General features: G+C 45.2%; 1 protein-coding gene across 1 annotated transcript; it reads left to right on the top strand.

Annotated features, from left to right (window-relative positions):
- The first annotated feature begins 12,751 nt into the window (after window positions 1-12,751).
- LOC132389810 (carcinoembryonic antigen-related cell adhesion molecule 5-like) lies at window positions 12,752-40,942 on the top strand. The gene is made up of 12 exons (XM_059962361.1): window positions 12,752-12,836; window positions 22,413-22,688; window positions 23,885-24,145; window positions 28,180-28,455; window positions 32,352-32,612; window positions 34,739-35,014; window positions 36,539-36,650; window positions 37,047-37,111; window positions 37,511-37,575; window positions 39,116-39,157; window positions 40,268-40,311; window positions 40,798-40,942. The coding sequence occupies exons 1-12, from the start codon at window positions 12,752-12,754 to the stop codon at window positions 40,940-40,942; spliced, it is 1,908 nt and encodes a 635-aa protein (XP_059818344.1).
- The last annotated feature ends 31,147 nt before the right edge of the window (window positions 40,943-72,089 follow it).

Here is a 72,089-nt window from a genome sequence, read left to right on the forward strand (position 1 = left end):
TAAGGGTGAAGGGGGAAAATATTGAAATGAACATGGGGGGGGGGGCTTCATCATACAGAGAGTGCTTAAAGTGTGGAATGAGCTGCCAGATGAAGTGGTAAATGGAGGCTCACTTTTAACATTTAAGAAGAACTTGAACAGCTACATGGATGAGAGGTGTATTACACACACACACACACACACACACACACACACACACACACACACACACACACACACACACACACACACACACACACACACACACACACACACACACACACACATCCCTTGATGCTGCGACTGATGCCTATTGTACTGGGGAGCTGCACAGCAGAGGCTGCACCCATTGTGACCATTCTTGCAGACCATTCCTGTCTAACTTAGTTCCTCATTTTCTTTGCTGATCGTCACCCTCCGGGCGAGAACGGTTGTTAGGATGGGGGTGAGGTATTTGGTAGTGGTGTGAATAGAGGTTCGAATGTTCTCGCAGAATAGTCCGGGCGAGTAACCGTACTGTATTCTATAGAAACTGCACACATCGGTCATTACCTGCTGGTGCTAGAGCCAAGGATGGTCCATGTAGCAATTGCATTCGTTTGCTCTGTAGCAGAGTTTAACACCTCACATTCTGCTAATAATAGGTAAGTCAGAAAGACGAAACTGCGATCATTACTTCCTCATAGGTTCTTCAGAAGGTCAATTGTACCACGAATACTGTCAAAATAGAGCAGTTCCTTCTCCATCCGTCACTCCCCCACCACACCACAGGCCAGTTCATGGTGAAATACATGCTGAATGTTTTACAGGTCCATGTTAGTAACAGTTTGTTTATCCATCAGGACTGACGGTTTTAATACTCACCTCACTGTAGCCACTCTCAACAGACTTTCAAGCATTGAATCAGTTTCTCAGGGATATAGTAATTACTAAAACATAGGACACACACCAATCACCCAGCAAGTTTCCTGCAACTCGGTTTGTTTCCCATGTTTCCATCAGTATATAGAGGTACCGACGAGAGAGGATACAATATTAGATCTCCTATTAGGAAACAAGTTAGGACAGGCGACGCAAGTGTGTGTGGACGAACATTTTGTTTCCAGGCATTAGTTTCAACTTGATCATGGGTGAAGATAAGACATGATCCTTGGGTTGAAGTTCTAAAGCTGGGAGAAAAGGCCAATTTTGAAGAAATGAGGAAGGATATAAAAAAGGTGGATTTGGACAGGTTGGTCTTTGGCAAGGATGTCGTTGATAATTAGGAGGCCTTGAAAGGGGATATTTTGAGAGTACAGAATTTGAATGTTTCTGTCAGGATTTAAAGCAGAGTGATTAAGGATAAGGAACTTTGGTTCTCTCGCTGTAGTGGAACTCTGGTAAAGAGGGAGATGTATAACATGTAGAGGAAGCAGGGAGAAAATATGCTACTTGATGTGCATGTGCAAATGCAGGAAAGGCGGTGTATGTTGCCAGTGTGGACTTCAGTAAGGCCTTTGACAGGGTCCCGCATCGGGGGTTAGTTAGGAAGATACAATCGACAGTACAGAAAGGAAGGTTGAATAGGTTAGGACTTTATTCCCTGGAGAGGGGAAGAATGTGGGGAGACTTGATAGAGGTTTATAAAATAATTTTGGCAACAGAGAATTAATGAAATCAGGCTTCTCCACTGAGGTTAGAGAAGAAAAAAAATACAAGAGGAGATGGGTTAAGGGTGAAGGGGGAAAAGATTGAAAAGAACATGGGGGGCGGCTTCATCATACAGAGAGTGGTGAAAGTGTGGAATGAGCTGCCAGATGAAGTGGTAAATGCAGGCTCACTTTTAAAATTTAAGAAGAACTTGAACAGCTACACGGATGAGAGGTGTATGGAGGGATATGGGTCGGTTGCTGGTCAATGGGACAAGGCAGAAAAATGGTACGGCAGAGCCAGGAGAGGCCAAAAGGTCTATTTCTATGCTGCAACGTTCTGTGATGTATAAGTTGTAGATTGCGCATGTATATTACAAACACACACACACACACACACACACACACACACACACACACACACACACACACACACACACACACACACACACACACACCTTGATGCTGCGACTGATGCCTATTGTACTGGGGAGCTGCACAGCAAAGGCTGCACCCATTGTGACCATTCTTGACTAACGGTTGTAAGGATGGGGGTGAGGCATTTGGTAGTGGTGTGAATAGAGGTCCGAATGTTCTCGCAGAATAGTCCTAGCGAGTAACCGTGCTGCATTCTATAGAAACTGCACGCATCGTTCATTACCTGCTGGTGCTAGAGCCAAGGATGGTCCATGTTGCAATTGCATTCATTTGCTCTGTAGCAGAGTTTAACACCTCACATTCTGCTAATAATAGGTAAGTCAGAAAGACGAAACTGCGGTCATTATTTCCTCATCGGTTCTTCAGAAGTTCAATTGTACCACGAATAATCTCAAAATAGAGCAGTTCCTTCTCCATCCATCACTCCCCCACCACACCACAGGCCAGTTCATGGTGAAATACATGCTGACTGTTTTACAGGTCCATGTTAGTAACAGTTTGTTTATCCATCAGGACTGACGGTTTTAATACTCACCTCACTGTAGCCACCCTCAACAGACTTTCAAGCATTGAATCAGTTTCTCAGGGATATAGTAATTACTAAAACATAGGACACACACCAATCACCCAGCAAGTTTCCTGCAACTCGGTTTGTTTCCCATGTTTCCATCAGTATATAGAGGTACCGACGAGAGAGGATAAAATATTAGATCTCCTATTAGGAAACGAGTTAGGACAGGCGACGCAAGTGTGTGTAGAGGAGCATTTTGTTTCCAGGGATCATAACACCATTAGTTTCAACTTGATCATGGATGACGATAGACCTGGTCCTCGGTTTGAGGTTGTAAACTGGAAAAAGGCCAATTTTGAAGAAATGAAGTATATAAAAACGTGGATTTGGACAGGTTTTTATTTGGCATGGATGTCGTTCATATGTATGAGTCTTGAAAGGAGAAGTTTTGAGAGTACAGTGTCCTTATGTCCCAGTCAGGATTAAAAGCAAAGTGAATAAGGATAAGGAACTGGTTCTCTCGGGATATTGGAACTCTGATAGAGAAGAAGAGGGAGACGTATAACATGTAAAGAAAACAAGGTAGTCGAGGAGTGTTAAAAAAAGACCCAAAAATACCCAAGAAAGAAATCAGGAGGGCTAAAAGAAAACGTGAGGTCGCTCAGGCAGACAAGGTGTAAGATAATCTTAGGCCGGTAGGTTTGTAGACAGTAGTAGATAAACTATTGGAAGGAGTACTAAGAGATCGGATGTATAAGTATTCAGATAGACAGGGACCTATTAGGGCGAGTCGACACAACTCTGTGCGTAGCAGGTCATGTTTATCAAATCTATTAATGTTTCGAGGTGGTTAGAAGGAAAGCAACAGCCGGAAATCAGTAGATGTTCTCTGCGTGGACTTCAGTAAGGCCTTTGACAGGGTCCCGCATCGGGGGTTAGTTAAGAAGATATAGTCGACAGTACAGAAAGGAAGGTTGAATAGGAAAGGACTTTATTCCCTGGAGAGGGGAAGAATGTGGGGAGACTGGATAGAGGTATATAAAATAATTTTGGCAACAGAGGATTAATGAAATCAGGCTTCTCCACTGAGGTTAGAGGAGAAAAACACAAGAGGAGATGGGTTAAGGGTGAAGGGGGAAAAGATTGAAAAGAACATGGGGGGGGGGCTTCATCATGCAGAGAGTGGTGAAAGTGTGGAATGAGCTGCCAGATGAAGTGGTAAATGCAAGCTCACTTTTAAAATATAAGAAGAACTTGAACAGCTACACGGATGAGAGGTGTATGGAGGGATATGGTCTGGGTGCTGGTCAATGGGACAAGGCAGAAAAATGGTACGGCAGAGCCAGGAGAGGCCAAAAGGCCTATTTCTATGCTGCAACGTTCTGTGATGTATAAGTTGTAGATTGCGCATGTATATTACACACACACACACACACACACACACACACACACACACACACACACACACACACACACACACAGACACACACACAACACACACACACACACACACACACACACACACACACACACAAACACACACACACACACACACACACACACACACCCCTTGATGTTGCGACTGATGCCTTATGTACTGGGGAGCGGCACAGCAAAGGCTGCACCCGTTGTGACCATACTTGCAGACCATTCCTGTCTAACTTAGTTCCTCATTTCCTTTGCTGATCGTCACCCTCCGGGCGAGAACGGTTGTTAGGTTGGGGGTGAGGTATTTGATAGTGGTGTGAATAGAGGTCCGAATGTTCTCGCAGAATAGTCCTGGCTAGTAACCGTGCTGCATTCCATAGAAACTGCACACATCGGTCATTACCTGCTGGTGCTAGAGCCAGGGATGGTCCATGTTGCAATTGCATTCGTTTGCTCTGTAGCAGAGTTTAACACCTCACATTCTGCTATTAATAGGTAAGTCAGAAAGACGAAACTGCGATCATTACTTCCTCATCGGTTCTTCAGAAGTTCAATTGTACCACGAATACTCTCAAAATAGAGCAGTTCCTTCTCCATCGATCACTCCCCCACCACACCACAGGCCAGTTCATGGTGAAATACATGCTGAATGTTTTACAGGTCCATGTTAGTAACAGTTTGTTTATCCATCAGGACTGACGGTTTTAATACTCACCTCACTGTAGCCACTCTCAACAGACTTTCAAGCATTGAATCAGTTTCTCAGGGATATAGTAATTACTAAAACATAGGACACACACCAATCACTCAGCAAGTTTCCTGCAACTCGGTTTGTTTCCCATGTTTCCATCAGTATATAGAGGTACCGACGAGAGAGGATACAATATTAGATCTCCTATTAGGAAACGAGTTAGGACAGGCGACGCAAGTGTGTGTGGAGGAGCATTTTGTTTCCAGGGATCATAACACCATTAGTTTCAACTTGTTCATGGATGACGATAGACCTGGTCCTCGGTTTGAGGTTGGAAACTGGAAAAAGGCCAATTTTGAAGAAATGAGGAAGTATATAAAAACGTGGATTTGGACAGGTTGTTCTTTGGCATGGATGTCGTTCATACGTATGAGTCTTGAAAGGAGAAATTTTGAGAGTACAGAGTCCTTATGTCCCAGTCAGGATTAAAGGCAAAGTGAATAAGGATAAGGAACTTTGGTTCTCTCGGGATGTTGGAACTCTGATGGAGAAGAAGAGGGAGACGAATAACGTGTTTAGAAAACAGGGAGCAAATAAGGTATTTGAGGAGTATAAAAAAGTCCAAAAATACTTGGGAAAGAAGTCAGGAGGGCTGAAGGGAGACATGAGGTAGCTGAGGCAGTCGGGCCGGTAGGTTTGTAGTCAGTAGTGGATCATCTATTGGAATGAGCACTAAGAGACAGGATCTATTCGTATTCGTATAGACAGCGACTTGTTACAGAGAGTCAACACGGCTCGTGAGTAGTAAGTCTTGTTTAACTAATCTATTAGCTTCTCGTGGTGGTTAGAAGTAAAGTGGATGAAGGGGTGGCAGTGAATATTGTCTACGTGGACTTTGACAAGGTCCCCCATGAGAAGTTAGTTAGGAAGATACAGACGCTGGGGACACATGGTGATGGTGTGAATTGCATTAGCCATTGGCTCAATGGGAGAAGTCAGAGAGTGGTAGTGGAGGACTGCTTCTCTGAGTGGAGGCCTGTGACTAGTGGTCTGCCACAGAGATCAGTGTTGGGACCATTGTTATTTGTTATCCAAATCAATGATCTGCATGATAATGTGGTAAATTGGATCCGCAAATTTGCTAATGATACAAAGATTGGAGCTGTAGTGGAGAGTGAGGGAGGTTTTGAACGCTTGCAGAGGGATCTGGACGAGCTGCCAAAATGGGCTGAGAAATGGCAGATTGAGTTTACTGCAGGCAGGTGTGAGGTATTGCACTTTGGAAGGAAACACCAATGTAGAACATGCAAGGTAAATGGGAGGGCCCTGAGCAGTGCGGTAGAACAGAGGGATCTAGAAACACAGAAACAAAGTACCCTAAAAGTGGCGTCACTGGTAGATAGAGTAGCATAGGAAGCTTTTGGTACATTGTCCTTTATTAATCAAACACACACACACACACACACACACACACACACACACACACACACACACACACACACACACACACACGCACACACACACACACACTCACACACACACACACACACACACACACTCACACACACACACACACACACACACACACACACACACACACACACACACACACACACACACACACACACACACACACACACACACACACACACACACACTGCGATTGAAGCCTGTACTGGGGAGCTGCACAGCAGAGGTCGCACACACTGTGACTACTTCTGCACCTATTGTCTATTGTCTATTATGTTCGGGATGGGTCATTTGGTTGACGTGTGAATGGTGGTCCGAATGTTCCCGCAGAATAGTCCTGGCGAGTAACCGTGCTGCATTCTACAGACACAGCACACATCGGCCATTCCCTGCTGGTGCTGTAGGAAGGGAAGGTGCATGTTGCAGTTGCATTCGTTTGCAATGCAGCAGTGTCCAAAGCTACACTGGCTGCTAATAATAGAAAACAGAATGGGAAGTTGTGGAAATCACTTCCTCCTCTTTTGACAGCAATTCAAATTCAACGGTCAAAGCAACTCAGTATCTTCTCTTTAGAACATAGACCATAGAACTTAGAATAGTGCAGCACATTGCTGGCACTTCGGCCCACAACGTTTGGCCGACCCTTAAACCTTGCCCCCCCCATATAAACACTCCCACATCTTAAATTCCTCCAGATACCTGTTTAACAGTCGCTTAAACTTCACCAATGTATCTGCCTCCACCACTGAATCAGGCATTGCGTTCCACGCACTAACCACTCTCTGAGTGAAAAACATTCCTCTAATATCCCCCTTGAATTTCCCAACTTTTCCTTAAACATTGTCATGTCTCCTCTCCTCCTCCTCGTCCTTCTCTCCAAAGAGCAAATAACTAGCACCACAAATCTCTGATCATTATCCATACTCTCTAAACCAGACCACACACTGGTAAATTTCTTCTGTACCCTTTCCAATGCTTCCACATCCTTCCTATAGAGAGGTGACCAGAACTGGATACAATACTCCAAGGGTGGCCTAACTAGAGTTTTATAGAGCTGCATCATTACCCTGACCCTGTCCCTCGACTTATGAAAGCTAACATCCATAAGCTTTCTAAACTACCCTATCTACCTGTGAGGCAACTTTCAGGGATTTATGGACATGTACCCTCATATCCCTCGCTTCTCCACAATGCCACGTGTTCTGCCATTTACTTTGTACTCTGCCTTGGAGTTTGTCCTTCCAAAGTGTACTACCTCACACTTCCCAGGGTTGAACTCCATCTGTCACTTCTCAGACCACTTCTGCATTCTATCAATGTCTCTCTGCAATCTCTGACAATCCTCTACACTGTCCTCGACTCGGCCAATCATTGTGTCGTCTGCAAACTTGTCAACCCACCCTACCTCCCCTATATCAAGGTCCCTAATAAGAATCATGAAAAGTAGAGTTCCCACAACCGACTTTTGTGGGATACCGCGAGTCACAACCCTCCAATACGAATATATTCCCTCCACCACGAGTTTCTGCCTTCTGCAGGCAAGCCAATTCTGAATCCACCTGGACAAACTTCCCGGGATCCCATGCCTTCTGACTTTCTAAGTAAGCCTACAATGTGGAACCTTGTCAAATGGCGTACTAAAATCCATATAGTTCACATCCACTATACGACCCACATCTATATGCCTGGTAACCTACTGATAGAGTTCTTCGATCTTCCCTTCACAAAGCCATGCTGACTGTCCCTGATCAGACCATGATACTCTAAATGCCCATAATCTACGAATCTTTTCCAACAGCTTTCCCACCACAGATGTAAGACTCACTGGTCGGTCATTATCTGGACTATCCCTACTAACTTTTTTGACCAAGGGAACAACTTTCTTCTTCCTCCAATCCTCCGGTAATATTCCTGTGGACATCGAGGACATAAAGATCCTAGCCAGAGGCTCAGCAATCTCTTCCCTCGCCTGCAGAGCAGCCTGGGGAATATTCCGTCTGGCCCCAGAACTTTCTGTCCTGATGTATTTTAACAGCTCTTCTCCCTTAATATCAACTTGCTCCAGAGCATCCTACCCTATCTACCCGTGAAGCAACTTTCAGGGATCTGTGGACAGGTACCCCCAGATCCCTCCGCTCCTCTACACTTCCAAGTCTTCTGCCGTTTACTGTTTACTCTGCCTTGGAGTTTGTCCTTCCAAAGTGTACCACCTCACACTTCTCCGGGTTGAACTCCATCTGCCACTTCTCAGCCCAGTTCTGCATCCTATCAATGTCTCTCTGCAATTTTCGACAATCCTCAACACTATCTACAACACCAGCAATCTTTGTGTCGTCTGAAAACTTACCAACCCGCCCTTCTACCCCCATATCGAAGTCTTTAATAAAAATCACGAAAATTAGAGGTCCCAGAACCAATCCTTGTTGGACACCAGAATATCAACCTCACTCATATTGTCCTTACCATCATCAAGTTCCCTCTCATTGGTGAATACCGAAGAGAAATATTCATTTAGGACCTGGTTGAGGAAATAATCATTGATGCCCTTTATCTCTAATCGGCCCGATCGTCACTCCTGTCGACCTTTTGATCTTCATATAATTGAAGAATACCTTGGGGTTTTCCTCTTCCCTACTCGCCATGGCCTTCTCATGCCCACTTCTTGCTCTCCTCAGCCACGACATCCGGCTGCTCACCCTCCCTCATGAGAATACTGAGAACTCGATCCGAGATATCGCTGACCCTGGCACCAGAGAGACAACAGACCTTCCGGGATGCTCGATCTCTTCCACAGAACCTCCCAACTGTGCCCTTAACTATCGAACCCCCTTTCACTACTGCTCTCCTCCTTTCCCTCCTTCCCTTCTGAACTGAGGGTCCAGTCTCGCTGCCAGGGACGCAACCACTGCAACCTGAGCCAAATAGGTCGTTCCCACCAACAGTCAGGAGACGGAAGGAAAACAGAGTGAATGTGCAGAGCACACCTGCGGCCGTTCCCATCAATAATAAGGATGCCGTTTTGGATACTGTTGGTGGGGACGACCTGTTAAGGTCAGGTTGCAGTGGTTGCGTCCCTGGCAGCTCAGAAGGGAAGGAAGGAAAAGAGGAGAGCAGTAGTGATAGGGGTTCGATAGTTAAGGGGCACAGATAGGAGGTTTTGTGGAAGAGATCGAGCATCCCGGATGATTCAAGGTCGTCAGTGATTAATTAGAGTGTTCTGCTCATTCACTCCATTATCCTTCCGTCTCCTGACAGTCACCCAGCTATCTGCCTTTTGACTTATAGGGGTGACTATCTCCCTGTAACTATTGTTTACTTCTGCCTCTGCCTCACGAATGATCCGAAGTTCAGCCAGCCCCAGCTCCAGTTCCCTAACACGGTTTGTCAAAAGCTGCAGCTGGTTGCACCTTTTACAGGTGTAGTCATCAGAGACAATAGTGCTCGCCCTGACTTCCCACATACTGCAATCGGAGCAACCGGCTGTCCGAACTGCTGCCTTCATTACCTACTCCTAAGTTAATTAAAGTTATTAAAGGAGCGTTCCCGGCCTTATCTCACCGATCAAGTTCGTCCTCAGCCTCTGCTTACCGAAGCCTCCCGAGCCAAAGCCTTCCTAGTCTATCTCCCACTACTCCGCCGCCCTCTACTACGTCGCCTGCTCCGTTAACATGCGGAGAGGAGAGCATATCCCAGACTGTGATAATGAGAAGGGAGCATATTCCGGATGATGGTAATGAGACAAGAGCATATCTGGGACGGTAATAATCAGAAGAGAGCATATCCCAGTCTGTAATAATGAGAAGGGAGCAATCTTTCCCGATCCTCGTCATTGTGGGCTTCACACCAGACGGTGATGGAAAGAGTCAGAATACTCCCCACCTTGCAGTTCCAGACACTTCCCAGTCTTTGATGACAAACCAGTGCCAAATCTCTTCGATCACCTAATCCAGATAACCCCAATAGGCGGAACGCTGGCCATGTCCATACCGCGAGAACCAAATGTCTGGACCGCGCCGGCCCATTGTCACTTCCGTGAACACACCTGTCATAACATGTCAATAAAGCGCGCGCTGCTCTAAGTTACTTTAACCTCATCCGACACCGTACACTGGACCTACCCCCTGTGGAGCCCGCGACCTACGTCCCTCACGGGGTAAAGTTCCACTTTCCACGTCTGCGGGACCATTGCGAGAAGAACGAAATGGGGAAGACCCAGTGATGAAGTACATCATGAAGAGCCTGTCAGAAAACTTCAGGGAACGATTTGAAATCTCCCCTAATCTCTAAGGTGACATCTTCCTCTCCCAAGACCGCCGTCCTCCGTTTCGGCTGACAGCCGGTGGACTGCAGACGCCAAAAGGCTGGCGCCTTCCGTAGATGTGGCAACTCTTCGGATGGAGGTCTTGGAAATGAGAACTTCTGATTTGCTCAAACCACACCTCGGTGACTTTTGGATCAATGTGGTTCCCCAAGCTCAATTCAAAAACACGAGAGCTATTGAAATGCTTCAATTCACACTGTTCCGCTCCACGTACATAAGTGAGTCATCGTTTTCTTCAATGAACTCCATGAAGAATCAGGACAGAAACAGACTCTCCAATGCACATCTCGGCCAGAGCCTCAGGATTGCGACAACAGAATACCGGCCCGACATCAGAAGGGTTGCCTCATCCCGTCGATGTCACTTCTGTCGCTGACTGGTGAGTGAATCAATTTAATGTTGTCCACTTGTCAATCTTATTGTGGTATAATATTACGACAACAATAATACTGATAATTCCATTCATAGCTACGACTCATACTTCAAATGCTACATAGCTTAATTAAAAAGAACATATAGTTTAAATGAGAGAACAGAAACGGTGGGAAAGGCAATACGACTAAAAATGTTTGTGTGGAAGAGAGGTGGTGAAGATTTCCAAACTAACTCTGTGTGTGTGTGTGTGTGTGTGTGTGTGTGTGTGTGTGTGTGTGTGTGTGTGTGTGTGTGTAAAATATGCATACGTGCCGCAGAACCACAGAACATTGCAGCACAGAAACAGGCCTTCTGGTCCTTCCTGGCTCTGCCGTACCATTTCTCTGCCATGTCCCACTGACCTGCACCCGGCCCATATCCTTCCATACACCTCTCATCCATGTAGCTGTCCCAGATGAGTTCTCATTGTGGCAGCTCACAGTTGTGATAGCTAGAGTCATAATTAAATGGCTGGTTTTGAACTTACTTTTTTTTCAAGAGTGCATTTTTTGTCTAATACTACTACCACTATTATTATTACTACTATTACCAACACTATTACTTCCACTAACACTACTACTACTACTACTACTACTACTACTACTACTAATAATAATAATAATAATAATAATAATAATAATAATAATAATAATAATAATAATAATAATAATAATAATAATAATAGTGTTAGCAGCAACAGCAACATCTGCCCATAAAACAACTTACTGGTGCAGGGAAAATAAAACCCGGAAGTTTTGGCCCTTGGCTTGACATGCTTGACATAATTTGGCCCTTGCAGAAAACTAATTCGGGAACCCTAACCTAATAGAATCCAGCCGCTGACGTGCCGTGACAACACTCAACCATTCTATCTATTTCAGAGGAGTGTAGTTTTGTGGAAAGTGCCACGTCAGCTGTAAAGCATGGCAGCAGAGTATCGAAGGCCGAATAGCCTTCTGTTCCTTCAGCGCTTTATTCCGTTTATTCTCTTGTTTCTCGCTCTGCAATCAAACAGCTCCGAGTTCTCACCTAACACACTCTCAACATCTGGCACGGAGACCAGGAAATGCGGATCCGTCTCCGAATGTAACAGAGACAGGCGCCGCTCTCTCGGGATCGCGTAGATGACGTTCACTTTACTCTCTCTCTTTCTCTTCATGTCGGTGGGTGAGAGAAACTCTCTTTGAGATCATTATCAGATTCCACACATCAGCAGATAGTTGTAGAACAGCACACAGGATTTGATGTCGATTTCAGCAAATTACAGACTCTCTGATCCAATCAGCGCTGCCGCTTGTGACGTCAGAATCCAGATATCTGCCCCGCAAACCAGGAAGTGCGGCTCAGTCTCCGAGTGTAACAGAGATCGGCGCTGCTCTCTCGGGATGTCGGGACTGCCCTTCGCAGCTCTCGTTCTTTGTCTCCACATAACGGCGGGTGAGGGTCACTCTCTCGAACAGTCAGCGGTCAGATAATCAACAGAACGGCGGGTGGTTAGAGGATAGAAGGTCAGGTTAGCAGAGGCGATCTCACTGATCTAAGTACAGATCTGAGCTATCTGTGCTGATTGAGCGAAGTACAGTTCTCGATTCCATCCGCTTCTGTCGCTTTTCCCTCACACGATTTTATCTTTTTCAGGTGAGTCTCAGCATTTTACCATTCTCGCTGAGCACAGCGAGATAAATGTCACCATCGGGAGAGATGCGCTCTTTTCAGTGCGGCCGTCGGGCAATGTCAGCAGTGGAAGCTGGAATTTCAATGGGAGAACACTCGTCCAGTGGATCGGCCAAACCTTGACCTTTGACAATGTCTACAGATCTCGGGCTGAGTTATTCACCTCCAACGGGTCGCTTCTGCTGAAGTCGGTGAACATGTCGGACAGCGGGGAATACCGTGTGAATATGGTTCCAATTAGTGGCTCCCAAACCTCAGCGACCGTCACTCTGCGTGTCACTGGTAAGTGAGACAGAGTCATGCGATCTCGGACTATAACTTTCATTTTATTCCTGTGGTGAAAGAATACACTACAATCTTTACAGTGGTCGCAGAACCTGGACTCCAGTGAACTCTGCCAGACCTGCTCTCGGACTGTTCAGATCTCACTGTTGTGCGTGGCTGTGTGTCGCCGTTTCTGTCTGCAGGCTGCTCGCACCTGTGTGTGCCGGATTCAGTTCCGTCTTCAAGGCTATCAAGTAATCATTTTTTTGCTGTATTTTGCTCTATTTTTGCAAACGGACTGTTTCTTAAGTCAGCTGGAAATGAATAATTCTAAGTCATCTACCTCAAAGTTTAACGACGCTATCCTCCCCAGTGCCGTCCACATGTCTAAGTCAGTATAGAAACATTGAAAACATACAGCACAACACAGGCCCTTCGGCCCACAAGGTTGTACCGAACATGGCCCTGCCTTAGAAATTATTAAGCTTACATATAACCTCCATTTTTCTAAGCTCCACGTACCTATCGAAAAGTCTCTTTAAAGCCCCTATCGTATCCGCCTCCACCACCGTTGCCGGCAGCTCATTCCACGCACTCACCACTCTCTGAGTAAGAAACTTACCCCTGACAGTTCCTCTGTACCTACTCCCCAGCACTTTAATCCTGTTTCCTCTTGTGGCAACCAATTCAGCCCTGGGAAAATGCCTCTGACTATCCACATACTCAATACCTCTCATCATCTTGTACGTCTCTATCAGGTCACCAGTCATGCTCCGTCCCTCCAAGGAGAAAAGGCCGAGTTCATTGTATCTGCTTTCATTAGGCATGCTCCCTAATCCAGGCAACAACATTGTAAATCTCCTCCGCACCCTTTCTATGGCTTCCACATCCTTCCTACAGTGAGGCGACCAGAATATTGACAGCTTTCTGTGGTTTTATCTCTAATCTGTGCATCTGTAGTAGTTTGCTTTAAGCCGAATATATCTCCTTGGAGCCAACATTTCAGCGCAGTACGTTACACGTGATCCATGATCTGTGGTATTTTTACAGAAGCCGTATCCAGGCCCAACACCACATCGAATGACGCGGACTCGGTAGAACACAATCACACAGTTAGTTTGGATTGCACGGCAAGAGGGGGGCATGCTTCCTATCCGTGGTTCATGAAAAGCAGGACAGTTAGCTCTGACGTTCCGATTACTGTGAGCACCACATCGACTGAACGTTTACCGCCATTATCACTATATTAGCCCGAGTGTCCAACACTGATTATATTGTAAATGGAGAAAATACAACAATAAGAGAATGATGTGCAAAGGGACTTGTCAGTCCTTGTGTAGGATTGCCTAAAGGATAATTTAGCGGTTGAAACTGTTCTGAGGAAGGGAAAAGCGACATGAGGACAAGAGGACAAGAATATAAAAGTCAGCTTATCATATTGAAAATTTATGAAGCATTGGTAAGGGCTCATTTTAGTATTGTGAACAGATAAGAAAGAATGTATTGTATTTGGAGAGGGTTCAAAGGGCGTTCACGGAAATGATTCCGAGATTGAAAGACTTGTCATATTATGAGCCTGAATAAAGAAGGGTGAAGCGTGACATCATTGAAAACAGTCGAATGGTGAAAGGCCTTAATAGAGTGGATGTTGAGAAGAAGTTTCCCTTGGTGGGAGAGTCAAAGATCAGCGGACACTGATAGAGTGGATGTGGAGAGGATGTTTCCTGTAGTGGGGGAGTCGAGCACCGGTGGACACAGATAGAGTGGATGGGGAGAGGATGTTTCATACAGTGGGGGAGTCTAGGAGCAGTGGACACAGATCGAGTGGATGTGGAGAGGATGTTTCCTATAGTGGGGAAGTCTAGGACCACAGGACACAGATAGATTGGATGTGGAGAGGATGTTTCCTATAGTGGGGGAGTCCAGGATCAGAGGACACAGATAGAGTGGATGTGGAGAGGATGTGGAAAGGGTGTTTCCTATAGTAGGGGAGTCTAGGACCAGAGGACACTGATGGAGTAGATGCGGCAGGATGTTCCCTATAGTGGGGGAGTCTAGGACCAGAGGACACAGATAGAGTGGATGCGGAGAGGATGCTTCCTATAGTGGGGGAGTCCAGGATCAGAGGACACAGATAGAGTGGATGTGGAGAGGATGTGGAAAGGGTGTTTCCTATAGTAGGGGAGTCTAGGACCAGAGGACACTGATGGAGTAGATGCGGCAGGATGTTCCCTATAGTGGGGGAGTCTAGGACCAGAGGACACAGATAGAGTGGATGCGGAGAGGATGCTTCCTATAGTGGGGGAGTCTAGGTCCAGAGGACATAGATAGAGTGGATGCGGAGAGGATGCTTCCTATAGTGGGGGAGTCTAGGTCCAGAGGACATAGATAGAGTGGATGCGGAGAGGATAACTCCTGTGGTGGGAAAGCCAAGGACAAGATGACATAGCTAAAAATAGTGAGTCTTTCTTTTAGAAGTGAGCTGAAAAGTTATCGGAATAGATGGTGAATCCGTGCAAATGTTTGCCACAAGCTGCGGTAGAGACCATGACTTTATGCATATTTGACCCATATGTTTGTTAGATTCGTGATTGGTCAGGTCAGCAAAGGATACAGGGGAAGGCAGGAGCGTCGGTCTCAGAGGAAAATCGGATCAGCCATGATTAAATGGCGGCGTAGGTGCGATAAACAACATGGCCGAAATCTGCCCCTAAACTTTCCGATCCTATGGTATTATGGAATCCAAATCAGGTTTACTATCACCAGCATAGGTCGTAAAATTACTTGTTTTTTTATGGCAGCGTGCAGTGCATTTCGCAATAATAAAACTAATATTTTCACATTAAAAACATTTGGCCATCTAACCTGTGGATGACAGCTCACATCAGGACCTATATGTCCCGGATGTGATGTCATCGCAGATCTGATGTCCGATTCCTCTGAACATGTTTAGCAGAACAGTCTGCATCACAGTTTGTTCAGGTGACCAAGCATCTTCTGCTGGAAGAATTATATTTCAATGCCCATTTCCTGCCTTTCTGGTGCGAATATTGGAAGCGGGTATCGTTAGCGGTTAAAGGGTTTCTCTGATTTAACACTGATGCAATCGCCTTGTGGCGTAATGTGGATCTGTTGTAATGTCCTGGATTAAATTGTGCAAACGAATTGAGCTGTTTGTATCCCTCAGCATGGAACTTGACGTGTTTGTCAACCTAACAAGAAAATCCAGTCTCGCAACAAAAAATAAAACTTGTATTAGGTGTGCTTTGATGAAAAGGCTGTGAAGATGTCAGTGCTCTCAGCGTTAAAACAGAGATGTTGTGTTTGTTTATTCTTTATGAGCAGCTGGTGTGGTGCAGTCTCCTATCGAGTAAGGGATCCTCGCTGATTGACAAGCTCGGTTAGGCTTGCAATGCACGGTCACAGATATTGTCTGACAGGTCGTTACCTGCTGATGGGCATGACGAGTGTAATTGTCTCCACAGCACCAATGCTGACACTGAAGTTTGTTTCCTTGCTGGGAATGAAAGAATGTGACCGAGTTCAGAGCAGAGCGGGTGTGTCTGGAATTCCCCTCATGCTCCCTGTGTTTATGTAATTGACCCTTGGCTCAGTTAAACTGTCAATATGTCCTCCTTCTGTACTCCACTGTGAAACCCTCTTCAGGTTGTTCATGAATTGTGGGCCTTGACTGAGTCAGGGATACTGATCACGTAAACAGACTCTGCCGCCCACCCGCTCCCTGATGACGCCACAGCTTCTTCATTTTTTGTCCCAGTTTCGTCTATTTGGACAATAACCCTACAAGCCCCTCCCACCCATGTCGCCTCCCAAATGCCTCTTAGCTATTGTAATTCTTCAACTTCTTTGGCAGTTCACCCCAGAGGCATGCACCCATCGGTGCAAATAAATGGCCTCTTAGTACTCCTTGGAATATCTTACTTCTCTCTGATCCCTGCAGGTTTAGACTCCGAATCCCATCGGAAAGAATACAACAGTCTACGGTATCCCGAGAATTCATCTGTCACTCCGGATTAGCTTGCGTTCGAATGGAATATCCTCGAGAATCTCTTCTTCCCTGTCTCCAGGTTGACATGTGTCTACGCTGTTGTAACTGTACCACTTCATCTGGCAGCTCATTCCAGAATCAGGTGTAAAGAAATCCTCCATTATTTCTCCTTGCAATATCCTCCCTCTTCGTTTGTATCTGTGCCCTCTCGATTTAGAATCCAAACCCGTCCCAGAGATTACAGCTGTCTGCCATATCCTGCGCATTCATGGGTCATTCCGTATTCGCCTATATTCGAATATAATAAATACTTCTCTTGGCCAACCTTTCCCTGTAATTGATGCTTTTATTCTCGGCAATATCCTGGAAAATCTCTTCTTCTCTGTCTCCAGGTTGAAAATGCCTTCTCAATAACATGGTAGCCACACTTGCTGACAATTCTCCAGTTGTGTTCTCACTGAGCCATAATGTCCCGACTCCTAGAAATCCAGCGTGCTAAACTTCCTCCTCACCACCCTGCCTGAATGTGCGCCCGAACTCTGCAAAGAATCTCCTATCCCTCCGTGCCAATGTCCAAAATACATCACCTCATGTTAGTATATTTTGATACCAATTTGTAATTCCTCGGATCGCCTCCCAGTCAGATCAAATCTCTCTGTCAATCAATCAATCAAACCCGATGCACTCGAAACAAGACCTCCTAATTTCGTGTCGTCACTAAACTTACTAATTGAGTCATTTACACTCCCATCCGTGTGATTCAGATAAAGAAGGAATGACAGAGATCCCAACTGATCCTGTGGCATCCCACTGGTTGGAGGCTTCTTGTCGGAGAATGCACCTCAGTCATCGCCCCCTATCACTGAGCCAATTCTGAGTCAAACTCTCTCATTGCCATGAATCTCAGAATGTCTAAACTTTCGGAACAGTCTACCGTGCGGGAGTTTGTCAATGACCTTATTCAACTTCACTGAGTTAACTTCATACCTCGCCTTCGTCACCAATACCAAAATAAAAACAAACTACAAAAGATTCGAATCGGATTCAGACCCACAAGAACAATCATGATAATTATTATAAATGATTATGACCTCATCCAGGTCATTAAAAAAAATCAAAAAGAGCAGGATTCTCTGCTCCGTTTCTTGAACAAGGGAACAACACCCTCAACCCATCAATCCTTCCGGAACCTATCCTCATTGATAATGCAAAGATCGTCGCCGGAGGCTCAGCGATCTCCTCCCCATCGCCGCCCAGAGTCGACGAGACTGCATCCCGTCTGGTCACGGCAACTTATCCAGCTTGATGCTTTTCAAAAGCTCCAGCACATCCTCTTCCTGAATATCTACACGCTTCATGTGTAGTGGAGTAAACGATGGAAGTGGGTAATGCTGGCGGTGCATTGCCAAGCCTTATGAGAATCTGCTTTATTATCCTCACTTAAATCGTGCAAATGAGTTGTGCATTTGTTTTAGATATTCCGGGAAATCTACGTCTCTCAGCCCAGATCTTGCGGCGTCTAGATCAGTGCCAAATGAGATTTCATTTTTCTTGGAAACCGGTTCCTGAATTACAGTGGTATGTTAACGGCTCACATTTTATTAACAAAACGAACAACGGGACAATTTGTTTTATGGGAAGGATGTAATAGAGAAATGGCCGTCATTTAAAGGTGAAATTTGAGGGTACAGAATCTTTATGATCCTGTTAGGTTGAAAGGAGCGGTTAAACGTTTGAGAGAGACATGGTTTTCAAGGGATATTGGAAACCTGGTTAGGAAAAATAGAGATATCTACAATAAATATAGGCAGCATGGAGTAAATGAGGTGCTCGTGGGATATAAAGAATGTAAGAAGAATCTTCAGAAAGAAATTAGGAAAGCTAAAAAAGGTACGAGGTTGCTATCCAAGTTAGGGGAAAATAAATCCGAAGGGTTTCTACAGTTATATTAATAGCAAAAGGATAGTGAGGGATAAATTGGTCCCTTAGAGAATCAGAGTGAACAGCTATGGGTGGAACCACAAGAGTTGGGGGAGATTCAGAACAATCTATTTTCTTTAGTATTCACTATGGAGAAGGATATTGAATTGTGTAAGGTAAGAGAAACATGTAGGGAAGCTTTGGAAACAATAACGATTATAGAGGAGGAAGTACTGGCGCTTTTAAAGAATATAAAAGTGGATAAATCTCGGGGTCCTGACAGGATATTCCCTAGGACCTTGAGGGAAGTTGATGTAGAAATAGCAGGGGCTCTGACAGAAATATTTCAAATGTCATTAGAAATGGGGATGGTGCCGGAGGATTGACATATTGCTCATGTGGTTCCATTGTTTAAAAAGGTTTCTAAGAGCAAACCTAACAATTATAGACCTGTCAGTTTGACGTCAGTGGTGGGTTAATTAATGGAAAGTGTTCTTAGATGTGGTATATATAATTACCTGGATAGACAGGATCTGATTATGAACAGTCAACATGGATTTGTGCGTATAAGGTCATGTTTGACACATCCTATTGAGTTTTTTGAAGAAGGTACGAGGGAAGTTGACGAGGGTAAAGCAGCGGATGTTGTCTGTATGGACTTCAGTAAGACCTTTGGCAAAGTTCCGCATGGAAGATTAGTTAGGAAGGTTCGATCGTTAGATATTAATATTGAAATAGTAAAACTGGATTCAACAACGGCTGGATAGGAGATTGCGGAGAGTAGTGGTGGATAACAGTTTGTCAGGTTAGAGGTCGGTGACTGGTGGTGTACCTGAGGCATCTGTATTGGGTCCAATGTTGTTTCTCATATTCATTAATGATCTGGATGATGGGGTGGTAAATTGGATTTGTAAGAATGAAAATGATGCTAATGTAGGTGACGTTTTGGACAATGAAGTGTGTTTTCCAAGCTTTCTGAGAGATTTAGGGCAGATAGAATAGGGGGCTGAACGATGGCAGATTGAGATTAATGCTGATAAGTGTGAGGTGCTACATTTTGTTAGGAATAATCCAAATAGGACATACATGGTAAATAGTAGGGCATGAAGAATACAGTAGAACTGAGTGATCTAGGAATAATGGTGCATAGTTCCCTGAAGGTGGAATCTCATGTGGATAGGGTGGTGACGAAAGCTTTTGGTATGCTGGCCTTATAAATCACAGCACTGAGTATAGGAATTGGGATGTAATGTTAAAATTGTACAAGGCATTGGTAAGGTCGAATTTGGAATATTTTGTACAGTTCTGGTCACCGAATTATAGGAAACATGTCAACAAAATAGAGAGAGTACAGAGAAGATTTACTAGAATGTTACCTGGGTTTCAGCACGTAAGTTACAGGGAAAGGTTGAATAAGTTAGGTCTTTATTCTTTGGAGAGTAGAAGGTTGAGGGAGGACTTGATAGAGATATTTAAAATTATGAGGGGGATAGATAGAGGTGACGTGGTCTCGTTTTTACCGGGCACCATACCAGCAGTTATGGTCGAAATGACAATAAAAAGTGACTTGACTTGACTTGACTTGACTTGAACCTGGCGGTTATCCTTTTGTGTATCCTGCTCAAGGCCCGCCAAACCAATTTGCAGCTCTGCATTTTCTTCTGCATTTTCTCTCCATCTAAATAATGGTCTGCCCGTTTATTTGCTCACCAAAGTGCATGACCAGACAATTTCCAACATAGTATTTTATTTGCTACTTCTTTGCCTATTCCCCTAAACTATCTAAGTCTCTCTGAAGACTCACTGTTTCCTTCAACGCTATTTCTCCTCCACCTATCTTTGTATCATCGGCAAATATAGCCACAAATCCATTAATCCTGTAGTCCAAACCTTTGACACACATGGTAAAAAGCAGCGGTTTGTGTTGAATGGAGAGATGCAGCCTGTGATGAATGTCAATATTGTTCAGACGATATGAGTCCCAGTGCAGAGCGAGTAAGACTGCAGCCGTTCTCGTTCCACTGCTGAGAAAAGGAAAGTGCAAAGGATGTTGATTGATTGTTCCCTCTCCTGCTCGCCATCTCAGCCCTGGGAAAAGGCCTCTGACTATCCACACGATCAATACCTCTCATCATCTTTTACACGTCTATCAGGTCACCACCCATCCCCCGTCGCTCCAAGGAGAAAAGGCCGAGAACATTCAATCTGCTCTCTTAAGGCATGCTCCCCAATCCAGGCAACATCCTCGTAAATCTCCTCTGCACCCTTTCTATGGTGTCCACGTTCTTCCTGTAGTGAGGAGACCAGGAATGAGCGCCACACTCCGAGTGGGGTCTCTCCAGGTTCCTTTCTAGGTGTACTGTTGTACAATCAGCTCGAAAACTAAATCCGACGGTTGATGAAGGCCAGTACACCGTACGCCTTCTCAACCACAGAGTCAACCTGAGTAGTGGCTTTGACTGTTCTTTGGACTCGGACCCCAAGATCCCTCTGATCAACCATACTACCAAGATTCTTGCCATTAATATCTATATTCTACCTACCTAACTGAACGACCACACACTTATCTGGGTTGAACTCTCACATCTCAGCCTCGTTTTGCATCCAATCAGTGTCCTGCTGTAACCTCTAACAGCCCTCCACACTATCCACAACAACCCAGTCTTTCTGTCATCAACAAATTTGCGAACCCGTCCATACGGTCTACATCTACGGCTCTACCTTCATCAATGTGTTTCGTCACATCTTCAAAAAAATCAATCAGGCTGATAAGACTCACTGGACTATAATTTCCTGGGCTATCCCTACTCCCTTTCTTGAATACGAGAGCAACAACCGCAACCCCCCAATCCTCGAGAAACTCTCCCGTCCTCATTGATGACGCAAACATCACCGCTGCAGGCTCAGCAATCTCCTCCCTCGCCTCCCACGGTTTTCTGGGATGCATCCCTTCCGGTCCAGGTGACCTATCCAACTTAATGATATCTAAAATCTCCAGTACATCCTATTCCCTAACATCTATCGTCAAAGGCTTTTCAGCCTGCTGCAGGTCATCCCTACAATCGTCAAGATCTTTAACCGTAGAGAATAGGGAAGCAAAGTTTTCATTAAGTACCTCTTCCGATCCCATACACCCCTTTGTACTGTCTCACTTGATTGGGCCCATTCTCTCACGTCTTATCCTCTTGCTCTTCATATAGTTGTAGAATGCCTCGGGGTTTTCCTTAATCCTGTCTGGCATGGCCTTCTCATGGCCGCTTCCGGCTCTCCTAATTTATTCTTAAACTCCTTCCTGCTTATCTGACAGGTTTCTAGATCTTTATCATTACCCTGTTTTTTGAACCTTTCGTAAGCTCTTTTTTCCTTCTTCACTCTATTTACAACGGCCTTTTGTCCACCACGGTTCCTGTTCCGTGTATGCTTGTACTTCCCACTGGTCGCGATGAATGGAACACAGTTAGCCAACCTCCAAACTTCGCAATTTTCCCCGAATCCTGTAACGTCCACCTCAAAACATCATGTCCATCAGATTGAATAACTTATAAATGTTTACTTATTATGGAATGATAAATGTTTGATTTCATTTTCAGATTCGTAACGGAATTCATAAACCTGCAGATTCTATTCTTGTGTCGTGCACTAACCAATCCCCTCTGTTTTAACAGGACCTGTTTCCAATGTCACTGTTACATCTAATGCCACCAGACTGATTGAGTACAGCGACACCGTCAGACTAACCTGCTCCGCAACAGGCACGGATGTCTCTTACCTGTGGCTTGAGCAGAACAGCGTGATCATTTCCGGTGGCAGGTTTGAGCTGACTGCCGATAACAACACACTCACTGTTTCTGGAGTGCGACGGACAGACGGAAATTTCACCTGTAGAGCAAGCAACGTGATTAACGAAATCACGAGCGCTCCGTTTTCTCTTAATGTCAACTGTAAGTGTCCCGAGACTCCGGTAGTTACCTGTTATATCACAGCTAAATTTCAAATCCGTGTCTTATTACGGCGACGGTTAAGCTAACTCTATGTCGGTTCAAATCTGTACTTCAGGTAAATGAAACGTGCAGGATAGCCTGGTCTATCCTGCATGAGTCTTCACACAAAACAATGCGTTTTGAACAAGTCCGATGCCCACGGCTCAAAGGCAATGGTGATGTCCATTAAATTTGGATTTGACTCTGCTGAGCTTTGTGTGTCACTTCAGTTCTATTCATTCATATCGAAATCATCTCTGCAAAATTCTAATTCTGGTTTGTGTTTTTTCTCAACACAATGGAAGGTGATCCGGACTTGGTCCAGTGAGGGCAAAGATATTACTTTTTAGACAAATGGACATTTGAATCTCCGGCGCTGTGTCAGGCCGTTTAGGTGACTTTGATAATAATTCCGTTCACCGGAAGGGACAGTGGAAGTTCAGAGTTTAAAACGCCCACAGCCCTTGTCAGCCCCACAACCCTTCTGACAAATGTCCATAGACACGACGAGGTGGGGGATACATTGCTTCAGGGCACATGTGGAAGCGGGAAGTTACAGCTGTTAGATCTGGATGAAAATCACAAAGTGCAGTGGTGTTACAGCCACCGGTCCTCACTGATAGAGACTAAATCTAGAATATTAGAACTGAAAACGCGTCTTACCATAAAACGTTGTAAACTGGAGTGTCCCTATAATTGCACACGTGGTCAGAGACTTGACAGTATAGTGTGGGCCCACATGACATTTAGCCCGAACCCTGATTACATGAGTTATTGCATCTACACTCCGAGTCCCTGCAGAGAGGTGTTGGGTATTTTGTTTGGAAAGTTTTCCTGAACTCTTTTCCACAAAACACACACATAGGGAAGTTGTACAAAGCGATACGCTTATGACTGGCGTGCATTGTATCTAGGTTGGAATAGGAGACGGGTTTTGGGATATGAGGTAACTGTGCAATTCATAGTTTCGGAAGACGTGGATAATCTGACACAGTGTCCCGACTCTCCTCTTTCCCGCGCGTGGCTTCCAGACGGATGCATTCTCCGGTGTGTCGGAGCGCTTTCTCTGGTGGTGGGCTGTTCTTCCTCTGCAGCTGAGGAACTCTGTTGTATCTCCTGTGTGATTTGTTGCAACCCCTTTTGTCCGTTTCTTTTAGACGGACCGGATCGTCCATCCGTCATCACTCAACCGGACTCGTCTTTTCACATTGCCGGAGGCTCCCTAAGGTTAACATGTTTCTCACAGTCCCACCCAGATGCTCAATTGAATTGGCAACTGAACGGTGCCCACCTACACAGTGGGCAGGAGGTCGTCCTCGACAGCATCTCTGTGAACAACGCGGGAACGTATACTTGTGAGGCCTATAACATGGTTACAAAAAGGAATAATGCCTCAACTACGCAAATCAATGTGTTCGGTAGGTAATCCGTACCTCCCTTTGTTGAAGTCGTATATTTAACTGTGCTGGTGCGGCCAGGCCCGTGCAATTCAACTGAATGTCTGAACCCGTTTAGAAAGTATTCTAATAAGGGCTGCTCGCCATCCAGACAACATCCTTGTAAATCTCCTCTGCACCCTTTCTGTGCCTGCCACATCATTCGTCTAGTGAGACGACCAGAACCGAGCATAGCACACCAAGTGGGGTCTGATCAGGGTCCTATATATCTGCAACATTACCTCGGCTCCTGAATTCAAATCTACGATTGATGAAGGCCAATACACACTATGCCTTCTCAACCACAGAGTGAACCTGCGCAGCTGCTTTGAGCTCCTATGGACTGGGACCCCAAGATCCCCATGGTCCTCCACACTGCCAAGAGTCTTACCATTAATACTATATTCTGCCATTATACTTGACCTACCAAAATGGACGACTTCGCACTTATCTCGGTTGAACTCCATCTGCCACTTCTCAGCCCTGTATTGCATCCTATCAATGCCCCGCTCTAACCACTGACCGGCCTCCACACTAACCATTGTGTCATCGGCAAACTTACTAACCTATTCCTCTACTTCTCCATCCAGCTCATTTGTAAATATCACCCCCCAATAGCCTTTGCCTACCTTCCTGCCAGGATTTAACTGCAACCCGTCCTGTTTGTACAGTGGACAGCTGCCCCAGAAGAGTTCCCAATGATCTAGAAGCCTGAATCCTTGCCCCCGTCTCCAAGGGGACATTGCTTTGTGGATCCAGAACTGTCTTGCCCACTGAAGGCAAAGAGTGGTTGTAGACGGGTCATATTCTGCATGGAGGTCGGTGACAAGTGGAGTGCCTCAGGGATCTGTTCTGGGACCCTTACTCTTAGTGAGATTTTATAAATGATCTGGATGAGTAAGTGGAGGGATGGGTTGGTAAGTTTTCTGACGACAGAATGGTTGAATGTTTTCCGGATACTGTGGAGCACAGTCAGAGGTTACAGCGGAACATTGACAGGATGCAAAACTGTACTGAGCAGTGACAGATGGAGATCAACACAGATAAGTGTCAGGTGGTTCATTTCGTTAGGTCAAATGTCAAGGCAGAATATAGCATCAATGGTAAGACTCTGAACGATCTTGGGCTCGAGTATATTACTGTAACACACACAAAGCTGCTGCACAGGTTGCCTCTGTGGTTAGGACACCTTAAGGATTGAGTTTAAAACCCGAGAGGTAATGTTGTAGCCATATAGGAACTCGGACAGACCCCACTTGTAGTACTGTGCTCAATACCGGTCGGCTCACTGAAGGAAGTATGTATAAACCACAGGCACGGTGCAGAGGAGGTTTACTAGGATGTTGCCTGGATTGGGGAGCATGCCTTATGAGAATGGGTAGAGTGAACTCGGCCTTTTCCCTTCGGAGTGACGGGGGATGACGGGTGACCTGATAGAGTTGTACAAGATGATGAGAGGCATTGATCGTGTGTATAGTCAGAGGATTTTTCCCGGGGCTGAAATGTATAGCACGAAATGACACAGTTTTAAGGTGCTTGGAAGTAGGTACAGAGGGGATGTCAGGGGTATGTTTCTTTACCCTGAGAGTGGTGAGTGCGTGGAATGAGCTGCCGGCGCCGATGGTCGGCGCCGATAGGATACGGCTTTTAAGAGACTCCTGGACATGTACATGGAGCTTAGTAAAATAGAGGGCTATGGGTAACCCGAGGTAATTTCTGAGTTCAGGCCATGTTCGGCACAGCACTGTTGACAGAAGTGTTTGTATCGTGCTGCAGGTTTTCTATGTTTCTGTGTTTCTATCTGGTAATGTCGAGTCCGGTGCTGATTACGGAATTCAGATCCGTGTTCTTATCCATTATTTGGTTTGCAATTCATGCTTTTAAGGTGTTCCGCAGTTTGCATTTTTTTCGGCTGTGTGAGATTACAATTTTCATTGGCTCCATTACATGGACACTGACACTGAACTTTGCATCATTTCAGTAACGACAGCTTATCTGGATGATCTTACAAACGGTTGTCAGCAATTCTCCTCTGTGCTTACCAGTGATTTCCCATCACCTTTCTCATTGCCAGGTGACCCTTGCCTGAAGGGAATTAATTCCTAATTCCTTCTTCACCAGCTCCGTTTATTTGTCAATTGTCCCGGTTTTATTTATTTATTTTTTTTTGAAATGTGAGCTTTTGAAGCACCTTTGCCTCATATATTAAAACAGCAAGGAACCAATGCCTTCAGTCCAGCTCGTGTCCAGGTCGTCCACTGAAACTCCCTGCTGGTCTCAGCTGCTCCTTTCTGCCAATAACACCCCAAACTACTCAGTCCTGTTGTTTATCCATGTCTGTCCTAAATGTAGCAACTGTGTCCTCCTCCACCACTCCCTCAGCCAGCTCATTACAGGTATTTATCAGTTTTAAATCTCTCCCTCTTAACATTTGTGGCTTCCCCCTAAATCTGGATGCAGTTTTTTTAAGTGAAAACCTGTTAAAGGCCTTACTGAGTACCCTTTAGACAAACCCCACTGTCCCACCAACATCTCTCCCCCGTTGCCCACTGGAAAGAACAATCCAAAGGATTTATCAGATATTGAAACATTGAAACATTGAAAACCTACGGCACAATAAAGGCCATTCGGCCCACAAAGCAGCGCCGAAGTTGAACACCACACACCTATCTGGGTTGAACTCCATCTGCCACATCTCAGCCCAGTATTGCATCCTATCAATGTCCTGCTGTAAATTTTGACAGTCTTCCATACTAACCACAACATCCCAATATTTCTGTCATCATCATATTTACGAGCCCAACCATCCAATTCCTCATTCAGTTCATTTATAAAAATCGCAAAGAGTAGGGGTCCGAGAACAGATCCCTAGGGCACGCCACTGGTCACCGGCCTCCATGCAGAATATGACCCACCTACCAATACTTTTTGCCTTCTGTGGACAGCCAGTTCTGTATCCACAAAAGATATGTCACCTTGGATCCATGCCTTCTTACTTTCCCTATAAGTCTTACATGGGCTACCTTATCAAATACCCTGCTCAAAAATCCATACTTTCTACATATACTGCTCTACCTTCATCAATGTGTTTCGTCACATTCTCAAAAAATTCAATCAAGCTGATAAGACTCACTGGACTATAATTTCCTGGGCTATCCCTACTCCCTTTCTTGAATACGAGAGCAACATCCGCAACGCCCCAATACTCCGGAAACTCTCCCGTCCTCATTGATGACGCAAACATCACCGCTAGAGGCTCAGCAATCTCCTCCCTCGCCTCCCACGGTTTCCTGGGATGCATCCCTTCCGGTCCAGGTGACCTATCCAAATTGATGATTTCTAAAATCTCCAGAACATCCTATTGCCTAATACCTATCGGCAAGTGGTTTTCAGTCCGTTGCAGGTCATCCCTACAATCGCCAAGATCCTTAACCGTAGAGAATACGGAAGCAAGGTTTTCATTAATTACCTCTTCCGGTCCCATAAAACCTTTTGTACTGCCTCACTTGATTGGGCCCATTCTCTCACGTCTTATCCTCTTGCTCTTCACGTACTTGTAGAATGCCTTGGGGTTTTCCTTAATCCTGTCTGGCAAGGCCTCCTCATGGCCCCTTCTGGAACTAATTTATTCTTAAGCTCCTTCCTGCTTATCTGACAGGTTTCTAGATCTCTATCATTACCCTTTTTTTTAACCTTTCGTAAGCTCTTTTTTTTCTTCTTCACTCGATTTACAACGGCCTTTGTACACCACGGTTCCTGTACCGTGTATGCTTGTACCTTCCACTAGTAGCGATGAATGGAACACAGTTAGCCAACCTCCAACCTTTGCAATTCTTCCCCGATGCCTATAACTGCTATCACGGAAACCTATGTCCGTCAGATTACATAACTTATAAATGTTTACTTATTATGGAATAGTAAATGTTTGATTTCATTTTCAGATTCGTAACGGAATTCATAAACCTGCAGATTCTATTCTTGTGTTGTGCGCTAACCAATCCCCTATGTTTTAACAGAACGTGTTTCCAATGTCACTGTTACATCTAACGCCACCAGACTGATTGAGTACAGCGACACCGTCAGACTAACCTGCTCCGCAAGAGGCACGAATGTCTCTTACCTGTGGCATGCGGAGAATCGCAAGATAATTCCTGGAGACAGGATTGTTCTGAATGAAGATCACAGCACACTCACTGTTTCTGGAGTGCTACGGACAGACGGAAGTTTCACCTGTAGAGCAAGCAACATGATTAACGAAATCACAAGCTCTCCGTTTTCTCTTCATGTCAGCTGTAAGTGTCCCGATTTTCCGGTAGTTACATATAATATCACAGTTCCTCCGAGATACGGGATTCCGGGAGTTTGTGAGTACATTAGTGATCGTTGCCTGAGGTATTAACCACTATCGACTAACACTGGGACAACTGAACAGTTAATTAGGAGACAGATCCAGGTCTATCTCGGACGCTGGGGAACTAACATTAAAATTTTAAATTTCAAATCCGAGTCACATTACGGCGGCGGTTAAACTACACTATGTCGGTTCAAATCTGTACTTCAGGTACTTCCCCTTTATCCTTAAACTGTGACCCCTCATTCTGGACCTCCCCAATATCGGAAACAATCTTCCTGCATCTCGCCTGTCCAATCTCTTTAGAATTTTATACGTTTCAATAAGATCCCCCCTCAATCTTCCAAATTCCAGAGAGTATAAGCCTAGTCGATCCAGTATTTCTTCATATGAAAGTCCTGCCATCCCAGGAATCAATCTGTTGAACCTTCTCTGTACTCCCTCTATGGCAAGAATGTCTTTCCTCAGATTACGGGACCAAAACTGCACACAATATTCTAGTTGTGGTCTCATCAAGGCCTTATACAACTGCAGTAGGACCTCCCTACTCCTGTACTCAAATCATTTTGCTATGAATGCCAACATACCATTTGCCTTTTTCACCGCCTGCTGTACCTGCATGCCCACCTTCAATGACTGGTGTACAATGACACCCAGGTCTCATTGCATCTCCCCTTTTCCTAATCGGCCACCATTCAGATAATAATCTGTTTTCCTGTCTTTGCCACTAAAGTGTATAACCTCACATTTATCCACATTAAATTGCATCTGCCATGAATTTTCCCACTCACCTATCCTATCCAAGTCACCCTGCATCCTCTTAGCTTCCTCCTCACAGCTAACACCGCTGCCCAGCTTCGTGTCATCTGCAAACTTGGAGATGCTGCATTTATTTCCCTCGTCTAAATCATTAATATATATTGTAAACAACTGGGGTCCCAGCACTGAGCCTTGCGGTGCCCACTAGTCACTGCCTGCAATTCTGATAAGGTCCCGTTTACTCCCACTCTTTGCTTCCTGTCTGCCAACCAATTTGCTATCCACATCAATACCATATCCCCAATACCGTGTGTTTTAAGTTTGCACACTAATCCCCTATGTGGGACCTTGTCAAATGCCTTTTGAAAATCTAAATATACCACATCCACTGGCTCTCCCCTATCCACTGTGCTAGCTACATCTTCAAAAAATTCTGTAAGATTCGTCAGACATAATTTTCCTTTCACAAATCCATGCTGACTTTGTCCCATGATTTCACCTCTGTTCAAATGTGCTGTTATCACATCTTTGATAAGCGACTCTAGCATTTTCCCCACCACCGATGTCAGACTAACCGGTCTATAATTCCCCGGTTTCTCTCTCCTTCCTTTTTTTAAAAAGTGGGGTTACATTAGACACTCTCCAATCCTCAGGAACTAATCGAGAATCTAAGGAGTTGTAGCGGTGTGCTACACGCAGCGCTAAAATTACGACACGGAGTCGGTAACTGCAGTCGAAGGAAAAAACTTTATTCGAAAACTTCAGCCTCACTTTTAAGCCTCCCTCAACCGGCCCCCCATGGCGCAGAGGCTCCAAAGCTCTGTGCTCACAAACCCCCGTAGGCTATCTAATTGTGAGTCGGTTCGGATGCGCCAGGAAATGGGTCGCCACATAACCCCCCCCCCCAGAACCGGCGATACACCCCCCAATGTCCACAGTCTGGGCCAGAACCTGCTTGGGAGGTCGGCCTCTGAGCCGAGGCGCCAGAAACTCGGCCGGTTGCGCCAGGTCCACATGGGCCGGTTTGAGGCGGTCCACCGTGAAAACCTCCTCTTTCCCCCCAACGTCCAGCACGAACGTGGACCCGTTGTTCCGGAGCACCATAAACGGCCCCTCGTATGGCCGCTGCAGCGGCGGCCGATGCCCGCCCCTGCGTACAAACACAAACTTACAGTTCTGTAGGTCTTTGGGTACGCAGGTCGGGTGCCGCCCGTGCTGTGAAGTGGGCATGGGGGCCAGGTTACCGAGCTTCTCGCGTAATTTTAGCGCCGCGTGTAGCACACCGCTACAATAGGTGCGCTACAATTACGACACGGAGTCGGTAACTGCAGTCGAAGGAAAAAACTTTATTCGAAAACTTCAGCCTCACTTTTAAGCCTCCCTCAACCGGCCCCCCATGGCGCAGAGGCTCCAAAGTTCTGTGCTCGCAAACCCCCGTAGGCTATCTAATTGTGAGTCGGTTCGGATGCGCCAGGAAATGGGTCGCCACAGAGTTTTGAAAAATTATCACTAATGCATCCACTATTTCTTGGGCTAATTCCTTTAGCACTCTGGGATGCAGACCATCTGGTCCTGGGGATGTATCTGCCTTTAATCCCTTCAATTTACCTAACACCACTTCCCTTCTAACATGTATTTCCCTCAGTTCCTCCATCTCACTAGATAGTCTTGGTCCCTTACTATATCCCTTACTTGGCCCCTCACCCTTGGTCCCTTACTATTTCCGGAAGATTATTTACGTCCTCCTTAGTGAAGACAGAACCAAAGTAGTTATTCAATTGGTCTGCCACGTTTTTGTTCCCTGTCATCAATTCACCTGTTTCTGACTGGAAAGGACCTACATTTGTCCGGAACAATCTTTTTTTTTTTCTTTTCACATATCTATAAAAGCTTTTACAGTCAGTTTTTATGTTCCCTGCCAGCTTGCTCTCATAATCTTTTTTCCCTTTCCTAATTAAGCCCTTTGTCCTCCTCTGCTGGTCTCTGAATTTCTCCCATTTCTCAGTTGTGCCACTTTTTTTTTGCTAATTTATATGTTTCTTCTTTGGACTTGATACTATCCCTAATTTCCCTTGTCAGCCACGGGTGCACTGCCTTCCCTGGTTTATTCTTTTGCCAAACTGGGATGTGCAATAGTTCTATTCATTCATATTGAAATTATCTCTTTAAAATTCTAATTCTAGTTTCTGTTTTTTTTTCACAACACCACGGAAGCTGATCCGAACTTGGTACAGTGAGTGCAAAGTTATTACTTTTCAATTAAATGCACCATTGAATCTCCGGCGCAGTGTAAGGCTGTTTAGGAAGTTTGGTAATAATTCCGTTCACCGAAAGGGACAGGGAAAGTTCAGAGTGTAAAACGCTCACAGTCCATATCAGCCCCACAACCCTTCTGGCAAATGTCCATCGCTACGACGAGGTGGGGATCCATTGCTTCAGTGCACATGTGGAAGCGGGAAGTTACAGCTGTTAGATCTGGATGAAAATCACAATGGGCAGTGGTGTTACAGCCACCGGTCCTCACTGATAGAGACTAAACCTAGAATATTGGAACTAAAAACGCGTCCTACGATAACACGCTGTAAACTGGAGTGTCCCGATAATTGCACACGTGGTCAGTGACTTGACTGCATAGTGTGTGCCTACATGACATTCGGCCCGATCACTGATTACATGAGTTATTGCATTTACACACTGCAAGTTGCCTTACCTATCCCCGCAGAGCAACGCTTTGAATTTTGTCTGGAACGTTTTTCTGAACTCCCTTCCACAAAACACACACCTGGGGAAGTTTTACGAAACGATACGCTTATGACTGGCGTGCATTGTATCCAGCTTGGAGGAGGAGACGGGTTTTGGGATATGAGGTAACTGTGCAGTTCATAGTTTCGGAAGACGTGGATAATCTGACACTGTGTCCCGACTCTCCTCTTTCCCGCGCGTGGCTTCCAGACGGATGCATTCTCCGGTGTGTGGGAGCGCTTTCTCTGGTGGTGGGCTGTTCTTCCTGTTCCGCTGAGGAATGCTGTTATATCTCCTGTGTGATTTGTTGCAACCCCTTTTGTCCGTTTCTTTTAGACGGACCGGATCGTCCATCCGTCATCACTCAACCGCACGCATCTTTTTACATTGCTGGAAGCACGATCAGGTTAACATGTTCCACGGAGTCCCGCCCAGATGCTGAATTGAATTGGGAACAGAATGGTGCCCGCCTACAAAGTGGGCATGAGGTCGTCCTCGACAGCGTTTCTGTGGCCCACACGGGAAAGTATACTTGTGAGGCCTATAACACGATTACAAAAAGGAATAATGCCTCAACCACGGAAATCATTGTGTTCGGTAGGTAGTCCGTACCTCCCTTTGTTGAGGTCCTATAATTAATGGTGTTGGTGCAGACGGGCCCGTGTAATCCAACTAAATGCCTGAGCAAATTCTAACGATATCAATCCACAACGTTGCATATTGATGAATAAGAGTATTGATGAAGATGAAAATTGGAATTGTTCTGACTTGCTGATTAAATTGCAAATTTTTACTTGCTGCAGTTAAGACCAGAAGGGCTTAATCATTGGAAGGAGATTTAGACCATTTGGCCAATGGAGTCCGCTCCGCCATTTCATCATGGCTGATCCAATATTCCTCGCAGTCCCGATCACAGCCGTTTCCGCATATTCCTCATGCCCTGACCAATTGTGAATCTGTCATCCTCGGCTGTAAACTTACATAACGATACTCCCTCTACAGCTGCCTGTGGAACATAATTCTCAGATTCATCATGTTCTGAAGAAAGAGATTCATTTTCGCCTTGGTTTCTGAAAGGATACCACTCTATGCACAGGTTGTGTCTTCTGGGATTAGACTCTCCCGCCATGAGAATCATCTTTCCCACATCCACTCCAACAAGACCTTTCACAATTCGATAGGTTTCCATGAGGTCTCCCCACATTCTTCTGAACCCCAGTGGGTAAAGGCCCGGACCCATCAAACCCTCTTCTCCAGTAAAGCCGTTCAAACTTGGGATCATTTTGGCGAACTTCCTTGGAAACCGCTTCAGTTTAATCACATTCTCTCTCAACGACAAGGGTCCCAAAATGCATCACAATACTCCAAGTGAGGCCTCACCGGTGCTTCATCAAGTTTCAGCACTACATCCCTCCTTTTATATTCTAGTCCCCTTGTAATGAATGCTGACATCGCATGACCCCTGATACCTGAAACATCCGACATTTCACAGTGTGTTCCACGGTGAGGGTTGATGCAGTTTGTCCACCAGTTCCTTGTTCCCCGTACTACCTCTCCACTATCGTTTCTGTACGGCCCGATATCCACTCTTGCTTCTCGTTTCACACTTGTTGTAGGTTAAGACTCTGTGCCGATCTTCATTAATATTAGTGGCTGGAGTGCTTTCTCATTCATCTTTACCTTCTAAATGACCTTTTAGTTGCCAATTGTTTTTTTATACAACTTCCCAATCATCTGACTTCCCATTAATGATTGTTCCATCATATACCCTCCTTTTGACCTTCATGTTGGCTTTGACTTCTCTTCTCCGCCACGGTTATGTCATCTTTCCTTTAGAATATTCCTTCCTCCTCTGCCGTCATCCCCGCCAGTGTTATTTCTCAAGTAAATCTGGCCAACCCCTCTCTAGTGTTTCTCTAACTCCTTTTAACCAACTGTAACACTGGTTCATCTGACTCTTCAGGTTCGCCTTCTCACATTTCAGGATGAAGTCGATCATATGATGATCACTTACACCAACATTCTATTTTCCATAAGCTCTCTGATCAATTTCGGCTCATTGCACATCAGCCAATCCGGAGGAGCCGACGTCATGCCGAAATCTGGCTGCGCCAGATCTCCACGGATCCTTCTGTCAATCTGGCTCCCTTCCAATTGCAACTCCACTTAGTTGCCTATCGTGCAGCGACAAGAAGCCTTCCCACAGGAATGTTTACCCCTCCCCAGTTCAGGAGCCAACCGCCCCTTCTCTAGAGGTCGCAACTTCCCTGGAGGAACCCATGATCATTATTCCTACGCCATCCCTCCTCCGCCAACTCCTCAGCCAGATATTAAATACGAAGTCACTCTACTTTTGGCTTCAACAGCAGGGGGCACGGGTAGTTTATTTTCACATGCTCCACGGGACAATTAAACTGTAGCCAAGTGCAATTCTGTTTTAGTCTGCTTTGCTGGAGAATGTATGTTCTTACTGCAGGAATATCCATGTATTGAGGAACATCTGAAATGGGAATAGGTTGCTCACCGTCCCCTTGGGTAACAGCAGTAAAACTTTAAACTCAGTGCCGGCGTTTAGTTCAAGCTGGATACTGACTTGATATCGAAACACATAGGGATAAGAACTGGGAATGCCGACGATATTGAGCTGGCAGCATCCAAATATTATTCTCGTGTTGTAGATAAAACCCCGTGTAAATCTATGTACATTTCAATTGTATTTACAGAGACAGTGACTGGGGTTACTGTCGTGGCCAGTGATCCCAACCCCCTTGAAGACCCCGATACCATCACACTCAGCTGTCCCGCGTCGGGCACTGTTCAGACACGGACATGGTTCAAGGATAACCAACCCATCCAGGAAAACGGCAGAATATTTACATCCCCCGACAAGGCGAAACTGACTATAATCAGAGCTAACAGAAACGACGCAGGGACGTACAAGTGCATCGCCAGCAATTCATTCAGCAGTGGCGCTGGAGTGACCAACGTGCAAGTTTACTGTGAGTAAACAGTTAGTCAACCGCGTTCATTTGTATCAGATATTACACTAAACAACATTTGCTCTCATCTTTTCAATGAAGACAGAAGGTCATAATATCCCGTATCCATCAGGATTTTTCTCTAATCAGCACTTTTCTTCATTTTATAAATGGATCAGAGAAGTTCAGAATTGAACCGGAGCGTCCAGTTGTGTCCAATATAGTGTCAAACTTGACATTAACTTGCTTTGCTCTGTCAGTCCCCTGTGGTATATATTCATGGTACAAGGGGGACAATCTCCGGCAGACAGGGCAGGAACTCACCCTTGTGTCAGTGACAATGGGAACAATCTCCGGCAGACAGGGCAGGAACTCACCCTTGCGTCAGTGACAATGGGAACAATCTCCTGCAGACAGGGCAGGAACTCACCCTTATGTCAGTGACAATGGGAACAATCTCCTGCAGACAGGGCAAGAACTCACCCTTGTGTCAGTGACAATGGGAACAATCTCCTGCAGACAGGGCAGGAACTCACCCTTGTGTCAGTGACAATGGGAACAATCTCATGCAGACAGGGCAGGAACTCACCCTTGTATCAGTGACAATGGGAACAATCTCCTGCAGACAGGGCAGGAACTCACCCTTGTGTCAGTGACAATGGGAACAATCTCCTGCAGACAGGGCAGGAACTCACCCTTGAAATCAGTGACAATGGGAACAATCTCCTGCAGACAGGGCAGGAACTCACCCTTGTCTCAGTGACAATGGGAACAATCTCCTGCAGACAGGGCAGGAACTCACCCTTGTATCAGTGACAATGGGAACAATCTCCTGCAGACAGGGCAGGAACTCACCCTTGTGTCAGTGACAATGGGAACAATCTCCTGCAGACAGGGCAGGAACTCACCCTTGTATCAGTGACAATGGGAACAATCTCCTGCAGACAGGGCAGGAACTCACCCTTGTGTCAGTGACAATGGGAACAATCTCCTGCAGACAGGGCAGGAACTCACCATTGTATCAGTGACAATGGGAACAATCTCCTGCAGACAGGGCAGGAACTCACCCTTGTGTCAGTGACAATGGGAACAATCTCCTGCAGACAGGGCAGGATCTCACCCTTGTGTCAGTGATAATGGGAACAATCTCCTGCAGACAGGGCAGGAACTCACCCTTGAGTCGGTGAGCTCGGTTGACGTTGGGAGTTATACATGTCGGATTAATAACGGCGTAACCAACAGGACCAGTTATCTTACAAGGTGTAGTTAGCGCACACGGTGAGTGAATGTGTCTCTCATTCGTTCATGTAAACCCGATGATCAAAGATTCAAACCGTTTCCTTCTTACGCTTTCCTCACGCCCTACCTTCAATCCTCCTTCTAAGTGGCCTACCAGAATAAAAGAGTAATTGATTTAAATTGATTCAATATCGAGACCAGCGACCAGAAGTTTCCAGAGCGTGGATCAATTATCATTTCTTAAATAAAGATGAGTTTTCGCCATGTAAAATATATGCTTGTTTTCTGTGTCATCACCAAAAACAGATGAAAATTGTACCTTCCGGGCTGGCGCGATCGTGGGCATTGTACTCGGTTTACTTATCATGGGCCTGGTGGGAGGATTCAGTGGATGGCTGTTCGCAAGAAAAGCTGGCGGGTAATTGCATTTCTCTACGAATTTCCTTCCTACCTTTAATAATTGAATGTGAATTTCGGCAGAATCGACTTTAGCTGGGATCAGGGCCCGTCTGCGGACAGAATCAGCATTCCGCCTTCACGGCGAAGTTGTCTGTCCGAAATTTGTCTGAAAGAGGTTTGCGTTCAGCAATATGTGTGTGAACAGCCTTATCTGTCAAAAAGGCCAAAGCAGTTTTGTCTACTTAACCCATCTGTCGATGCTATCGAGCTCGCCTGGTACAGGGCATCCGGTAAACAAAACGTTATTAAGGGATATCTGGAGAGAATCGAATGGAATTATAGAGGCCATTCTCATTCGGTGCATCAGCGCAGGAAATTAAGTTTCAGACGAATTATTTTCTTGTCTTTGTTTCAGTTTATTCAGCAACATATATCCACCGAAATCTAAAAATGGCACGGGCAGAAATTCCGGATGGAAAAGTGAGTGAACACCGTTTCAACTGTCCTAATACTGAGTCCAGGGGAATCTCAGCATTTGATTTTAATCTGGGAGCTCCTAGTCCACTGAAGCTGGAGCTGGTCATCCGAGCGAATGGTCACGGATGATGCGACTTTTACCGTTGGGTTTTCCAGTTATTTTAGCTGAAAGCTTCTGCTGAAGATTACAATATCAGCGAAGTAATGGGATGGTAGTTCATGCAACTTAATTTCTCTCCATATTGATCAATATCGGCCCTCAATTCCTGGTTCCGGCGATTGGTGGGTAGGGAGCTCATGCTCTCAATGGCTTTTTCTATTGGGCCGGTTTGACGTCTGCTGTGTTCAACAAAGCACCCTGACGCGCTGCACCCTTGTGCCATATCTGTTTTGTTTCCTCAGGCACCTTCGATACAAAGACCGTAAACTCATCAGAATATTATGAAAATGTCCAAATGGATGAACAGGTTGGATGTTTGCATTATGTCCGTGATCTCACTCATTTCTTTGCAAAGAGGGAAAAACGAACATAAGTAATGTGATGGGTAGCGTCCATCGGGCCCTTCGGGCACAGATGGGGCATTTAACAAGATCCTGGATGATCGATCCCGGATCTTATTTTCCGTTAATGGAGAAACAACACATTATATTCCGCAAAGTAGACCCAAACCTGATGGCATGAACATCGACCTTTTCCCACCAGTATTTCTGTTCACTTCTCTCTTCTTCTATTTTCCACTCCGGCCTCTTACATCTTCTCCTCACCTGCCCATCAACTCCCTCCAGTGACCATCCCTCTTCCCCTTCCCCTATGGCACACTCGCCTCTGCAACCGGTTCTGTGTGGTTAAGAATGCGTATGGTGTATTGACCTTCATCAACCGTGGGATTGAATTCAGGAGCCGAGAGGTAATGTTGCAGCTGCATAGGACCCTGGTCACACCCCACCTGGAGTACTGTGCTCAGTTCTGTTCGCATCACTATAGAAAGGATGTGGAAGCCATAGAAAGGGTGCAGGGGAGATTTGCAAGGATGTTGCCTGGATTGGGGAGCATGCCTTATGAGAATAGTTCGAGTGAACTCGGCCATTTCTCCTTGGAGCGGAGGAAGATGAGACGTGACCTGATAGAGGCGTACAAGATGATGAGAGGCATTAATCGTGTGGATAGTCAGAGACTTTTTTCCCAGGGCTGAAATGCTTGCTACAAGAGGACACAGGTTTAAGGTGCTGGGGAGTAGGTACAGAGGAGATGTCAGGGGTAAGTTTTTTTACTCAAAGAGTGGTGAGTGCGTGGAATGGGCTACCGGCAATGGAGGGGAGGCCGTATAAAATAGGGTCTTTTAAGAGGCTTTTGGATAGGTACATGGAGCTGAGTAAAATAGAGGGATTAAGTTAAGCCTAGTAATTTCTAAGGTAGGGTTGTGTACAGCACAACTTTGTGGGAGGAAGGGCCTGTATTGTGTTGTTGGTTTTCTATGTTTCTACATTTTACTTTTCTTCATCCTTTCCCCCTTTCCCACTCATCAGGCCTCACCTCCCAGCCAGTGCTCATTCCCCTGGCCACCATTCTGTCCAGGCGTCTTCCTGCCTTCTTTCCAGCCCAGTAGAGGGTCTCTACACAAAACGTGGACGGCTTAATGAATTCCATTAATGTTGCCCGACACTCTGAGCCCTTCGGCATTTTGTGTGTGAGATTCCAGCACCTGCAGAATTTCCTCAGAATTCCCCAGAATCCCTAACTCCTGAATGATGCAAAATCACATCTTACCCTTGCTGTAATACATTTCATGAAAGAGTCTTTTAAAATGTCCGATCAATGTGAGTAACTCCACACACACTGAATCGGAAACACGCGGTGCAGCGAATGGTAAACGAGGCAATATTATCCCAAATACAAACTAATGTGATACATTGATACTCCCGGTGTTTATCGGCGGAGAGTCAGAATACAATTGCTGTGAACTTGTTTAAACGTCTCAAAAATAACACGTAATCTTCTCTTTCAAGGGTGCAAGGAACAATGCGCAGGATGGAGACTCCACTTACACGGTAAGGGAAACATTAGCGTCAATCACTTTTGGAAGCAATTGTTTCCGCTTCAGAACCTGAAGTGAGACTCTGGACAGCGAGAATGTCGAAGTTTCAGTAACGGGTGGAGGCAGAAATGGCGGAGGAACTCATTAAGTATCACGTGTTCGCCTTCACTGTTGAAGACACCATCAGTATGACAGTGTCAGGACACGGAAGTGGTTGCAGCCACTATAATAAGCAGAAGATGCCAGACAATCTGGAAGGTGGATAAATAACCTGGGGTGAATGGATGAGATTGACTGCACGCCAGGCGTCTGAAATAGGCCGGTGAAGTGGTCGTAAAGGAATTAGTACTCATACCATCATGGAATTGTTTTGGAGGATTGGAAATTTGCAAACATTACTTTGCTCTTCTTGAAGAAAGGGAAGTAAACGACAGGAGCTGATACGCCTGTTAGCTTGAGGCCTCTGTCTACTTCTGTTTTGAAGAAGGAAAGGGTGAGCTCATTGAAAGATGAATAATTGGAAGACCTATACTGTCTGGCGTGGAGCGATCCTCTCAACGTGAAGGACGGGGTGCTGGTCTGGGACCAGAGGGCGGCGCTGCGGTATGCATGGTACGGAATGGATGATGTGAGTACTAATTCCTCTACGATGGAATGCAGAGAACCCCTCAGAAGAGAGCGATGAGGAGGAATATCTTTAGCCGAAGTGTGGTGTATCTCTGTAATATGTTTGTCCCTTATGGCTCTGGGGACAAAGGCCCCGGGTTACGCGAAACAACGTTGATTGTTTCAAGTATTGCAGAGTGAAAGCAGATGATTAGGGTTGGGAGGGAAAATTCATCCGTCATTATAGAATGGTGGAGGAGGCCAATGTACTGTAGGGCCTAATTCTGCTCTTGTGTTTTATGCTCTTGTGAACTTATAGTGCTTTCTGCGATATTTAATAATCATAACTGTGTCTCTGATCCTCTCTTCATCATGGCCCGACTGTTCCGTGTTTCTCTCAGACACGAATTGTTAAGAATGCGTTGGTCCTTTTCAATGTTCTTCTAATTCTTCTCTGACACATAAATGCTTTTGGTAATAATTTTTACTAATCCTGCTGATTTCCTCGCATTAACAGGGTCTTATCCTGGAGTATCGATCTGTTTACGGTGATCTGAACAGGTATGTGAACCAAATCTGGGGCTGCCGACACGCAATTTCACTTGTAAAGGAAAGCTATTCACTAATTTCAAGCCAATGGGCCGTGCAGGGTCCTGGTTGTGCACATCTCATAGTCACACTGAGATTGGAAGTTTAGAGACAAGTAACAGAGCAAGACTGGAGTCAGGCGGCGTCGCACAGCGATATATTGATATTGAAAGGAACACTTTTCCTGGGTCTCTTGCGATATAAAAAAATATTAATTGCGGTTGCATTGTCACAATGTCAGACACAGATTCTGAAATCATCACCCGTATTTACCCTCACCAGCAGCCACACTTTCGGGTTGCTGACGTAGTCAACATAAATTGTGAATTGTTTCCGCAGCTGACGTCACTGTGAACGGAAGCCGATGATTGGATCGTGAATTGGCACAGAGAATGGACAACCATCCAGGATAAATCCACCGTTCAAAATGTTTTTTTTTTCTTTGTAATCGTTCTCCAGGTCTCTATTAAACCTCTTCCGCGTTTCCGAGCCTCACGACAAAGACATCACAGAAGATTCTGTCTCGTTTCCGTCGCAGCAGCTTAGTTCTCTCGCATCAACCCAGACTGGTGCTGTGGCGTGTCAGGGGATTTCCATAAAATGACCGCTGTTCGAATCCCTATCCCGGCCGTACTCTATTCTCAACACGTGGTCAGTTGTGTTTGAGCTGCAATGTCTAATCTATATAGCAAAATTACCCTACCGCATAGCCCTCTATGGTTCTGAGCTCAATGTGCCAATCTCAGAGTCTCTGGAAAGTCCCATTGTATCGGCCTTCGCTCGCCACGCACCCATCACTCTCTGTGTGAAAAACGTAACCCTGCCATCTCCTTGCACCTACTTCCGAGCACAATAAACCTGTGCCCATCGTGTTCGCCATTTCAGCCCTGGAGAAAAGCCTCTTGCTCTTGCACGATCAATGCCTCTGATTATCTTATACGCATCTATCAGGTCACCTCCCATCCTCCGTCGCTCCAAGGATGAAACGCAAATTCCGGCTGAACCTGTTCCCATAAGGTATGTTCCCCAATGCAGGCAACATCCTTGTAAATCTCTTCCGTTAATCGGGTTTGTCATCGGTCGCTGAAAGGGCCGAAGTGACGACTGCGCGCTTCATGGCTGAATAATAAATGCAATAAAATGGAAAACGGTTCTGAAACCCCGAGTTGACTCCTGATTACTGCGCGAATTGGCACAGTGAAAATTTGTCAATCCGGGACATTGATTCAGCCCCCTTTTCCAATGTTCCTATACGCCGAAATGCGACGTTGCTTCTTATTTGCAGAATGCTGATTGATCACGTAGTTTGATCACTTCATGTGGTTGTTTCATCGGTCTCCCTCGTGTCGATGTTTCACTGTAATCTCGTGAAATGATTTTTGTTGAACTTGTATCTCCGTCACAAAACAACAGACTGAAGGCCATATGTCAGTGATGATGGACTTGGCGCTGATTGTAAATTTGATCGAGGCCCAGTTGTTATCATTTAGATGGCTGAGTGAGGAGCAGAGAGGGTTAGAAGTACGGGGTAAGTTTCTCGGGCTCTGGGGGTAAGGGAGGTGGGCTGATTTTTCCAATATCATTGTGTGTTGATAGATTACACAGCGAGCTTATTCTCCCCTCTGAGACATAACTCACCCAGAAATGGTCACCAGGGAAACAATTTCCAGAGGAATATTTTCATCAAAGAGTGGTGCGGATTGTTTGTTCTTTTAAGGGATGGGTCTGGGTGTTGTTGGCAAGGCAGGAATTTATCACCTCTCCCTTAACAAACCCCTCACTGAGCGGTTTGGGTTTGAATTTCCCAAACATTCATTTCCGTAAGATGTAATTAATATAATGTACATATATATCATATATCCATATTTGCCACACCCAAACCAGATTCAAACTTACAATTTTTCCCGACAAGAAATGCGTCCGACAAGTGAAAATATGATCTACACATGTGCACGGCCATGTCTCCCAACGACATTGACTGTTTCATTGAGGGTACAGGCAGGTTTAGAGATGTAGAAGGCGATAGAGGCCTGGGAGTGTTACAGAGACAGTGAGGGGAGCAGCGGTTGATATGGATACAAAGAGAGAGTTTCTGTAGAGGCCAGAAGCCCATAGAGAAACGGGGAAGGGTGTAGTGCTTGAAGAGGGACAAAGAAACAGAAAAGGTCTGGGGACTGGCGGAGGCTCCAGATTACAGATGCGGGGCAGGAGCGGGGTGAAGAGTCCGGCAGCTGTGTAGTGGTGCAGGTGGTTTTGGGGGCAGGCTGTGGTTACAGAGAAAACAGATCGGTTTTGCTGCAGGAGCACTCATAGAGTCGGATGGGCGTGGGGGCAAGATATCTAAAGAGACAGGGAGGGTGTGCATAGAATGGTTCCGGTTTCAGAGAGGGAGTGGTGTAGAGGCTAGAATATCAGAGACAGGGAAATTGCCCTTCATTGTTTACTGTTTTCTCTTTTTAAAACATTCTGAAGTTGTTTTTATTTCCGTTAGCAGTCATGAATTATTAGGTCATTTATGTCCAATTATTGATGTTTCTCTCAGGGAGGGGGTATATAAACATGAAGGAAGTCGTTCAGTCCCACCCGGGACAGTGCCGCTCCTCCACCATCAGATATCTGAATGACCTCTGGACCCATGAATACTGCCGCAACTTTTCTTCTCGTTTTGATTTATTATTTATTTTATGCTTCTTATCCTAGTTCATAGACACAATCATGTCTTGCTCTGATCTCCGCTTGAAAACAGCAGATTGAATGACATATGACATGTAATGTACATCCATGTTTAATTTTTTTTACCACCCCCCCCACGTACAAAATGTCCTAAAAGGATGAGGGGTGAGGATGTGATGAGCAAACCAAGCTAACATGATCCAGAGTTGACCCCACCCCCATGAACAATGCTGCTAATGAGAGATGAGAGAGATATCTGCGCAGATAAGGGAGAGAGAAACATGATTTAATATTATGTATTTGCTGCAAGGACACTTTCTTTTCCTGCTTGTGAAATTCATGCAGAGACAGCAAGCAGGGACCGGGGCCTAATAGACGGTCGGAGCCCTGCAAGAGGAGATAAAAAGCAGGTCTGCGAAGACGTAGGCAGACACTCCAGGGAGGCACACCACGGGACACTAAAAGAGTGTTATGCACCAACGTGATGGTGGAGATTTGGAGGATCGATCAGAGTCTCACAGTGTGCGACCCGGCAGGGGCTTATTTGCGTGTCCACCCTTGCCTGGGTCTACCACTGAAGAAAGGTCGTGCCTGGTATGATCACAGTCGGTGACCGCAACATGAAGACAACGGAAAGATCCACGGCAACGGCATCACCTCTCCTCTCTCTCTCTCGCTCTCTCTCTCTCTCTCTCTCTCTCTCTCTCTCTCTCTTCTCTTTCTCTCTCTCTCTCTCTCTCTCTCTCTCTCTCTCTCTCTCTCTCTCTCTCTCTCTCTCTCTCTCTCACTCTCTCTCTCTCGCTCTCGCACTCGTTCTCTCTCAAACGTTACACCCGAAATAACTCGACCTAAACTGAACTGACTGATTACTGTGACTACACTACTGCATATATCATTGATAACCTGTTTCATATATTTGCACTTTTACAGTACTGTATTAGTTAGTTTACTAATAAACACTGTTAGTTGCAGTAATACCAGACACCAAAGTGTATTCCATTTCTGCTGGTTCGGTAACCCGGTCACGGCGTCAGTTGCAAATCGGGGGTTCGTCCGGGACAACATCATTTGAAGGACAATAGTAGTGTTTAATCCCCTTGTTCCACTTTTTTTTCCTTGCTGATCTTCGTCTTCAGCTCTAGATAATTAAATAAGGTGGAGCAGTGGTAGTTGGTAGTGGTGGGAGTGATGGTCCGGAGTTTTTACGAGAATACCCGTGGTAGGTTACCTGTGCTACATTATGTAGTCTGTGCACAAATCGGCCATTACGTGCCGGTTGTGGGGTAAAGGAACTTGCATGTTGATTTGCATTCGTTTGTTCTGTAGCAGGGTCTAACTCTACACAGTCAGATAATAATAGATAGGTCAGTGTGACGAACCATCCCGCTCTCTCTCTCAATCCAACTCTCTCCCCAGCCAACGTTATAGCAACAGCTGCGTCGACCTGAACTGAACTGAAGTCTTCACCATCGTAAGACTATCCATTTACCCCTAGACTTTGAAACCGCTTGATTTTTATTACTGTGTCTACACTTCTGTATATATCATTGCTAACCTGTTTCATATATTTGCACTTTTACAGTACTGTATTAGTTAGTTTGCTAATAAACACTGTTAGTTACAGTAATACCAGACTCTAAAGTGTATTCCATTTCTGCTGGTTCGGTTATCCGGTCACGGCGTAAGTTGCAAATCGGGGGTTCTTCCGGGACAAATTGAATTAAGGAAAAAAGTAGAGTTTAATCTCATGGCTCCACTTTTTTTCCTTGCTGATCTTCGTCTTCAGCTCTAGATCATCAGATAAGTTGGGGGTGTGGTAGTTGGTAGTGGTGGGAGTGATGGTCCGGAGTTTCTCGTAGAATACCCGTGGTAGGTTACCTGTGCTACATTATGTAGTCTGTGCACAAATCGGCCATTACGTGCCGGTTGTTGGTGAAAGGAACTTGCATGTTGCATTTGCGTTCGTTTGTTCTGTAGTAGGGTCTAACTCTACACAGTCAGATAATAATAGATAAGGCAGTGACGAGCCTTCCGCTCTCTCTCTCTCTCTCTCTCTCTCTCTCTCTCTCTCTCTCTCTCTCTCTCTCTCTCTCTCTCTCTCTCTCTCTCTCATTCCAACTCTCTCTCCAGACAACGTTACCGCTTGATTTTCATTACTGTGTCTACACTTCTGTAAATATCATTTCTAACCAGTTTCATATATTTGCACTTTTACAGCACTGTATTAATTAGTTTACTAATAAACACTGTTAGTTACAGTAATACTAGACTCCCAAAGTGTATTGCATTTCTGCTGGTTCGGTAACCCGTTCAAGGCGTACGTTACAAATCAGGGGCTCGTCCGGGGAAAAATAGAATTAAGGACAAAAGTCGTGTTTAATCTCCTTGTTCCACTTTTTTTTTCCTTGCTGACCTTCGTCTTCAGCTCTAGGTCATTAAATAAGGTGGGTGTGGGGTAGTTGGTAGCAGTGGGAGTGATGGTCCGGAGTTTCTCGTAGAATACTCATGTAGATTACTGAGCTACATTCTGTAGTCTGTGCACAAATCGGCCATTACGTGCCGGTTGTGGGGGAAAGGAACATGCATGTTGCATTTGCATTCGTTTGTTCTGTAGCAGGGTCTAACTCTACACTGTCAGATAATAATAGATAAGTCAGTGTGACGAGCCTCCCTCTCTCTCTCTCTCTCTCTCTCTCTCTCTCTCCTCTCTCTCTCTCTCTCTCTCTCTCTCTCAATCCAACTCTCTCTCCAGCCAACGTTACACCAGCTGCGTCGACGTGAACTGAACTGAACTGAAGTCTTCACCATCGTAAGACTATCCATTTACCCCTAGACTTTGAAACCGCTTGATTTTTATTACTGTGTCTACACTTCTGTATATATCATGGCTAACCTGTTTCATATATTTGCACTTTTACAGTACTGTATTTGTTAGTTTACTAATAAACACTGCTAGTTACAGTAATACCAGACACCGAAGTGTATTCCATTTCTGCTGGTTCGGTAACCCGATCACGGCGTAAGTTGCAAATCGGGGGACAAAATTATCATAAGGACAATAGTAGTGTTTAATCTCCTTGTTCCACTTTTTTTCCTTGCTGATCTTCGTCTTCAGCTCTAGATCATTAGATAAGGTGGGGGAGTGGTAGTTGGTAGTGGTGGGAGTGAATGGTCCGGAGTTTCTACGAGAATACCCGTGGTAGGTTACCCGTGCTACATTATGTAGTCTGTGCACAAATCGGCCATTACGTGCGGTTGTGGGTGAAAGGAACTTGCATGTTGCATTTCCGTTCGTTTGTTCTGTAGCAGGGTCTAACACTACACTGTCAGATAATAATGGATAAGTCAGTGTGACGTGCCTCCAGCTCTCTCTCTCTCTCTCTCTGTCTCTCTCACCCTCTCTCTCCTCTCACGCTCTCTCCCCCCAACGTTACACCAGCAGCTGCGTCGACCTGAACTGAACTGAACTCTTCACCATCGTAAGTCTACTCATTTACCCCTAGAATTTGAAACCGCTTGGTTTTGATTACTGTGTCTACACTTCTGTATATATCATTGCTAACCTGTTTCATATATTTGCACTTTAACAGTACTGTATCAGTTAGTTTACTAATAAACACTGTTAGTTACAGTAATACCAGACTCCAAAGTGTATTCAATTTCTGCTGGTTCGGTTACCCGTTAACGGCGTGCGTTACAAATCGGGGGCGCGTCCGGGACAAAATTGAAATAAGGAAAAAAGTGGTGTTTAATCTCCTTGTTCCACTTTTTTTCCTTGCTGATCTTCGTCTTCAGCTCTAGATCATTAGCTAAGGTGGGGGTGAGGTAGTTGATAGTGGTGGGAGTGATGGTCCGGAGTTTCTCGTAGAATCCTCGTGGTAGGTTACTGTGCTACATTCTGTAGTCTGTGCACAAATCGGCCATTACGTGCTGGTTGTGGGTGAAAGGAACTTGCATGTTGCATTTCCGTTCGTTTGTTCTGTAGCAGGGTCTAACAGCACACTGTCAGATAATAATAGATAAGTCAGTGTGACGTGCATCCAGCTCTCTCTCTCTCTCTCTCTCTCTGTCTCTCTCTCTCTCTCTCTCTCTCTCTCTCTCACGCACTCTCCCCCCAACGTTACACCAGCAGCTGCGTCGACCTGAACTGAACTGAACTGAACTCTTCACCATCGTAAGACTATTCACTTACCCCTAGAATTTGAAACCGCTTGGTTATGATTACTGAGTCTACACTTCTGTAAATATCATTGCTAACCTGTTTCATATATTTGCACTTTAACAGTACTGTAACAGTTAGTTTACTAATAAACACGGTTAGTTACAGTAATCCCAGACTCCAAAGTGTATTCCATTTCTGCTGGTTCGGTTACCCGTTAACGGCGTACGTTACAAATCGGGGGCGCGTCCGGGACAGAATTGAAATAAGGAAAAAAGTAGTGTTTAATCTCCTTGTTCCACTTTTTTGCCTTGCTGATCTTCGTCTTCAGCTCTAGATCATTAGGTAAGGTGGGGGTGAGGTAGTTGATAGTGGTGGGAGTGAAGGTCCGGAGTTTCTCGTAGAATCCTCGTGGTAGGTTACTGTGCTACATTCTGTAGTCTGTGCACAAATCGGCCATTACGTGCCGGTTGTGGGGGAAAGGAACTTGCATGTTGTATTTGCATTCGTTTATTCTGTAGCAGGGTCTAACTCTACACAGTCAGATAATAATAGATAAGTCAGTGTGACGAGCCTTCCGCTCTCTCTCTCTGTCTCTCTCTCTCTCAATCCAACTCTCTCTCCAGACAACGTTACACCAGCAGCTGCGTCGACCTGAACTGAACTGAACTGAAGTCTTCACCATCGTAAGACTATCCATTTACCCCAGACTTTGAAACCGCTTGATTTTTATTACTGTGTCTACACTTCTGTATATATCATTGCTAACCTGTTTCATATATTTGCACTTTTACAGTACTGTATTAGTTAGTTTACTAATAAACACTGTTAGTTACAGTAATACCAGAATCCAAAGTGTATTCCATTTCTGCTGGTTCTGTAACCCGGTCACGGCGTAAGTTGCAAATCGGGGGTTCGTCCGGGACAAATTGAATTAAGGAAAAAAGTAGAGTTTAATCTCCTTGCTCCACTTTTTTTCCTTGCTGATCTTCGTCTTCAGCTCTAGATCATCAGATAAGTTGGGGGTGTGGTAGTTGGTAGTGGTGGGAGTGATGGTCCGGAGTTTCTACGAGAATACCCGTGGTAGGTTACCTGTGCTACATTATGTAGTCTGTGCACAAATCGGCCATTACGTGCCGATTGTTGGTGAAAGGAACTTGCATGTTGTATTTGCAATCGTTTGTTCTGTAGCAGGGTCTAACACGACACAGTCAGATAATAATAGATAAGTCAGTGTGACGTGCCTCCAGCTCTCTCTCTCTCTCTCTCTCTCTCTCTCTCTGTCTCTCTCTCTCCCTCTCTCTCTCACGCTCTCTCCCCCCAACGTTACACCAGCAGCTGCGTCGACCTGAACTGAACAGAACTGAACTCTTCACCATCGTAATACTATCAATTTACCCCTAGAATTTGAAACCGCTTTGTTATGATTACTGTGTCTACACTTCTGTAAATGTCATTGCTAACCTGTTTCATATATTTGCACTTTAACAGTAATGTATCAGTTAGTTTACTAATAAACATGGTTAGTTACAGTAATCCCAGACTCCAAAGTGTATTCCATTTCTGCTGGTTCGGTTACCCGTTAACGGCGTACGTTACAAATCGGGGGCGCGTCCGGGACAAAATTGAAATAAGGAAAAAAGTAGTGTTTAATCTCCTTGTTCCACTTTTTTTCCTTGCTGATCTTCGTCTTCAGCTCTAGATCATTAGCTAAGGTGGGGGTGAGGTAGTTGATAGTGGTGGGAGTGAAGGTCCGGAGTTTCTCGTAGAATCCTCGTGGTAGGTTACTGTGCTACATTCTGTAGTCTGTGCACAAATCGGCCATTACGTGCCGGTTGTGGGGGAAAGGAACTTGCATGTTGCATTTGCGTTCGTTTGTTCTGTAGTAGGGTCTAACTCTACACAGTCAGATAATAATAGATAAGGCAGTGACGAGCCTTCCGCTCTCTCTCTCTCTCTCACTCTCTCTCTCTCTCTCTCTCTCTCTCTCTCTCTCTCTCTCTCTCTCTCATTCCAACTCTCTCTCCAGACAACGTTACCGCTTGATTTTCATTACTGTGTCTACACTTCTGTAAATATCATTTCTAACCAGTTTCATATATTTGCACTTTTACAGCACTGTATTAATTAGTTTACTAATAAACACTGTTAGTTACAGTAATACTAGACTCCAAAGTGTATTGCATTTCTGCTGGTTCGGTAACCCGTTCAAGGCGTACGTTACAAATCAGGGGCTCGTCCGGGGAAAAATAGAATTAAGGACAAAAGTCGTGTTTAATCTCCTTGTTCCACTTTATTTTTCCTTGCTGACCTTCGTCTTCAGCTCTAGGTCATTAAATAAGGTGGGTGTGGGGTAGTTGGTAGCAGTGGGAGTGATGGTCCGGAGTTTCTCGTAGAATACTCATGTAGATTACTGAGCTACATTCTGTAGTCTGTGCACAAATCGGCCATTACGTGCCGGTTGTGGGGGAAAGGAACATGCATGTTGCATTTGCATTTGTTTGTTCTGTAGCAGGGTCTAACTCTACACTGTCAGATAATAATAGATAAGTCAGTGTGACGAGCCTCCCTCTCTCTCTCTCTCTCTCTCTCTCTCTCTCCCTCTCTCTCTCTCTCTCTCTCAATCCAACTCTCTCTCCAGCCAACGTTACACCAGCTGCGTCGACGTGAACTGAACTGAATTGAAGTCTTCACCATCGTAAGACTATCCATTTACCCCTAGACTTTGAAACCGCTTGATTTTTATTACTGTGTCTACACTTCTGTATATATCATGGCTAACCTGTTTCATATATTTGCACTTTTACAGTACTGTATTTGTTAGTTTACTAATAAACACTGCTAGTTACAGTAATACCAGACTCCAAAGTGTATTCCATTTCTGCTGGTTCGGTTACCCGTTAACGGCGTACGTTACAAATCGGGGGCGCGTCCGGGACAAAATTGAAATAAGGAAAAAAGTAGTGTTTAATCTCCTTGTTCCACTTTTTTTCCTTGCTGATCTTCGTCTTCAGCTCTAGATCATTAGCTAAGGTGGGGGTGAGGTAGTTGATAGTGGTGGGAGTGATGGTCCGGAGTTTCTCGTAGAATCCTCGTGGTAGGTTACTGTGCTACATTCTGTAGTCTGTGCACAAATCGGCCATTACGTGCCGGTTGTGGGTGAAAGGAACTTGCATGTTGTATTTCCGTTCGTTTGTTCTGTAGCAGGGTCTAACACCACACTGTCAGATAATAATAGATAAGTCAGTGTGACGTGCATCCAGCTCTCTCTGTCTCTCTCTCTCTCTGTCTCTCTCTCTCTCTCTCTCTCTCTCTCACGCACTCTCCCCCCAACGTTACACCAGCAGCTGCGTCGACCTGAACTGAACTGAACTGAACTCTTCACCATCGTAAGACTATTCACTTACCCCTAGAATTTGAAACCGCTTGGTTATGATTACTGAGTCTACACTTCTGTAAATATCATTGCTAACCTGTTTCATATATTTGCACTTTAACAGTACTGTAACAGTTAGTTTACTAATAAACACGGTTAGTTACAGTAATCCCAGACTCCAAAGTGTATTCCATTTCTGCTGGTTCGGTTACCCGTTAACGGCGTACGTTACAAATCGGGGGCGCGTCCGGGACAAAATTGAAATAAGGAAAAAAGTAGTGTTTAATCTCCTTGTTCCACTTTTTTGCCTTGCTGATCTTCGTCTTCAGCTCTAGATCATTAGGTAAGGTGGGGGTGAGGTAGTTGATAGTGGTGGGAGTGAAGGTCCGGAGTTTCTCGTAGAATCCTCGTGGTAGGTTACTGTGCTACATTCTGTAGTCTGTGCACAAATCGGCCATTACGTGCCGGTTGTGGGGGAAAGGAACTTGCATGTTGTATTTGCATTCGTTTATTCTGTAGCAGGGTCTAACTCTACACAGTCAGATAATAATAGATAAGTCAGTGTGACGAGCCTTCCGCTCTCTCTCTCTGTCTCTCTCTCTCTCTCAATCCAACTCTCTCTCCAGACAACGTTACACCAGCAGCTGCGTCGACCTGAACTGAACTGAACTGAAGTCTTCACCATCGTAAGACTATCCATTTACCCCAGTCTTTGAAACCGCTTGATTTTTATTACTGTGTCTACACTTCTGTATATATCATTGCTAACCTGTTTCATATATTTGCACTTTTACAGTACTGTATTAGTTAGTTTACTAATAAACACTGTTAGTTACAGTAATACCAGAATCCAAAGTGTATTCCATTTCTGCTGGTTCTGTAACCCGGTCACGGCGTAAGTTGCAAATCGGGGGTTCGTCCGGGACAAATTGAATTAAGGAAAAAAGTAGAGTTTAATCTCCTTGCTCCACTTTTTTTCCTTGCTGATCTTCGTCTTCAGCTCTAGATCATCAGATAAGTTGGGGGTGTGGTAGTTGGTAGTGGTGGGAGTGATGGTCCGGAGTTTCTACGAGAATACCCGTGGTAGGTTACCTGTGCTACATTATGTAGTCTGTGCACAAATCGGCCATTACGTGCCGATTGTTGGTGAAAGGAACTTGCATGTTGTATTTGCAATCGTTTGTTCTGTAGCAGGGTCTAACACGACACAGTCAGATAATAATAGATAAGTCAGTGTGACGTGCCTCCAGCTCTCTCTCTCTCGCAATCTCTCTCTCTCTCTCACGCTCTCTCCCCCCAACGTTACACCAGCAGCTGCGTCTACCTGAACTGAACTGAAATGAAGTCTTCACCATCGTAAGACTATCCATTTACCCCTAGAATTTGAAACCGCTTGGTTTTGATTACTGTGTCTACACTTCTGTATATATCATGGCTAACCTGTTTCATATATTTGCACTTTTACAGTACTGTATTAGTTAGCTTACTAATAAACATTGTTAGTTACAGTAATACCAGACTCCAAAGTGTATTCCATTTCTGCTGGTTCGGTAACCCGGTCACGGCGTAAGTTGCAAATCGGGGGTTCGTCCGGGACAAAATTAACTGAAGGACAATAGTAGTGTTTAATCTCCTTGTTCCACTTTTTATCCTTGCTGATCTTCGTCTTCAGCTCTAGATCATCAGATAAGTTGGGGGTGTGGGAGTTGGTAGTGGTGGGAGTGATGGTCCGGAGTTTCCCGTAGAATACCCGTGGTAGGTTACCTGTGCTACATTATGTAGTCTGTGCTCAAATCGGCCATTACGTGCCGGTTGTGGGTGAAAGGAACTTGCATGTTGCATTTCCGTTCGTTTGTTCTGTAGCAGGGTCTACACTACACTGTCAGATAATAATAGATAAGTCAGTGTGACGTGCCTCCAGCTCTCTCTCTCTCGCTCTCTCTCTCTCTCTCTCTCTCTGTCTCTCTCTCTCCCTCTCTCTCTCTCACGCTCTCTCCCCCCAACGTTACACCAGCAGCTGCGTCGACCTGAACTGAACTGAACTGAACTCTTCACCATCGTAATACTATCAATTTACCCCTAGAATTTGAAACCGCTTTGTTATGATTACTGTGTCTACACTTCTGTAAATGTCATTGCTAACCTGTTTCATATATTTGCACTTTAACAGTACTGTATCAGTTAGTTTACTAATAAACATGGTTAGTTACAGTAATCCCAGACTCCAAAGTGTAGTCCATTTCTGCTGGTTCGGTTACCCGTTAACGGCGTACGTTACAAATCGGGGGCGCGTCCGGGACAAAATTAAAATAAGGAAAAAAGTAGTGTTTAATCTCCTTGTTCCACTTTTTTTCCTTGCTGATCTTCGTCTTCAGCTCTAGATCATTAGCTAAGGTGGGGGTGAGGTAGTTGATAGTGGTGGGAGTGATGGTCCGGAGTTTCTCGTAGAATCCTCGTGGTAGTTTACTGTGCTACATTCTGTAGTCTGTGCACAAATCGGCCATTACGTGCCGGTTGTGGGGGAAAGGAACTTGCATGTTGTATTTGCATTCGTTTGTTCTGTAGCAGGGTCTAACTCTACACAGTCAGATAATAATAGATAGGTCAGTGTGACGAACCATCCGCTCTCTCTCTCAATCCAACTCTCTCCCCAGCCAACGTTATACCAACAGCTGCGTCGACCTGAACTGAACTGAACTCTTCACCTTCGTAAGACTATCCATTTACCCCTAGACTTTGAAACCGCTTGATTTTTATTACTGTGTCTACACTTCTGTATATATCATTGCTAACCTGTTTCATATATTTGCACTTTTACAGTACTGTATTTGTTAGTTTGCTAATAAACACTGTTAGTTACAGTAATACCAGACTCTAAAGTGTATTCCATTTCTGCTGGTTCGGTTATCCGGTCACGGCGTAAGTTGCAAATCGGGGGTTCTTCCGGGACAAATTGAATTAAGGAAAAAAGTAGAGTTTAATCTCATGGCTCCACTTTTTTTCCTTGCTGATCTTCGTCTTCAGCTCTAGATCATCAGATAAGTTGGGAGTGTGGTAGTTGGTAGTGGTGGGAGTGATGGTCCGGAGTTTCTCGTAGAATACCCGTGGTAGGTTACCTGTGCTACATTATGTAGTCTGTGCAGAAATCGGCCATTACGTGCCGGTTGTTGGTGAAAGGAACTTGCATGTTGCATTTGCGTTCGTTTGTTCTGTAGTAGGGTCTAACACTACACTGTCAGATAATAATAGATAAGTCAGTGTGACGTGCTTCCAGCTCTCTCTCTCTCTCTCAATCTCTCTCTCTCTCTCACGCTCTCTCCCCCAACATTACACCAGCAGCTGCGTCGACCTGAACTGAACTGAACTGAACTCTTCACCATCGTAAGACTATTCATTTACCCCTAGAATTTGAAACCGCTTGGTTATGATTACTGAGTCTACACTTCTGTAAATACCATTGCTAACCTGTTTCATATATTTGCACTTTAACAGTACTGTATCAGTTAGTTTACTAATAAACACTGTTACTTATAGTAATACCCGACTCCAAAGTGTATTCCATTTCTGCTGGTTCGGTAACCCGGTCACGGCGTAAGTTGCAAATCGGGGGTTCGTCCGGGACAAAATTAACATAAGGACAATAGGAGTGTTTAATCTCCTTGTTCCACTTTTGATCCTTGCTGATCTTCGTCTTCAGCTCTAGATCATCAGATAAGTTGGGGGTGTGGGAGTTGGTAGTGGTGGGAGTGATGGTCCGGAGGTTCCCGTAGAATACCCGTGGTAGGTTACCTGTGCTACATTATGTAGTCTGTGCACAAATCGTCCATTACGTGCCGGTTGTGGCGGAAAGGAACTTGCATGTTGTATTTGCATTCGTTTGTTCTGTAGCAGGGTCTAACTCTACACTGTCAGATAATAATAGATAAGTCAGTGTGACGTGCCTCCAGCTCTCTCTCTCTCTCTCTCTCTCTCTCTCTCCTCTCTCTCTCTCTCTCTCTCTCTCTCTCTCTCTCTCTCTGTCTCTCTCTCTCTGTCTCTCTGTCTCTCTCTCTCTCTCTCTCTCTCTCTCTCTCTCTCTCTCTCTCTCTCATCTCTCTCTCATTCTCTCTCTCTCTCTCCCTCTCTCTTACGCTCTCTCCCCCCAACGTTACACCAGCAGCTGCGACGACCTGAATTGAACTGAACTGAACTCTTCACCATCGTAAGACTATCCATTTACCCCTCGACCTTGAAACCGCTTGGTTCTGATTACTGTGTCTACACTTCTGTATATATCATAGCTAACCTGTTTCATATATTTGCACTTTTACAGTGCTGTATTAGTTAGTTTACTAATAAACATTGTTAGTTATAGTAATACCAGACTCAAAAGTGTATTCCATTTCTGCTGGTTCGGTAACCCGGGCACGGCGTCCGCTACAAATCGGGGGCCCGTCCGGGACAAAACTGAATTAAGTACAAATGTAGTGTTTAATCTCCTTGTTCCACTGTTTTTCCTTGCTGATCTTCGACTTCAGCTCTCCATCATTAGATATGGTGGGGGTGGGGTAGTTGGTAGTGGTGGGAGTGATGGTCCGGAGTTTCTCGTAGAATACTCGTGGTAGGTTACTGTGCTACATTCTGTAGTCTGTGCACAAATCGGCCATTACGTGCCGGTTGAGGGGGAAAGGAACTTTTATGTTGCATTTGCATTCGTTTGTTCTGTAGCAGGGTCTAACACTACACAATCAGATAATAATAGATAAGTCAGTGTGACGTGCCTCCAGCTCTCTCTCTCTCTCTCTCTCTCTCTCTCTCTCTCTCTCTCTCTCACGCTCTCTCCCCCCAACGTTACACAAACAGCTGCGTCGACCTGAAGTGAACTGAACTGAACTCTTCACCATCGTAGGACTATCCATTTACCCCTAGACTTTGAAACCGCTTGGTTTTGATTACTGTGTCTACACTTCTCTATATATCATTGCTAACCTGTTTCATATATTTGCACTTTTACAGCACTGTATTAGTTAGTTTACTAATAAACACTGTTAGTTTCAGTAATACCAGACTCCAAAGTGTATTCCATTTCTGCTTGTTCTGTAACCGCTTAACGGCGTACGTTAAAAATCGGGGGCTCGTCCGGGACAAAATTGAAATAAGGACAAAAGTAGTGTTTAATCTCCTTTTTCCACTTTTTTTCCTTGCTGATCTTCGTCTTCAGTTCTAGGTCGTTAGGTAAGGTGGGGGTGGGGTAGTTGATAGTGGTGTGAGTGATGGTCCGGAGTTTCTCGTAGAATACTCGTGGTAGGTTACTGTGCTACATTCTGTAGTCTCTGCACAAATCGGCCATTACGTGTCGGTTGTGGGGGAACGGAACTTGCATGTTGCCTTTCAATTCGTTTGTTCTGTAGCAGGGTCTAACACTACCCAGACAGATAATAATAGGTAAGTCTGTATGGCGAGCCTTCTGCTCTCTCTCTCTCTGTCTCAATCCAACTCTCTCTCCAGCCAACGTTACATCAGCAGCTGCGCGAACCTGAACTGAACTGAACTGAACTGAACTCTTCACCATCGTAAGACTATCCATTTACCCCTAGAATTTGAAACCGCTTGGTTATGATTACTGAGTCTACACTTCTGTAAATACCATTGCTAACCTGTTTCATATATTTGCACTTTAACAGTACTGTATCAGTTAGTTAATCCGGGTCACGGCGTCCGTTACAAATCGGGGGGCCCGTCCGGGACAAAACTGAATTAAGGACAAATGTCGTGTTTAATCTCCTTGTTCCACTTTTTTTCCTTGCTGATCTTCGTCTTCAGCTCTAAGATCATTAGGTTAAGGTGGGGGTGAGGTAGTTGATAGTGGTGGGAGTGAAGGTCCGGAGTTTCTCGTAGAATCCTCGTGGTAGGTTACTGTGCTACATTCTGTAGTCTGTGCAGAAATCGGGCATTACGTGCCGGTTGTGGGGGAAAGGAACTTGCATGTTGCATTTGCATTTGTTTGTTCTGTAGCAGAGTCTAACTCTACACAGTCAGATAATAATAGATAAGTCAGTGTGACGAGCCTTCCGCTCTCTCTCTCTCTCTTTCTCTCTCTCTCTCTCTCTCTCAATCCAACTCTCTCTCCAGACAACGTTACACCAGCAGCTGCGTCGACCTGAACTGTACTGAACTGAAGTTTTCACCATCGTAAGACTATCCATTTACCCCTAGACTTTGAAACCACTTGGTTTTTGACTTCTGTGTCTACACTTCTGTATATATCATTGCTAACCTGTTTCATATATTTGCACTTTTACAGTAATGTATTAGTTAGTTTACTAATAAACAGTGTTAGTTATAGTAATACCAGATTCCAAAGTGTATTCCATTGCTGCTGGTTCGGTAATCCGGTCACGGCGTCCGTTACAAATCGGGGGCCCGTCCGGGACAAAACTGAATTAAGGACAAATGTAGTGTTTAATCTCCTTGTTCCACTTTTTTTCCTTGCTGATCTTCGACTTCAGCTCTGGATCATTAGAGATGGTGGGGGTGGGGTAGTTGGTAGTGGTGGGAGTGATGGTCCGGAGTTTCTCGTAGAATACTCGTGGTAGGTTACTGTGCTACATTCTGTAGTCGGTGTGCACAAATCGGCCATTACGTGCCGGTTGTGGGGGGAAAGGAACTTTTATGTTGCATTTGCATTCGTTTGTTCTGTAGCAGGGTCTAACACTTACACAGTCAGATAATACTAGATAAGTCAGTGTGTGACGTGCCTCCAGCTCTCTCTCTCTCTCTCTCTCTCTCTCTCTCTCTCTCTCTCTCTCTCTCTCTCTCTCTCTCTCTCACTCGCCTCTCTCCCCCCCAACGTTACACCCAACAGCTGCGTCGACCTGAAGTGAACTGAACTGAACTCTTCACCATCGTAAGACTATCCATTTATCCCTAGTCTTTGAAACCGCTTGGTTTTGATTACTGTGTCTACACTTCTCTATATATCATTGCTAACCTGTTTCATATATTTGCACTTTTACAGTACTGTATTTAGTTAGTTTACTAATAAACACTGTTAGTTATAGTAATACCAGACTCCAAAGTGTATTGCATTTCTGCTTGTTCTGTAACCCGGTCACGGCGTCCGTTACAAATCGGGGGCTCGTCCGTGGAAAAATAGAATTAAGTACAAAAGTATTGTTTAATCTCCTTGTTCCACTTTTTTTCCTTGCTGACCGTCTTCAGGTCTAGGTTATTAGATAAGGTGGGTGTGGGGTAGTTGGTAGTGGTGGGAGTGATGGTCCGGAGTTTCTCGTAGAATACTCGTGGTAGATTACTGAGCTACATTCTGTAGTCTGTCCACAAATCGGCCATTACGTGCCGGTTGTGGGGGAAAGGAACTTACACGTTGCATTTGCATTCGTTTGTTCTGTAGCAGGGTTTAACACTACACTGTCAGATAATAATAGATAAGACAGTGTGACGTGCCTCCAGCTCTCTCTCTCTCTCTCTCTCTCTCTCTCTCTCTCTCTCTCTCTCTCTCTCTCTCTCTCTCTCTCTCTCTCTCTCTCTCTCCAGACAACGTTACACCAGCAGCTGCGACGACCTGAACTGAACTGAACTGAACTCTTCACCATCGTAAGACTATCCATTTACCCCTAGACTTTGAAACCGCTTGATTTTTATTACTGTGTCTACACTTCTCTATATATCATTGCTAACCTGTTTCATATATTTGCACTTTTACAGTACTGTGTTAGTTAGTTTACTAATAAACACTGTTAGTTTCAGTAATACCAGACTCCAAAGTGTATTCCATTTCTGCTGGTTCCGTAACCCGTTAACGGCGTACGTTACAAATCGGGGGCTCGTCCGGGGCAAAATAGATTTAAGGACAAAAGTAGTGTTTAATCTCCTTGTTCCACTTTTTTTCCTTGCTGATCTTCGTCTTCAGCTCTAGATCGTTAGGTAAGGTGGGGGTGGGGTAGTTGATAGTGGTTGGGAGTGATGGTCCGGAGTTTCTCGTAGAATACTCGTGGTCGGTTATTGTGCTACATTCTGTAGTCTGTGCACAAATCGGCCATTACATGCCGGTTGTGGGGGGAACGGAACTTGCATGTTGCCTTTGCATTCGTTTGTTCTGTAGCAGGGTCTAACTCTACACAGTCAGATAATAATAGATAAGTCAGTGTGACGAGCCTTCCTCTCTCTCTCTCTCCTCTCTTCCTCTCTCTCTCTCTCTCTCTTCTCTCTCTCTCTCTCTCTCTTCTCTCTCTCTCTCTCTCTCTCTCTCTCTCTCCCCCTCTCTCTCTCTCTCTCTCTCAACTCAACCATCTCTCTCTCCAGCCAACGTTACACCAGCAGCTGCGTCGACCTGAACTGAACTGAACTGAAGTCTTCACCATCGTAAGACTGTCCATTTACCCCTAGACTTTGAAACCGCTTGGTTTTGCTTGTTATGTTTACACCTCTGTATATATCATTGCTAAACTGTTTCATATATTTGCATTTTATAGTACTGTGTTACCTAGTTCACTATTAATTAAACTCTATTAGTTGCAGTAATTCCAGACTGCAACGTATATTCCATTTCTGCTTGTTCGGTAACCCGGTCACGGTGTACGTGACACTACACTGGGTCTAACACTACACAGTCTGCTAATAATGGAAAGTCAGAAATACGAAACTGTGGTAATTACTCCCTCACAGTTCTACAGCAGTTGTAATTGAACCTGAAATACGGTCAAAACAACCCATTTTCACCTCTACCGATCACTGCCCCCTACCCCCAAGATCACGGTGAACACGGTTTACACATCGATGTAAATAATAGCCTGTTTTTTCATCGTGGTTGGAGCTTGTACTAGGTATAATACTTACACCGCACTCAGGACCCTCTCAGCCCATTCTCAAGCCTTGATTCTATTCCGTAGGAATATAATAAATATTAAGATATAGGCTACAGAACCAATCCTCCTGCAAGTTTCCGATGATGGTGATATCAGCCAGGTCGGCATTGTTGTTCAAACCCAGCTAGCGAGCAGTGCCTGACTCTAGTCCGTCCCCCGTGAAGAAGCAGGGTCGCCAAAACTGAGGCCCTGCACGCAGTCGCAGAGATCCCAGGAGCCAACGGGGGTATGGGGTGAAAAATTCAAAATGAAATTCAATCAGAATGAAAATGTTTTACTAGGTAAAGCCTGCAAAGCCTCGTTAATCTTTCAGGAAGGGAGTGGGCAGCGGGAAAGACTGTCGGCTTGTTTCCCATGTCCGTGCAGAATTTACATAACATACATACACAACGATTTCCTTGCTAGCAAAAGTGACGCTTAATCGCCTTGTTCCTCATTTTTCTTGCTGACCTTCGCCCTCTTATTTGACCTTGCTGACGAGCACGGTTGTTAGCTGGGGGTCAGGTAGTTGGTAGTGGTGTGAATGGTGGTCCGAATGTTCTTGCAGAATAGTCCTGGCGAGTAACTGTGCTGCATTCTATAGACACTGCAGACATCGGCCATTCCCTGCTGGTCCTGGAGCAAGGGAAGGTGCATGTTGTAATTGAATTCGTTTGCTCTGCAGCAATGTCTCAAACTGCAGTGTCTGCTAATTATAGAAAACAGAATGGGAAGCTGTTGTCATCATTTCCTCATTTTTCAGCCGTTCAAAATTGAACCAGAAATACGGTCAGAGCAACTCAGTATCTCCTTTATAGAACATAGAACATAGAACAGTACAGCACAGTGCAGGCCCTTCGGCCCACAATGTTCTGCCGACCATTAATCCTTACTCCCATATAAACCCCATCTTAAATTCCTCCAAATACCTGTATAATAGTCTCTTAAACTTCACTAGTGTATCTGCTTCCATCACTGACTCAGGCAGTGCATTCCACGCACCAAACACTCTCTGAGTAAAAAACCTTCCTCTAATATCCCCCTTGAACTTCCCTCCCCTTACCTTAAAACCACGTCCTCTTGTACTGAGTAGTGGTGCCCTGGAGAAGAGGCGCTGTTTGTCCAATCCATCTGTTCCTCTTAATATTTTGTACACCTCTATCATGTCTCTATCATGTCTCCTCTCATCCTCCTCTTCGCCACAGAGTAAAGCCCTAAATCTCTGATCATAATCCATACTCTCTAAACCAGGCAGCATCCTGGTAAACCCTCTCTGTACCCTTTCCAACGCTGCCACATTATTTCTATAGCGAGGCGACCAGGACTGGACACAATTCTCCAAGCAACACACACACAAAATGCCGGTGGAGCGCAGCAGGCCAGGCAGCATCTATAGGGAGAAGCACTGTCGACGTTTCGGGCCGAGACCCTTCGTCAGAACTAAGGAAAGGGACTAAGAGATGTAAGCGCTGTAATCAATACTGACAGTACGTCTATATTTTCCTGTGTCATTTCTGCTCAGACGGGTTATGTTCAGATTAGGTTTTTCAGAAAGCAGAGATATTCTCTCGGTCAAGTGTCTTCTAACCATCTCTTATCTGAATTGTGTCCTTAGCGTCACAGGTGAATACAACTTTATTGTTCACTTCCTGAGAACTGTAAGAGTTGATGTTTACATTGACACGAGACACGGGCTCTGCAAGTCGAACTGATAGAGGAATGGAATTGCTCCTTCCCACTGCAGTCCGATCTTATCAGTTGGGCTCTGCAGACCAGGATACAATCGGGTCCGACAGATTGGCCTGAATGGCAAATGACGTGGAACTTATGAAAAGAGGTTCCCGGCTACAGTCGTACGGAATCATGGAGAAGACGCCTTTTATTTCGTTTGCCTCTTTTTCCTTGCCGGCATATTTTCATTTCATTTAAGTTTGGTTCGTTCAGTATGCCCCGAGGCTGAATTTCAGTCACAAAGGGATCGATTCCTTCTCTTCGTGAAGTCACGCCCGCCCTGCTCGGAGGTCTGTACTCTGAGAAACAGATCGACTTCTCAAAACTTCAGGAGCTTCACTGCACAGTCGGCGGTGATTCCAAATGAAGCTGTCGGTGTAATACTTACAAGCATTGGGCACAGAATGTCCCTCTGTGACAGAGGCAGATAACCCGGCACAGTCCTCCATTATTTTAGCTTCAGACTTGAAATTCACCGGCAAGCAAAGGACATGGGAAGGGTCCGGGCAGAGGCGAGGCGAGGCGAGGTAAGGCTCCAGGCAGAGGCAAGGCGAGGCGAGGCATGGCTGCGGACAGAGGCAAAGCGAGGCGAGGCAAGGCTGCAGGAGGGACTTGAAGCGAAGGGATAAAGACAGGGTGCTTGGCCAAGGGCTGAATCCTGAAGCTATTTACGAGGCCAGTCCAAACAAAAATCAGCTGCCTCAACAGAAGCTGGGGAAACGCGGAAAACCTGGAATAAGGAACATGGACCGGACCGTGAACAGGAATGGGAATTTCACGGACCGGATCATGACCGTGTCCTAAGGGCCTCTGGTATATCTGCTCCACCTTCCCCGTCCCTGACAACACAGCTTGCTTTTCTTTTCTTGACGATTAAAGTAGCGTGAAAGTTGCAAAATAAAATTGCTCGGATGTTGAAGCGCTTGTTGGATGTGGAATATTGACAGAAAGTTTCACTTGCACAGCACTGTAATCGTTACTGACAGGCCGCTGTGTGTTATGGTAACTTTGTTCTCAACCTGACAAGTATAATTCTACGGTCAACGTTGATGACCGACTCGGTGGCGTAGTCCTGTCCTGTCTGCACATAACTTGTTCCATTGCGCCCTCTAGTGTCAGCTTCTGTAATCATTGTTTCTGTAATCAGTAATCCGGAAGGCAATTTGACGTAATGAGCTACCTGCAAACTTACATTTCACTTGAAGGTAGATCTTAGCGCGGTCACAAGTGAAAACATTTATTGATATTTTCCTGTGTCGTTTCTGTGAAGATGGGCTATGTTCAGATGAGCTTTTTCTGAAGATTGAGACCTCCTGTCATTATCCTGGAAGGGTTTGTCATCATTTATCCATGTCCTTCTTTGAGGAATTCCCTTGTTCGTCACCAGTGACTTCAACCTTAACGTTATTTTCCACGGGACTTCAACTTCCACGCTGGGATGATTCCTGAAATCAGAACAAAATTTCCCAAACACAACGGATTCGATCGTGTAATTCTGTTCCATCCACAAATAGTAACGAAGCGGGTAAAAAATGCATCTTCACAACAGAATTTTCACATCTTCCCGGGAATCTTAATTTTTTCATTAACAGTGTACAAAGTTGCAGAGATGGGGAAGGTTCTCGGGACCGGAGAGGGTTACAGAGACTGATGGGAACAGCAATGGAGGTGTTTACAGAGACAGGGTGGTTGTAGGGGACAGAAATGGGGAGATATGTAGTGCTTGCCGTGTGCTTCAGAAACAGGGAAGGGGAGGTTCGGATAGAGGGTTGTACGGTCTTGACGGATTTACAGACAGAGAGCGGTGAGACCCGGCAAGGACTGGGAGACCCTGTTGCCGAGGACCTAAGCTTCGATTGCCTGAAAAATCGGGATCTCCCAGTGGTCACCCATCACGACGGGTTACCTGAAGAGATCTTTCCTTTCACCTCTCAACTGGATTTGACTGAATTTCATGACAACGGAGGCGCTGAAGATGTTGGAAATATCAAGAAAATATCAAGAAAAATACACACAGGCAGTCAGGCAGTCTCTGTGGAGAAGGAACGTTAAAGATTTCAAGTTGACATCCTCCGTCAGAACTGCTGGACGAATGTCTTCGTTCCCATGTCCTCTCTCTTTAAAGATTAATTTAATATTTTAGTGCCGCTTTGTTGTTCCCCGCCTTCCCGCCCTGCATCGCAATGTCGACTGCTGCTTCTCCTTTCACAGATGCTGCCCGACCTGCTGGGTGTTTTCAGCGGTTTATGTTTCTACGCCTTAATGTTATGTTACTCATACCCCCGGCAAGATTGGTTCGCTCACTGTGTCCGGCGGCTGTATTTTATTCACAAAGGGGTAGCTTCCATAACTTAGTGAAGTCACGTTTGCACTGCTCGGGGATCTGTATTCTGAGAAACGCATCTACTTCTCAAAACGTCAGGGATTTAACATTAAATATTATGCGCCTTGCTCTTAAAATAGTATTTTAAATATCCGGCAAATGACCTCGAAATAAATCCCTCCAGACCCTCCATGATACGCTGCTCCATATTTACCACATACTTTCTTTTTCCTCTGGTGACCGACAGCATGAAAATTGCAAAATTGCAAAATTAAATCACTTGGACGATTAAGCTGTCCATTGAAGTGGAATATCGGCAGAATATTTTTATTTACACGACAGGCTGATCTTTACGGAAAAGCCGCTGCGTTTCACCGTTATGTTGTTCTGAACCTGGCAAGTACAATTTCCACTGGCAAAGTTGACAATTGACTGGATGGTGTCACCCTGTCCTGTCTGCTGTCAGCTCCACTGCGCCATCTAGAGTCAGCATTGGGAACTGACTGGACATTGCAAGTTGATTTCAGTCTTGTGACAGTATCTGTGACAACCGGACCCTGCGGCTGAATCCCGATGTTGCCTGACCCATCTACAACAGAAATAGAGATTGTATGCTGTTTCTGTGATCGGCGATATTGAGTGTAAACTAACGTAATGATCTAACTGCGTACCTACAACATGTCAGTTCGGTCAGATGTCTTCTAATCATGTTTTATCTGCATTGAGCCCTTAGAGTCACAGGGGAATACAACTTTATCGTTGTTTTTTCTGAGAGGGAAATAGTGATGTTTACATTGACACGAGACACGGGCTCTGCCAATAGAACTGAAAGAGGAATGGAATCTCTCCTTTCTACTGCAGTCCAACCACATCAGCTGGGCTCTGTAGACCAAGTTACTAAATGGTGTTTATGAAAAGGAGTTCCCGGCCACAATTCTACGGATTTATTTTGTCGGTCTCTTTTTTCACTGCTGGCTTAATTTAATTTGATTTGAATTTGGTTCATTCAGTATGTCCAGCAGCTGAACTTCGTTCACAAACGGATCGATTCCTTAACTTCGTGAAGTCACGTCCGCCCTGCTCGGAGGTCTGTACTCTGAGAAACAGATCTGCTTCTCAAAACTTCAGCAGGTTCACTGCACAGTCGGTGGTGATTCCAAATGAAGCTGCGGGTGTCAAGAGAAGCGATGGGCAATCCTGTTTACAAGCACGGGTACAGAACGGCCTTCTATAACAGAGGCAGATAAACCGGCACGGTTCTACATTATTTTTATAAATAAAGAGTTAAAATGTTCTAATGAGACATTATTCGCTGTAGACTTAAATAAGCATCTAATTCAAATTGGTTTTGAAATAAACCTGGCTCTTTGACTTCCAAATATGTCCCTTAAGGCCCTGTGTTATATCTGCTCCATCTTTCCCGTCCCTGACAACGCAGCTTCTTTCCTCTCTGACGATTAAAGTAGACAGAATAGAATAGCGTGAAAGTTGCAAAATAAAATTGCTCGGATGTTGAAGCAGTGGTTGGATGTGGAGTATTGACCGAAACGTTCACTTGCCCGGCACTGTGATCTTAACAGAAAGGCCGCTGTGTTTGATGGTTACTTTGTACTCAACCTGACAAGTATAATTTCTAGGGTCAACGTTGATTACCGACTCGGTGGCGTAGTCCTGTCCTGTCCATAACTTGTCCCATTGCGCCCTCTAGTGTCAGCATCCGTAATCATTGTTTCTGTAATCAGTAATCCGGAAGGCAATTTGACGTAATGAGCTACCTGCAAACTTACATTTCACTTGAAGGTAGATAGATCTCAGCGCGGTCACAACTGAAATCATTGCTTACGGTACATTTATATTTTCCTGTGTCGTTTCTGTGAAGATGGGCTATGTTCAGATCAGCTTTTTCTGAAGATTGAGACCTCCTGCCATTATCCTGGATGGGTTTATCATCATTTATCCATGTTCTTCTTTGAGGAATTCCTTTGTTCGTCACAAGTGATTTCAACCAAAACGTTGTTTTCCACGGGACTTCAACTTCCACCCTGGGCAGATGATTCCTGAAATCAGAACAGAATTTCCCAAACACAACGGATTCGATCGTGTAATTCTGTTCCATCCCCAAATAGTAACGAAGCGGGTAAAAAAAATGCATCTTCACAACAGAATGTTCACATTTCCCCGGGAATCTTATTATTTTTTTTCGTTAACAGTATACACAGTTGCAGAGATGGGGAAGGTTATCGGGACCGTAGAGGGTTACAGAGACTCTGTCGGAAGCAGCAATGGAGGTGTTTACAGAGACCGGCTGCTTGTAGGTGACAGAAATGGAGAGATGTGTAGTGCTGGCCGGGTGCTTCAAAACAGGGAAGGGTAAAGGGGAGGGGAGGTTCGGATAGAGGTGTGTACGGTGTTGACGGATTTACAGACAGAGAGCGCTGAGACCCGGCAAGGATTGGGAGACCCTGTTGCCGAGGACCTGAAATATCGGGATCTCCCAGTGGTCACGCATCAGGACGGGTAACCTGAAGAGATCTTTCCTTTGACCTATAAATTGGATTTGACTGAATTTTATGACAACGTAGGCGCTGGGGTTGTTGGAAATATCAAGAAAAAGGACACCCCGGAATACACACAGGCGGTCAGGCAGCCCCTGTGGAGAAGGAACATTAAAGATTTCAAGTTGAAATCCTCCGTCAGAACTGCTGGTCGAATGTCTTCGTTCCCATGTCCGTCCCGCTCCGGTGACGTTTCATTTAACATTTTAGTGCCGCTTTGTTGTTTCCCCGCCTTCCCGTCCTGCATCGCAATGTCGACTTATGCTTCTCTTTTCACAGATGCAGCCCGACCTGCTGAGTGTTTTCAGCGGTTTATGTTTCTACCCCTTAATGTTATGTTACTCCTACCCCCGGTACCTGACTCCAAGATTGGTTCGCTCACTGTGTCCGGCGGCTGCATTTTATTCACAAAGGGGTAGCTTCCTTAACTTAGTGAAGTCAGGCTTACACTGATCGGGTATCTGTATTCTGAGAAACGCATCTACTTCTCAAAACGTCAGGAGATTCACTCGACAATATGTGGTGACATCAAGTGAAGCTGCTACTGTGAAGAGCGGCTTTGAGAGATCCTGATGACAAGCACCGGCCCTCGGTTACTGAGGCAGAAAGGCCGACGTGGCGCTGCATGATTTTAACCGGAGAGTTCTACCCGCTCTTTAGTTCTCTATCCTTTGGGAAACATGAAATATTATACGCCTTGCCCTTAAATTAGTATTTTAAATATCCGGCAAATTGACCTCGAAATGAATCCCTCCAGACCCTCCTTGATGTCTGCAGCTCTGCTCCATCTTGACTACATATATTTTATCCCTCTGGTGAATGACGTCGATAGAAGACCACAACATGGAAATTGCTAAATTGTGAAATAAAATTACTTGGACGTTTAAGCGGTCCATTGAAGTGGAATATCGGCAGAAACTTTTATTTACGTGACAGGTTGATATTTAGAGAAAAGTCGCTGCGTTTCACCGTTACGTTGTTCTGAACCTGGCAAGTACAATTTCCACTGGCAAAGTTGACAATTGACTCGATGGTGTCACCCTGTCCTGTCTGCTGTCAGCTCCACTGCGCCATCTAGAGTCAGCATTGGGAACTGACTGGACAGAACAAGTTAATTTTAGACTTGTAACAGTATGTCTGACAACCGGACGCTGCGGCTGAATCCCCAAGTTGCCTGACCCATCTACAGCAGAAATAGAGATTGTATGCTGTTTCTGTGATCGGTGATATTGAGTGTAAACTAACGTAATGATCTATCTGCTTACCTACAAAATATCAGTACGGTCAGATGTGTTCTAATCATACTCTATCTGAATTGAGCCCTTAGAGTCACAGGGGAATACAAGTGTATCGTTGTTTTTTTCTGAGAGTGTAATAGTTGATGTTTACATTGACACGAGACACGGGCTGTGCCAATCGAACTGAAAGAGGAATGGAATTATTCCTTTCTACTGCAGTCCAATCATTTCAGCTAAGAAGCTGTAGACCAAATTGCGATCGTGACCGACGTATTGGTCTAAATGGCAAATGAATGACAGGTTGTGAAGAGTGGGGCGCGGCGTCAGTTCCACGGGGTCATGGAGAGGTCATGGAATTTACTTTTTTTTTCGATTGCCGAAGGCTCTGCTCCCGCACTATACAGCTCTATGTGTGATATTAAACTGTTTTCATTGGAGGGAGAGTCACGAACAAAGCGACGTAAACATCACATAAATGTTCGGCCTTTGAGAAACCAGAGGTCCATGAGCCAATAATCATCAGAGGATCAGAGGTGGATGGGTCAGGAACTTTAAATTTCTGGCTGCCACTCTCTCAGAGGCCCCGTCCTGGAGCCACAGTGGAGATGTAATTGCGTGGAAAGCACGAGAACTGTTTTAATTCATCAGGAGCCTGACGAGATCCGGCATGTCATGAAATACCTTGGCCAACCTCTGTGGATGTGTTGCGCGAAGTGCACTGAGAGTCTGCAGTTAAACATCGTGTGGGAAGACCAATGTCTCCGAGCGGCAAATCACCCAGCAGGTGGCGCGGTCGTCCCAGCACGTCACGGGCACAACCTTGCAAACCATTGAGCAGATCCAAGTTTATTTCAGACTAGTGACTGTATCTGTGACAACTGGACTCTGCTTCTGAATCTTGATTTTGCCTGACCCATCTACAGCTTAAATAGTGATTGTATGTTGTTTCTGTGATCGGTAATATTGAATGTAAAGTAATGTAATGATCTACCTGCATACCTATAAGATATGGTGTCGGTTAGATATCTTCTCACCATGTTTTATCTGAATTGAGCCCTTAGCGTCACAGGAGAACATAACAGTATCGTTTTTTTCTGAGAGTGTAAGAGTTGATGTTTACATTGACACGAGAGACGGACTCTGCCAATACAACTGAAAGAGGAATGGAATCACTCCTTTCTACTGCAGTCCAAGCACATCAGCTGGGCTCTGTAGACCAAGTTAGGAAATTGAGTTCATGAAAAGGAGTTCCCGGCCACAATTCTCCGGATTTATTTTGTCGGTCTCTTTTTTCACTGCTGGCTTAATTTAATTTGATTTAAATTTGGTTCATTCAGTATGTCCAGTAGCTGAACTTCGTTCAGAAACGGATCGATTCCTTAACTTAGTGAAGTCACGTCCACCTTGCGAGGAGGATTGTACTCTGAGAAACAGATCTGCTTCTCAAAACTTCAGCAGATTCACTGCACAGTCGGTGGCGATTCCAAATGAAGCTGCGGGTGTCAAGAGAAGCGATGGGCAATCATGTTTACAAGCACGGGTACAGAACGGCCTTCTCTGACAGAGGCAGATAAACCGGCACGGTTCTACATTATTTTTTTCTAAATAAGGAGTTAACATGGTCTGGCAAGCATGAGACATTATTCGGTGTAAACTTAAATAAGCATCTAATTGGTTTTGAAATAAACCCGACTCTTTGACTTATGAATATGTCCCTTAAGGCCCTGTGGTATATCTGCTCCATCTTCCCCGTCCCGGACAACGCAGCTTTTTTTTCTCTCTGGCGATTAAAGTTGTCGGAATAGAATAGCGTGAAAGTTGCAAAATAAAATTGCTCGGACGTTGAAGCGGTGGTTCGATGTGGAATATTGACCGAAACGTTCACTTGCCCGGCACTGTGATCTCAACAGAAAGGCCGCTGTGTTTGATGGTTACTTTGTTCTCAACCTGACAAGTATAATTTCTACGGTCAACGTTGATTACCGACTCGGTGGCGTAGTCCTGTCCTGTCCATAACTTGTCCCATTGCGCCCTCTAGTGTCAGCATCTGTAACCATTGTTTCTGTAATCAGTAATCCGGAAGGCAATTTGACGTAATGAGCTACCTGCAAACTTACAGTTCACTTGAAGGTAGATCTCAGCGCGGTCACAAGTGAAATCATTGCTTACGGTACATTTATATTTTCCTGTGTCGTTTCTGTTAAGATGGGTTATGTTCAAATCAGCTTTTTCTGAAGATTGAGACTTCCTGTCATTATCCTGGACGGGTTTGTTATCATTTATACATGTCCTTTTTTGAGGAATTCCCTTGTTCGTCACAAGTGACTTCAACCTTAACGTTGTTTTCCATGGGACTTCAACTTCCACCCTGGGTAGATGATCCCTGAAATCAGAACAGAATTTCCCAAACACAACGGATTCAATCTTGTAATTCTGTCCCATCCACAAATAGTAACGAAGCGGGTAAAAAAAAATGCATCTTCACAACAGAAGGTCCAGGTCTCCCTGGAAATCTTAATTTTTTCGTTAACAGTGTACACAGTTGCAGAGATGGGGAAGGTTCTCGGGACGGGAGAGGGTTACAGAAATTCTGATGGGAACAGCAATGGAGGTGTTTACAGAGACAGGGTGGTTGTAGGGGACAGAAATGGAGAGATGTGTAGTTCTTGCCGGGTGCTTCAGAAACAGGGAAGGGTAAAGGGGAGGGGAGGTTCGGATAGAGGTGTGTACGGTCTTGACTGATTTGCAGACAGAGAGCGCTGAGACCCGGCAAGGATTGGGAGACCCTGTTGCAGAGGAGCTGAAAAATCGGGATCTCCCAGTGGTCACCTATCAGGACGGGATACCTGAAGAGATCTTTCCTTTCACCTATAAACTGGATTTGACTGAATTTCATGACAACGTAGGCGCTGGGGTTGTTGGAAATATCAAGAAAAAGGACACCCCGGAATACACACAGGCGGTCAGGCAGCCCCTGTGGCGAAGGAACGTTAAAGATTTCAAGTTGAAATCCGCCGTCAGAACTGCTGGACGAATGTCTTCGTTCCCATGTCCGGCCCGCTCCGGTGACGTTTCATTTAACATTTTAGTGCCGCTTTGTTTTTCCCCGCCTTCCCGTCCTGCATCGCAATGTCGACTGCTGCTTCTCTTTCCACAGATGCTGCCCGACCTGCTGAGTGTTTTTAGCGGTTTATGTTTCTACAATGTTATGTTACTCATACCCCCGGTAACTGGCTCCAAGATTGGTTCGCTCACTGTGTCCGGCGGCTGCATTTTATTCACAAAGGGGTAGCTTCCTTAGTGAAGTCAGGCTTGCACTGCTCGGGGATCTGTATTCTGCGAAACGCATATACTTGTCAAAACGTCAGGAGTTTCACTCGACAATATGTGGTGATGTCAAGTGAAGCTGCTACTGTGAAGAGCGGCTTTGAGCGATCCTGATGACAAGCACCGGCCCTCGGTTACTGAGGAAGAAAGGCCGACGTGGCACTCCATAATTTTAACCGGGGAGCTCTACCTGCTCTTTAGTTCTCTATCACTGAAGATCGAGACTCACTTCGTATCGAAGCCGCTGAGTTCTCTCACCTCAATCCAGACTCCGACATCCAATGACGTCACCCTCATGGGTTCACCACCCTCATGCTTCCACCAACATTCGCCCTCTCAACTTTGCCCTGCGAGATAGAAACATTGATACACAGAAAACCTACAGCGCATTGCAGGCCCTTCGGCCCACAAAGAGTGAACGAGAGTTAAATATTAGAACCCCAAAGTACCCTCCCCCAGCTCTCCCCCCACCCCCTCATAAGCGGCAGCGTGCAACCATCCCCTCTCTGCCCCCACCAACAAAAATGACATCGGCACCCCCACCGATCACTGATCAACAGCAAAGACACGGACTTGCAGTGACCCCGAAGACTTCGCCTTTCACCCGGTATTCGATATTCCGCAGGTTCTCTCCCTAATCAGGGAGGAGGAGGGGCGAACATTTTCCCACCTTGACGGGAGTGGTCAACCCGATGCTCTTTTCTACAGCCAGCAGTTGCCAGGAACCACTTTCCCGTCCTCCGACGCACACCGCGGTCACAGAGGCACAAGTTGCATTTGGACAGCGCGGGAGGTGCGGGTGTGGGGGGGGGTGTCCAAACATGGGCTTGCAGAAGGGGTTTTCCAGGCACTGGGAAGTGCAGAATTAGCGGTCGGGTTTGTCAAATAAACAACAATGTAGCGTAATCAAGGAATCTTGTGGAATATAATAACACATCGTGGTGACCAATACACAGTGAATTATCAAATTCTGATCCAGACCATGACCGTGAGTAGAACATTAATACTAGGATGACTTGTTTGAGGTGTCTGAGATATTGACAAAATGCAACACTCGATGGGTGATTGAATAAACACCCGGATGTCTGGTGGGGTTGCAGAAGGTGCATCCTTTGTTGTTGAACACGTGTCTCTTCAACGCTGTTATTCTCACGCAGTATAAGCGGCTGGTGCGTGGATGTGTCAAGGGCGCTCGGGTAAAATGGCTCCAAGTTAGAATCGTCTTCCCTTTGCGCGTCCATGGTTGCTATCTGATCAATTGACTCTGTCCTGGATTATATATTTTGCATCAGGAAACATTTTAAATCCTATTCAACGCAGATGCTCCACCATAGCGCAGCTGGTCGCAGTTCACTGGCCATTGTCAGATCATATTGAACAGAAACTTCAGATCACCATTTCCCCCGCACCCTGACTAACCCATCACTCAGAAACCACGCCAGAAGTTCCGGATTGGCCAGAAGCTTTGATGCCATTTTCAAACCTGTCCCCTTAGTGTCCAAAGTTCTTTCAAACTATCCGACCTA

Source organism: Hypanus sabinus, unplaced genomic scaffold (assembly GCF_030144855.1).
Source record: "Hypanus sabinus isolate sHypSab1 unplaced genomic scaffold, sHypSab1.hap1 scaffold_663, whole genome shotgun sequence".
NCBI lineage: Eukaryota > Metazoa > Chordata > Chondrichthyes > Myliobatiformes > Dasyatidae > Hypanus > Hypanus sabinus.

What these genes read in the sequence shown, in the direction of transcription:
- LOC132389810 (XM_059962361.1), top strand. Translation starts at nt 12,752, where the DNA reads ATGTCGGACAGCGGGGAATACCGTGTGAATATGGTTCCAATTAGTGGC. An exon ending in TACGCAAATCAATGTGTTCG is followed by an intron (nt 24,146 to 28,179) that starts GTAGGTAATCCG and finishes ATGTTTTAACAG; the next exon opens with AACGTGTTTCCAATGTCACT. An exon ending in GACCAACGTGCAAGTTTACT is followed by an intron (nt 35,015 to 36,538) that starts GTGAGTAAACAG and finishes CACCAAAAACAG; the next exon opens with ATGAAAATTGTACCTTCCGG.